The sequence below is a fragment of the Rhinolophus sinicus genome, linkage group LG11, assembly GCF_036562045.2.
Source record: "Rhinolophus sinicus isolate RSC01 linkage group LG11, ASM3656204v1, whole genome shotgun sequence".
Lineage (NCBI taxonomy): Eukaryota > Metazoa > Chordata > Mammalia > Chiroptera > Rhinolophidae > Rhinolophus > Rhinolophus sinicus.
The window spans coordinates 13971714-14029774 of NC_133760.1; the positions used below are offsets into that span (position 1 = coordinate 13971714).

Below are 58061 nucleotides of genomic sequence, written 5' to 3' on the forward strand. Positions count from 1 at the left end.
AGGCTATGACCCCTGTAAACATGTATGCACCTAACATACCTAAATATGTAAAACAAATATTGACAGACATAAAGGTAGCGATCGACAGTAATACCATCATAGTAGGGGACTTTAACACCCCATTTACACAATGGACAGATCTTCTAGACACAAAATCAACAAGGAAACAGCAGCTTTAAATGACACACTAGACCAGAGGAACCTGATAGTTTTAGAGCATCAAAGCAGTAGAATATATATTCTTTTCAAGTGTACATGGGAGCAGCATTATTTACAATAGCCTAGAGATAGAGGCAATCTAAGTGCCCACTGATGCACGATTACATAAAGATGTGGTACATATACACAATGGAATATTACTTGGCCATATAAAAAAATGAAATCTTACCATTTGCAACAGCATGGATGGACATAGAGGGTATTATGCTAAGTGAAGTAAGTTAGACAAAGACAAAATACCATACAATTTCACATATAGGAATCTAAAGAACAAAATAAATGAAAATACAAAACAGAAACAAACTCATAGATACAGATAACAAACTGATGGTTGCCAGATGGGAGAGGATGATGGCCGGCTGGGTGAAAAAGGTGAAGGGATTAAGAAGTACAAATGGGTAGTTGCAAAATAGTCACAGGGATGTAAAGTACAGCATAGGGAAAATAGTCAGTAATATGGTAATAACTATATATGGTGCCAGGTGTGTACTAAACTCAGTGGGAGGATCACATCATAAATTATGTCTAACCACTATGCTGTATACCTGAAACTAATATAAAATAATACTGAATGTCAACTGTAATTGAAAAATAAATACAAGGAAAAAAGTAAAAGAAGTTGAGAAAGTAATCTGAAAGACTGGGATGATGACACTTTAAAACTAACACAGTAGAGATGCCAATTTCCACCTCTAGGAGTCTTAAACCAATCCTTCAGGAAGTTAGTTAACTACCCTAATGAGTCACGTTCTCTAATGAAACACAGTGAAGAAAGTAAGAATGCAGAAGATTTGGAACTGGAATAGAGAAAAGAGCTCTTATAATCAGGGAGACCCAATAGATTAGTTAAATAAATACATACATGTATAGGCCCTATATCACACCCTTGAACAAATTCCTCTGAGAGGGGTGAGTCATCTATATATACTCCACTCAGCACAAGTCAATGCCACACTCTGGAGTCTACAATACCAGTAAAATGACAGGAACTCATGTCCCCGTAAGGTCCTGGAAGGGAGTGTAAAGTTGGTGAAGACCCTGGAGCTGGACAGCAAGGAGAAAGAGTTGCTCAGGAAAGTTATTGGTTAAATAAGTTACAAAATATCCATGTAATAGAATACTAAGACACATGCCAAGTTGTAGAAAATAATGAAGGATGTGGAATATTTTCAAGATATAGTATCAGTAGGGAAGTCACTTTACAAAACAGGTTGACCAATACAATTACTCATATATCAATATAAGGCGATAGAAAAAAGTCTAGAGAGTTAAATACCTATTTCAGTCACTGCAAAAGTTTATGGCTTAAAAAAAAAAAGAATTCTGGGAGTTGGCAACTTGGGCTGAGTGGCCTTTCTGTTGATCTCACTCATGTGACACCGTTTCCCCAAAAATAAGACCTAGCTGGACAATCAGCTCCAATGCATCTTTTTGAACAAAATTAATATATAATATAATATTATATTATATAGTAATATATTATATTATTATATATTATATTACATTATATTATAATATATTATATAATATTATATTATATTAGACCTGGTCTTATTCTTATAATAAAATAAGACCGGGTCTTATATTAATTTTTTGCTCCAAAAGACACATTAGAGAAAAAAAAAAAAGACGTATTAGAGCTGATTGTCCTGCTAGGTCTTATTTTCGGGGAAACACGGTAGCGGCCACCTGGTGGCTTGGTGGGGGCTAGATGGTCCAAGATGGTTTCACTAAAATATCTGGCAGTTGTTAGTGACTGTCACATAACAGTCACAGCTTGGAGATTGCCTGTGTCTCCTCCAAGCAGTCTTTGGTCTTCAAGCAAGCTTGTCAGGCTTCAGCACATGGTGGTCTCAGGGCAGGAGGAAGGAAAGAGCGAAACCTGCAAGATCTCCTAAGGCTTTGCCTCGGAAGTCTCACAAAGGCACTTCCACCACATTCTTTAGTCAAAATACTGTCATGAGGTCCTGCCTAATAGTGACCTATTTCAGAAGGAAAGCAAATGCTCCTTTTCTGAAAAACAAAAGAACAACCACAATGACAAAGTCCCTGACCTTGAGCTTGGTTTTCAGATGTGCTCAGTAAAGATTTCCTTTCATCAGGGCCCTTCTCTCAGAGAACTGCAGTGCAGGGGAAGTGGGAGGGAGAGGAATAAGGATTCATGAGACACCATCAGACCTTTCTTGGAGCACAGACTGACTAAATTGGAAGAAATTCTTCAATACCACACATGCTCCCATCATCTACCACACACATACTCACCTGGAAGTAAGAGGGAGTTGGAAGCACTGCCAACCCGTCTTAGTATCAAAGGGAAAGGCCAGGGTCACTGATGTCCAGAGCTGAAACTCTCTAAGTTCACAGCAAGTTTCCAAGGGAGACAACTTTGGGAATGATGTGGTTCTGAAACCTGGAACTTGACCTCAGCTCCCAAGGTAAATCCTGAGGAAGGAATTCTCCTCCCAGCCTCTCCCCATGTCTTCCTAGGCCTCTTCCTACCGACACTTCCAGCTCTAAAATCTTCATTCCAAAAAGAGGTTTGTGCTTTTTTGCTTGCGTGTAACCTTTATCCTACCACTCAAATATCTAACCCGTTTTGGTGACCATTTCTCCGCAGCTGCGGTCCTTGGCTATAAAGCGGGAGAAAAGAGGAAGCAGGAGGGATACAGATCCTAAACAAAGGAGAGAACCTAAAATTGGCCCCTGGGAGGCCGACGCTCACTCCACTGATAGCTCCTCAGCGTTAAGAACGAGGCACTCACTGGAGGTGGAGTGCCATAAGGAAGGCAGCTCAGGCCAGGCCTCAGTGCAGGGCAACTGGTTAACTAACCCACCCTCAGGGCGATTTTCAGCAGACCCCTCAGTCCCAGCGTTAAACCCAGAACTGCAGAAATGAAGCTCTACCCTGGTGATACAGCCAAACTCCTGGCCAATCACAGAATTAAAAGCCTCTTATATCACACTAGGTAACAATTGCACTCTTATGACGAGCGCTCTCAAACCCCACCGTGCTGCATACCCACATCACTGCCAACCACGGTCATTCAAACAGTCCGACATCCGAGCAGGGACACACAAACACGGTCACGCACCCGTCAAGACCTCCTCACCGTGCACACACCCCGCCTCTCACGACCACAAACGCTTACAAACACTTGTACCCGCATACACACGCCAGAGCTCCGGGGTCCCCACACCCTGTCTGTCCCATGGGTACGCCGGGCTTCCTCACCGTGAGAACCCGGCGCGCCCAGGCTCAAGTTACCACTCGGAGCGCGACGAATTTGAGGACTTCGGAGGGGAACCAAACATGAACTGAAATCAAAGTTCTTTTCCAAAGCAGCACGGGGGCGGTGGGAAATGTAGTTCAAAGCCGGAAAGCCCGGATGCGCAGAAGGCCAGCGGAGGCTGCGGCAGCGAAGACGGAGCCGCGGAGACACTTGGGAGGTACCGCGGGAGCGGGAGTACGCAGGCGCACACGGCTGGCTAGTGGTCGGAGGTGAGGCTGGCGGGTTCTGCGGGCCAAGAGGAGGCGGGTGATGGCGGGACCCGGGGGGAATGCCAAGGAGGGAGGCGGGAACCCAGGCTGGGGAAAGCGAGGAAGGAACAGGGAAACTAGAACAAGAAGGCCGGGGAGGAAAGCGCGAGTCCGGGCCCTAGAGAAAGCGAGAAGGGACGCGAGAACCTAGGCAGAGGAAGGAACTGGGAGCCAGGGCTGGGAACGCTGAGGAGGGAACAGGCAGCCCGGCCGGCGAGCCGGGGAAGAGGGAAGCAGGGGTCCAAGCTGGAGAGCGCCGAGGAGGGAACTGAAAGCCCGAGGCGGGTGTGAGCTCGGCTTGAGCAGGAATTTTGTCTGCCCCCCGCCCCCGTGAGGAAACCCCAGCTCTCGGAACGCGCGGCCTGGCAAGCACCGGCGTTCAGTTTATGTAGCTTTTTGTGCCTGCCCTTGTGTGTGTTTGGGCACGTGTTACTCCGTGTGACGTTGTGGCACCGATTGGTTGTGGAAACGATAGGGTCTGTGCGTGTGTCTAATTTTTGAAATAGGTGAGAGTCTATTTGTGTTTGAGACAGTATGCGACTTTGGGAGAGGCGACAGTAAGAGGTTTGTGAGTGAAATTTTGTTACCTTGTGTAGAAGTATGTTATGGGCTCTGTGAGACTATGCATAACGTGCCTGTAGGATAGTGATTATGTAGTGGGTGATATATGTAGTGGGTGTACATATGTCTAATTTTTTAAGTATTTTGTGTGCACAATCTGCAGCGACTATGAATGTGGCTCATTGTGTTACTGAGATGGAGCGCTTGAGAAACTGGATGCATGGCTAGTTAAGTATGCATTGTTTAGATTATCAATACTGGTTATTTCAGATGCCTGTAGAAATTGACTCTGACAATTAGACAAATAAAGTAGATATTTTAGAAATGGAGAAGATGAGGTAAAATTAAAATAATTTTCAGATGGTAGGATGTATATGGGGAAACCCCATATCAACTAATGACCAATTTGTTGAAATGAGTAGAACCTATAGCTGCTACTCTCCAAATTTTCGTTTGGGTGATTATTTTTTTTTTTTCTGCTGCTGCTGCTGCTGCTGCTGGATGAATTCCTGGGCGGATTTAATAATTTCTTCAGTCATTTTGAAGATAATAAAAAAAAATCTGTTGGACATTTAAACACAAGATCAGTCTCATAATAGTCACTTAGCTAAATAAAATGTAGAAATCAGTACTTCAAACTTGTTTCTAAAAGCAGAAAACTCCCTCCTGCTGGAAGCCTGCAGTGGGAAAGATCACATGATCAATTTCTTCTGTAATTCCTCAACCTCTATTTTGTCTCCTCTTTACTCCCTCCAGGTGGGTAGTCTCCAGTTAGAATGGATTGGGAGCTGGAAAAGGGAAGAGAAGTCAGGAACAAGAAAAGGCTGATGTAACTGATAACATAATTTAGTGTAAGTCATCTCTTACCTTCTAAGAGAACCTACTGCTGGGAACTTCCAGATACACTTTTCTTCTTGGGCACAGCCATTTCTCCGGCTGCCTCCCCAGTGCTTCCTCTGGGCATACAGTGGCCCATCTGCTCTGGTAGGTCTTGTCTCCCCGGTCAGTCCTCTTGGACAGGAAATTCCAAGCCAACCCAGGCAGGCTCCATCCATGGGTTTCCATCTAGAGCTCAGGTGAGAATTAGCCACCTTACTCTCTTTGCCCTCCCAAATCCTGGAAACATGTACAGTTTTCCCACAAAATCTCTCATCACTTGGTTCCCAGTGGCACGCATGTGTGCGCGTGTGCGTACACACATGTGCACACACACTTGTGCACACACATGCGAGTGAGTGCGTGCACAAATGTGCGTGCACAGATATGTATATATGTATCAGAAAACTGGAAAGTGGCCAGTGGCCATCAAAAATATAAGATACAGAGGACTGCATTATGTGTTAAAAAAATTTTTTTAATGTTCCTAAGGGACTCAAAAATTAAGACTTGAATAAAAGGATGGAAAGACACAATATGATAAAGTCTTAAAACTCCCTAACATTTCATGCAGTTCCATTAAAATTTCAGTAAAATTTTTGAATTTTTCTAAAGTTCTTAGGAGAATATGAACAAGCCAGAAATTCTGAAAGAGAAAAAAAATAATGAAGGGGGAAGTAGCTCTACCTGATAGTAAAATGTGTTTTAAAACTATAATAACTGCAGGGTGATCTTTCCAATTAAATGAACACATCAGTGGAATTAAATATAAAGTCCAGATCTAGTCAAATACATAAAGGAAATAAAGTATATGATAAAGATGGCAGTTTTAGTGAGTGGAGGAAATACAAGTTATGGAATACCTGTTGGTACTAAACCAGATGGCCTATAATTTTTTTTAACCCTTTCTTCCACCTCCCTCACCTCCCACCCCCCACCTGTTCAAGCTGTTGTTTCTCAGTCTAGTTATGTAGGACATAGCTCCCTGGCCCATGCTAGTATTATAAGCCTTGCGCTCCTTCCGGCTGAGGCAGTCAGTCCCCAGTCATTGGTCGGCCGCTCAGGGCAGCTCAGCTCATGGTAGTTCTCGCTACTGGCCACTCACGTTGGCCACCAGCTGCACACGGCAGCCCAGCTCCAGGGAGAGCTGTTGTTCACAATCTTAGCTGTAGAGGGCGCAGTTCACTGGCCCATGTGGGAATCAAGTGGGCGACCTTGGCATTAGGAGAACAGAGCTCCAACCAACCTGAGCCAGGGACCAGCCCCCCCATAATCTTTTTAAAAGTTATTTCTGCATGGGAAAAAGTCAGATGAGAAAGTATTAAAAAAATTAAGTAAATACAGGATTAGTTTCCTTCCTTTAAAAACTAATATCAATTTAGAAAGTAAAAGTAACCTGATAGAAAAGCGAAAGAATTATAAGAGACCATTCACAGGCAAACTAAAGATTTTTTTTACTTATGAAAAGAAGTTTCTATTCTTTCATAATAAGAAAAATAAAAACGAACCACAATTTATACTTATTAGATAGGCAAGCATCAAGAACTTTATATCAGCAGTATCTATCAGGGGTGACAGGTATTCTCATATATTGCTGCTAACAGTATAAGTGGTCAAGCCTTAATGGGGAGCAGCTTGGAAGTCATTAATATCAGTAGGCTACTTTGGCAAGACAAGATGGTGCTAGAGAGGAGGGGAGTTTTCCCAACATTTTACCTGTTGCCCCAAAAATCTGTATCTCAGGCTTTGGGGATAAAATAATATTTGTCTAGCTGTTTATCCCCCCTGTATTATTTATGTGGGATGTGCAGAGTAGAAAAGGGCCAAAGCAAGGGAAATGGAGCTAATTTTATTTGAGTCATAAGAGAGCTGTAAGGCACACGTGCGATGTTATGGCATCTTTTCATCTTGGCTTTGCCTTCTTAGGAACCACCCCTTTTCCAAAGAGGATCCCAAAGGAAGATTGGTCATCTTTTGCAAATCTCAAAACCATGGCTCAGGTGAGGTGATGATTTATTTCTCTCTCCTTTCTTAGTTTTGTTTTTGTTTTTTGTTTTTTTAAAGGATATTTGAGCATTTGCCTTTCATGTATTAGACCCTTTTGCCTATCTTTTCCTTCGGGGAAGTCATCCCCATTCTTCCCATTATTGGCCAGACGAGGCCTTTACCTCCCACAAATGTTCCTTCTAATTTTAACCAGTGCTCACACATTAAGTGGGTATGTCGTTTAACATCTTTCTCAGTCTTCTCCCAGGAGCAATCCTGGGACAAAAACGCATTGCCTCAAGTTAAATGAGAATATATTACTGAATGAACTTGTCTTATATACAAAAACAGTCAATGGAGATGGAATTAATAGATTGCTATTAGTAAGTGACAAGAAGTCCTCTCTTGAGGCTTTAAGAACAGAGCTGTGCTTGACAGATTATTAAAAGAATGGAGACTCCTATATTTCTCCTGTCTGAGCCTTCAATTTTGCTCATGACTGCTAACAAGTCCTAAAAATCTGTGGCCTGCCAGTAACACTCACTCCCCCAGTAGGCTAATGGTGTTACAGATTTATTCCTATTTTAAAATTTCTTCTACTTTTATATTCAGATGCAGAAGTAAATGTATCTGTATACTGAACTAGGAATGTAACTCTTGAAATAGTCTGCTCTTGGTTTCAAAGATATTTCTCTTGGTGTTTTCGTTCAGAACATTCATCTTTATATGTGGACCTCATAAATACTGGTGTTCTCCAGATTCTATACTGGTTCTCCTCTTTTCAGTCTCCCGTTCCTGTTCACAATCCACCACTACTATTCTAACGATGCCCAAATAATTTTAATCCTAAATCGCCATTCTGAGTGTCAAAACCATATCCAACCTCCAACTAAGTATCACCACCACTTGCCTGTTCCACAGATACTTCAGGCACATGCCTAAGATTTACCTCATTATTTCCTGCCCATCCTCTTCTTTTGGGGGTTTTTTTCTTCCCCAATTTGCTTAGGGCCCCAGCCCATCTGCTAATACAGCTAACTTGAGTTAGATGTCTCTCTTCCACAGCACAACCATTTAGTGGTGAATCTTACTCTTTATACCACAGATCCCTTCATCCCTACGAATGTCATTTTTATTTGGGTACCTCTTTCATAACAGTCACTCATCTTCCCATTTAACACCTTTGCTCCTTTTCCAGTCCTTTAAGCACTCACCCCAGTGCTCACTTACGGATCTTTGTGTTTCTTACGCTTTTCTGTTTAACTTTTTAAAAATTGTGGTAAAATATGCATAACATAAACATTTACCATTTTAACCATTTTTAAGTGTATAATTAAGTACATTCACATTGTTGTGTAACTAGCACCACTATCTATTTCCAGAACTTTTCATCATCCCAAACAGGAACTCTGAACCAATAACATTAAACAGTAACTCTTATCTTATGGTTTATATAGCATGAGACCCAAAGCACAGTAGAGGAATGTATAAAGACAATCCATTAGGGGAGAGGAAAATATTACAATGCTCATTGACAGTTTAAATTCAAGAATAGTAATTAATAATAATAATATAGTGTTCCAATTCATGAATATGATGCACATTTCCTTTTATTTAAATCTTTAATTATCTCAGTAATGTTTTGTTTCCAGTGTACCAGTCTTGCAAATGTTTTGTCATACTAATCCCTAGGTTTTTTATTTATGCTATTGTGAATGCTATTCATTTTGATTTCAGGTTTCCATTGTTTAGTGCCAGTACCTGAAAATGCAATTGATTTTTGTATATTGACCTGCAAACTTTCTAAACTAACTTATTCTAGTAACTTTTTTGTAGATTCTTTAGGATTTCCTACATAGATAATCATGTTATAAGTGAGTAATGACTGTTTTATTTCTGTGTTCCTTTTACTTCCATTTTGCTTTATTACATTGTCTAGAACCTTCAGTACAATGATGAATAGACGTGAGGACAGACATTTTTGGCTTGTTCCTGACTTAGGGGAAAAACATTCAGTCTTTTCCTATTAAGTATGTTAACTAAGGTTTTTACATAGATACTCTATCAGATTTATCAGGTTAAAGAAGTTCTAGTTTGCTGATAGTTTTTATCACTAGTGGGTGTTGAATTTTGTTGTTTTTCTGCCATTATATGGCTTTTCTCGCTCCTTTTTTATTTTTTTTTATTAGCATGGTGAATTAGACTGATTGACTTTGAAGTATTAAAGCAATTTAGTAGCCCTAGGATAAACCCCACTTGATCAGTATTACACACACACACACACACACACACACACATACACACACATATATCTTGATTAATTATATTTTATATATATTGCATATATATATTGCTTGATGAATTTGCTATACATTGATTCTTTTGTCTGTGGTTCATAAAGAATTTGGTCTATAGTTTTCTTTGTAATATCTTTGTCTAGATTTGGTATCAGGGTAATGCTGTCTTGTAACATGAGTTGAGAAGTATTTTTTCCTCTTATTTTCTAAAAGAATTTGTGTAGAATTGATATTTGTTCCTTAACTGTTTGTTAGAATTCAATCTGAGCCTGAAGACTTCTTTGTGGGAGGGGCTCTTCAGATTATCTTTTTTTTTTTTCCTTCAGTGAGCTTTTGTAGTTTGTGTCTTTCAAGGAATTGGTCCATTTCATCTTAGTTGTAAAATTTGTTGGCATAAAGTCATTAAAAATATATGTATTCTTTTTATCCTTTTGATGTTTGTATAATCTGTAGCAATGCCCCTCCTGTTTGTTATTGGTAATTTGTGTCTCTTTTTTCCTTGGTCAGTTGGCTCCAGGTTTATCAATTTAATTGATCTTTTCAAAGTACCAGCTTTTGGTTTCATTGATTTTCTCCATTGTTTTTCTGTTTCCTGTTTCTTCACTTGTGCTCTTATCTTTTTAAATTCCTTTCGCTTTCGTTAATTTGGGTTTAATTAATTCTTTCTAGTTTTGTAAACAGACGCATGTATCATTGATATGAGACCTTTCTTTTTTTCTAATAGAAGCATTTAATGCTATAAATTTCCCTCTAAGTAGCCTTTGACAAATTTTGACATGTTGCATTTTCAATTTCATTCAGTTGAAAATATTTTCTAATTTCCCTTGTGATTTCTTTTTTGACTCATTGGTTATTTAGAAGTAGTGTGTTTAATTTCCAAATATTTGGGGGTTTTCCAGATAGCTTTGTTATTGATTCTTATATTTAATTCTATGTCAGGGAACATACGCTATATGATTTCAGTCTTCTTAAAATTATGGAGACTAGTAGTACAGATTATAGTTTAACTTGATGAATGTTCCATGTGCACTTGTAAAGATGTGTGTCCTGGTGTTCCATGTGCACTTGTAAAGATGTGTATCCTGGAGTAGTGTATTCTCTAAATAATCAGGTCAATTTGGTTGATTGTGATAGTAAAATCTTCTACATCTTTATTGATTTTCAATCTGTTATAACAATGAGTGAGGAAAGGTGAAATCTTCAATTATAATTGTGGCTTTCTCTGTTTTTCCTCTTCCATTCAATCAGTTTTTCCTTAATTTATTTTGAAGTTCTGTTTTTTTGCATTTACATTTAGGATAGTTAATGCTCTCTCATGACTTGAACGCCTCTATCATTATGAAATGCCTCATTAAAATCCCTGATAATATCCTTTGTTCTGAAATCTAATCTGTTTGATATTATTATAGCCATTCAGGCTTTCTTATGAGTAGTATTTACATAGTATGTACATAGTATTTATATAGTATACCTGTTTTCCATTCTTTTCACTTTAACATAAGTATGTTTTGATATTTATAATGAGTCTCTTATAGACAGTATATAGGTTGGCCTTACTTTATTTTCCAGTCTGATACCCTCTACCCTTTCATTAGAGTTTTCAGTCCATTTTTATTTAATATTATTATCAATAATTTGGGTTTAAATATACCATCTTGCTATTTTCCCCATTTTTCCCAATTTTTTTTTATTGTTATTGTTTCTTTTTTCTCTTCTTTTGTTTCTTTTGGATTTAGAAATTGTTTTATGATTTAATTTTTTTCTCTATTATTCACTTATTAAAAGTACCTCTTTCTTTTATTTTTTTAGTGGTTGCCCTAAGCCAAGGGTTGGCAAACTATTGCCTGACGGCTAAATCAGGTATGCTGCCTGGTTTTATAAATAAAGTTTTATTGGAACTCAGTCAATTGCCAGTTTCAACCCATACTTGAAATAGTCGTGTCTTTTAAAGAAGATAGGAAATGAGTGTTTGTGTTTTTTATATGTAACTTTTCTCATCCTTTTCATTCCTATCTACAGATCTTAGTTATCATCGGGTCACAATTTTACCTTCAACCTGAAGAACTTCCTTTATCATTTTTGATGGTTCAGTATTGCTGGTGATGATTCTCTCAGATTTTATCTGAAAATAGTTTTATGTTCCCTATATTTTTAATAGATAATTTAGCTGAATATATATTTCTTGATTAACATTATCTTTGACTCTTAGCAGGTTGATTAGGATTTTCTGAGGTGTGGTTTTCTTTGGTTTTTATCCTTTTGGGGTTCATTAAGTTTTTTTGGTATGTAAGTTAAAATTTTTGCTAACTTTGAATGTGCTGGGTCATTATTGCCTTAAAATTTTTTCTTTTTTTCTTTCTTTCTGGGACACCAATGATAATATCTGTATTGGATTACTTTGAAATTGACTCACATAGCTCCGTGATTCTGTTCATTTTTCCTTATTCTTTTTATTCTTTCTTTTCAGATTCCTTAATTTCTGTTGGTCTATTTACAAGGTTACTGATTCTTCTTTTTTTCTATTTCTATATAGTGAATTTTTCATATCAGTTGTTGTACTTTTCGGCTCTAGAATGTTCATTTGGTGTTTTTTTAGAGTTTACATTCTGATGTTCCCCGCCAGGTTTTCCATTACTTTTTTGAACACGTTTAGAACAGATGCTTTGAAGCCTTTTGTGGCAAAACCCAATATCAGGGCTCACTAAGAATTAGTTAGTTTCTATGACTGTGTTTTTCTAAATATGGGTCATATGCTCCTTCCTGTTTTGTTTTGTTTGCCCACTAATTTTTGTTAGAAACCTGGACATCATGAATAATATGTTATAGTAATCTGAATTCTGTTTTGTGTGTTTCTGAGGATTATTGGTTTTTGTTCTAGCAGGCAGTTGGTTGGAATCAAGCTTCATACTCTGCCCTACTACCCACCCTTCCCCCTCAAGTGTGAAGCAGCTGATATATCAGCTTAGTTCTTTACATTTCCAGCGACTGCTTTTTATCCTGGCCCCCTGAGGGGAGGTAGCTTCTCCTTGTGTTCAAGTACTTTCACTCTCAGGCAAGGAATTGATGAAATGTTTATACATAGATTTGGGGACTTACTTTTTACAGTTCCCTTTCTTCCAAGGTTTTACCCCTTATACTTCCTGCTGCTTTGTCAGCCCCAGGTGTCTGACACCCGAATCTGTAAGGCATCAGTTTTCTTCTGCTTGAGCTATCAGCAGGTTGTGGAATGCTATTAATAAAAAATGCAGAAATCTCAGAGTCTCATTAGGTGCACTTCTATTTTTCAAAACTCTTTTCTGGTATCTTTCTGTCTGCTTTTTGCTAAATCCTCTGTGATCTCGCCAACAATTGCTTAGCTTAACTATCACCCTGGAGTTCTGACAAAGTTTATACTCAGATTTTAGGTCTCATCCATTCTAAAGTTCTCTCACTTCCAGAATTTATCCCTAAATCTCCAGCTCATCTGCCATCCCTAAATTCTGTTCTCTATCACCTTTAAGGAAGTACACTAAGGTTTTCTGCCTTAAGAGCTGTGGGGTTTTGGGTACCTTCATGCAAAAAATGCCACAAACTTAACAATTCTTATCTATTGCAGTTGCTCTCCTTTAAGGATATTTCTGCTTGCTTTGGTTGCTTTTCAGTGCCATCTATTATTTATTTATTATATATTGTATTCAGATTTTATAATTACTATCTGAGCAATTCACTCTTTTATTACTGGATGCCGAAAGTCACTCCAATGCATTTTAAAACCATATTCCTCTTTCATGATACATTAATCTTGAAAGGGATAAAAACTAACCTCCTCAGTGAAGCTGGAGAAAATTGTTCTGCCCTTGTGATAACTTCATCTTGTATATACTTCTATTGTAGTACCTGTAATACCTTCTTGTAAGTTTATGTTTTACAAATACTTTCTTGAAGGTATGCTTTACTTACAAGTTTTGAGGCTGTATCTTCTTGTGAGCAGGGACAGTGTTTTGTATGTCTTGGGACCCCAATAAACGAATGTAGTTTTGGGGTACAGAATGACTTCACAGTAAATGTTTTTAGAATGAGTTATTAAATAAATTTGGTGGCAAATTTTGATTTTTATTTTCACAAAACAAGAAAAATGTAAATCACAAAACAAGAAAAATGATAGGCTTTCTTTACAAGTTTTCATATGAATGCCACAAAGGAACAGGATCAAAACTAGTCCCCAATATCTAGTCAACTTGTTCTGATCACAGTTCCTATCCATTGCAGGGATCCGTGTCATTCAAAGATGTGACTGTGGACTTCACTCGGGAGGAGTGGCAGCACCTGGATCCTGCTCAGAAAACTCTATACATGGATGTGATGCTGGAAAACTATTGCCACCTCATTTCTGTGGGTAAGAAAACGTCTCTGAAACTTTCAGTAGCATGTATTTCTTTTCAAAGTGCCTAAAGTACTGGGTTTCCCTGAAAATAAGACCTACCCCAAAAATAAGCCCCAGTTAAGATCATCAGCCAGAAGGACTCATTTAGTACGTTATGATGATGTTCCAGAAGAAGATGACATGACTGTATTTGAATAAATGTAGGTTGTTGTACATGAAAAAATAAGACATCCCCTGAAAAAACATCCTAATGCATCTTTTGGCGCAAAAATTAATACAAGACCAGGTCTAATTTGGGGGGAAATACGGTATAAGACCGGTCTTATTTTTCGGGGCAACACAGTATGTGTGATCTTAAATTTCAGGGATAAGAAGTGTTAAATCCTTTTTGGTTAGTAGAAATGATGATTGTGTCTTCACTTGCCTGGTGCAAGGTGTTAAGTTTACCCGAAAATAAACCTAGCTGGACAATCAGCTCTAATGCATCTTTTGGAGCAAAAATTAATATAAGACCCAGTCTTATTTTACTATAATATAAGACCGAGTCAATATAATATATTATGATATGATATGATATGATATGATATATATAATATATAAAATATAATATATAAAATATAAAATAATATATAAGATAAGATAAATACTGGGTCTTATATTAATTTTTGCTTCAAAAGATGCATTAGAGCTGATTGTCTGGTAGGGTCTTATTTTCAGGGAAACATGGTAGTATTACATAAAGGTATATCTTAATTTGCAGTACTGAAAATGCACCTTACCAATTTTTCAAGTGTGTTGAAGCCTAGGCAACTTAATTCAAATCTTCCTTTATTAGGGTGTCACATGACCAAGCCTGATGTGATCCTCAAATTGGAACGAGGAGAAGATCCTTGGACATCATTTACAGGTCATACCTGCTTAGGTGAGTTTCTGACTCTCAGGCAGATGAAACTAGTGGGGAAAAAATTTTAATGTGGTCATGTGGTTAGTGGCACCTTCGAAATATTCGGGGAGTGTCTCTTTACAGGCTCCTAACCTTTGAAATGACAGTCATGCCTGCAAACTTAAAGCAAACTTGCAAGTATCACTCTCCCTATATAATATTCTTTCCTAATTTGCTTGCTATTTTTAAAATCTTTTCTTGTGTGTGTGTTTATTTTTGGCATTCTCAGTCCCTTATCTACTTGCCCCACCCCCATCCCCGCTTTTTTTTAGGCTTTCTTAAATCTCTCTTTAGAAAAGAAAAAAATTCTTGGTTAATTTTTCTCTTTTTAGTTGCTTTCCACTTCCTTTTCCTTTCTTTTTATTACCTCAGGTTTCGTTTTTTGTGCTAAGTCTAAGTTCCCATTCTCACCATAAATCCAGCTATAATTTTAAAACTCCCTTGCCTTGGCCCAGACTGATAATACCACAGTTAGCATTTTTTTCCATTAAACTTTGTGGCTCATTTTATATGGCTGATCATCATTCTTTACATAAACCCTGGTTTGGGTAAAACACCAATTCATTCTTATCCTGATTTTCTGAGTGGTTATTTCCAACTTGGTCTCTTTTTTCCACCACTGTGGACATATTGCCTAGAATGATGGCTGGCATGTAATAGTCACACAGATTTTTCTTTTTTAATGTATATTGTTTCACTGGACTCTCAGTCTTATTTGTCTGATTTGTCCTCAAGGGATAAGCCTTTGAATTATAATAATCTCATCCATTCTCAGTACTTAAGCTTAGTGCTTCTAAACCAACATACTCAGCATATTTCTCTCACCTTCACTCTATTCCTTTAAGAGTTCTACACTTTGATGTCTCACATATTTTGTGACAATATATTGGAAATGAAAATCACTAACTTTCCTAGGTCTTAAATTATTTTCCTTTATCTATTTCTATATTATTTCCCCCCCTGATATCAGCTTCATTCTTCTGTATCTGTCATTATTTTTTAAGAATCTCTACACAATTTATGTTAAGTTTATCAGCCTGTGAAATGTATTTGTCACTGATACACAAAATAACAATTCTCTTATTTCATGTCTTGACTATTCCAATTACAACTTGGCTGTTATATAATTTTTGTCCTGCTTCTTTAAATTTATATTGTTAGTTTTCTGACAAAATATATCACTTGTTACCTATTATTTATTATACAAAATTGAAATTCTTCATTCAAGAGCTAACATAATAAGCCCTAATCTAGTCTTTTCAACTTTATTTCTCTCTCTTGTAGAAAACTATTGCTCATGTCCACTTGATCCAGTTTCCTAACTTTTCTCCATACACGTAGGATTTGTCATGATGTCTGTACTTTACTTTGTGTTGTAGTCTCCCTTCCACATACTATACATCTTATAGTTCAGTCTTGAGATTTCTTCTCCATGATGTATTCCTTGACTATTCCACATCATATCCACCTTTTTTTTCTGAATTCCCATGGTACTTACACACTATAACAAATACAATGCGTGGATATGATTGTATAATTTAATACCTAATTGTAGATACTTTGTGTTTAAGGATTCTTTCCCTCAATTATGAGATCCTCTGCTTTGATCTTTTTTGCTATAGTATATAAAATGTTAGGTATTCAGCAGTTGCTTCACGAACTATTTGTGGAGCTTTACAGGGGAGATATCTTTTTCTTCCATTCAAAAAACATGTACTTGTAAGATGATTTCAGATATACACCTGTTCAGGCCATGGCTCTATAGATTATGATTGAAATGTTTTGATTCTACCAAGCACTACATATCTATGACACACAGTATTAATGTAAACTTTCTTTGGGTGAGATTTGTCAGATAGGGGACAAACCTAAAATCTTGTTTGAGTATAAAGAGTGAATCTATGTGATGCAAAGTTTTGTTTACAGGAGAAATTCTTTGTATGTTAGTACTGGGGGTAATGGACTCAAAGAAGAGAAAGATTTTTGAACCTAGATTTAACATTGTTCCACAGATGTGGAAGATCACAAAGTAACAGAAGTCAACTATAGCTCTACATTTATAATGGAAATGAAGATTAAGGTTAATGAATGATCCAAAACCAAAATGAATCTGATCTTTCTGGTCCACCCTATGGAAAACTGGAGATAAGGAATGTTACTGTATTGGGGAACATTTGAACTGGTCTTTCTTTAACCTGACAATGTAAGTCAGCAATTGAAGAGGAACAGTTATAATTGATAGTCATGAGAGTTTTTATGTTGAACAATTCTGAAAGAATGTATAATAACAGCAATCTGAATACACCAGTGAATACACCCTAGTCTGTTTTAAATTTCCCGTTATATGTGTTTTCCTAGTTCTTTCCTCTCAAGGGAAAATGATTCCCAGCTATATGGAGGATTAGACCTGGATGATAGGATAGTTTTTCTTAACACTAGGAAATTAACTGATGCTTGGAAAAATTAATTAGCCATTGATGGCTACATGGACAGGGTTGGTGGAAAACTGAAAACTGGAAGCATTCTATCTTGCAATCTAGAGGTGATGTATAAAAGTATAGGCTCTGACTTGTGTCCTCCAGAAGCAATCCTTCCTCTAATATTTTCCCTGAATAAGCTTTTCTGCTAATCTTGTCCATCGTACTTAAAGCTTAATGCCCTTGATAGGTTCACTTCCTTGTCTGAATTCACCTATCCAAGCATCAATACCTCTTCCATCATTCATGCTGCTTGTGTGCGTTCAACTTTCTTTATGAAGTTCTGGTTCAAAAGTTATTAGCATTCAATCCTTATTTTTCATTCTTTTCCATACTAAAGCAGAGTTTTTATTTAGCTTCTGTGTCTTTTTCCAGGCATGCAGTAATTTGTCTTGGGTTTTTTTGGCCTCATATGATTGACCCTAGTACAATTCCTTTTTATAGCAAATGTGTGAAGATTCATAAATTGTTATCAATTCTTTTATAGACAAAAACTGGAAAGCCAAAGACTTTTTAGTGAATTTCAAGGAACACCAAGATAAGTATTCTAGATCAGTTCTATTCATTAACCACAAAAAACTGATTAAGGAGAACAGTAATGCACATGAAAAGACATTTACTTTAAACAGAAGCCCTATAAATTCAAAAAATTTACTTCCTGAATATGACAGTCATGGAAAAAATTTTAAAAATGATTCAGAATTAATCATCAGTAATCTAAGTCCTGCAAGAAAGAGACTTAGTGAGTATAATGGATACGAGAAATCATTCCTCAATAGTAAACCAGAGACAGTTCACCATGGAGTCAAATCTCATAATCAACATGGCAGGGCTGTCAGTCATAATGAACTGCTTTTGCAGTATCATAAGATGGAAACTCCAGCACAGTTGCCTGGACATAATGACTGTGAGAAATTATTCCTTAAAAAAGGAGGCTTAATTACACATCATAGAGCTTATAGGAAGGAAAATCCACCTGAACATAATAAAAGGAGAAGAACAACCAATGTTGAAAAAAAACATACATGCACTGAATGTGGGAAGTCATTCTGCAGGAAGTCAGTATTGATTCTGCATCAGGGAATTCACACAGAGGAAAAACCCTATCAGTGTCATCAATGTGGAAATTCATTTAGAAGGAAGTCATATCTCATTGATCATGAGAGAACTCACACAGGAGAGAAACCCTTTGTTTGCAATGAATGTGGTAAGTCCTTCCGCCTAAAGACAGCCCTCACTGATCATCAGAGAACACATACAGGGGAGAAATCATATGAATGTCCACAATGTAGGAATGCCTTCAGATTGAAGTCACACCTCATTCGTCACCAGAGAACTCATACAGGAGAGAAACCATATGAGTGTAGTGACTGTGGGAAGTCTTTCCGCCAGAAGACAACACTCTCTCTACATCAGAGAATTCATACAGGAGAGAAACCCTATATTTGTATGGAATGTGGGAAATCTTTTCACCAGAAGGCAAACCTAACTGTACATCAAAGAACTCATACAGGGGAAAAGCCTTATATTTGTAATGAATGTGGGAAATCCTTCTCCCAGAAGACAACCCTCGCTCTTCATGAGAAGACTCATAATGAGGAGAAACCCTATATTTGTAATGAATGTGGAAAATCCTTCCGCCAGAAGACAACCCTCGTAGCACATCAGAGAACACATACAGGGGAAAAATCTTATGAATGTCCTCACTGTGGAAAGGCCTTTAGAATGAAGTCATACCTCATTGATCATCACAGAACACACACAGGAGAGAAACCATATGAATGTAATGAATGTGGAAAATCCTTCAGTCAGAAGACAAACCTCAATCTACACCAGAGAATTCATACAGGGGAAAAACCCTATATTTGTAATGAATGTGGGAAGTCCTTTCGCCAGAAAGCAACCCTTACTGTACATCAGAAAATACATACAGGTCAGAAATCCTATGAATGTCCTCAGTGTGGGAAAGCCTTTAGCAGGAAGTCGTATCTCATTCATCATCAAAGAACTCATACAGGAGAGAAACCATACAAATGTAATGAATGTGGGAAGTGCTTCCGCCAGAAGACAAATCTCATTGTACATCAGAGAACTCACACAGGGGAGAAACCCTATATTTGTAATGAGTGTGGTAAGTCCTTCAGTTATAAGAGAAACCTCATTGTCCATCAGAGAACTCACAAAGGAGAAATAATGGAAATACAATAAATGCAATAAATGGTGTGATTGCTTTGTGAAGCCTTTTCAAGGTATTGTAAAACTTCAGGTTTTTTACCAAAAAAGCATGCTAATAATGTCTTTTTAATCACAAACGTAATAATAGTTATTGATTTAAAATACTGTACATCATAACTGTTTACTGTTTACTACTATAAAAGGATATGATCATTGTTACTGAACTCTATCAGCAATTAATCTAATTTTTTAACTTTTCAAGTTCTGCTGATTCAGTTTTTTTAAAAAACTTATATAATACATGCAGAGGCAAGATAAAAAATGGTTATAAGCATCAGTCTTCATAAGAAAAAAATATGAACTATATTTCTTATTGCACTGAGTAGAATAAAAAGTAGCTGTTACTTCTCCAGAGGTTACCACTTCCCTAGCTTATAACATTAAGTAGTTTTTGCATGTCTTTAAACTTTATATGTTTTTATCATTATCATGAATTCTTTTGTGTCTTGTTTCACTTAACATTCTTAAGAGTCACACATTATTGCATGTGGCAGTAGTGTTTTCATATTCATTCTGTATACTAAACCATTTTAAGAATATACCAGTATTTATCCTCTTGATGGATATTTGTATTTTTTATAATTTTGTGTTGTAATAAAGATACTGCTACAAGTAGTCTTGTATATTCCTTTGTGTGTGTGTGTGTGTGTGTATTTCTGTTGATTTTATACTAAAACAAGTTACTCTGTCCAACTGTGTATAGAAGCTTTTCCAGCTATGATTGATACTGCCAAACATCTCTTAGACATTTCTCAACATGAGATGATTCACTTTGGAGAGTAACAGCTCTAATTGTAATCAATGTGGAGAAAGGTCTTTAGCAGTCATTCAACTGGAGAATTCCTAGTTGAAGGAAATCCTTATGATGTTATAATTGTGAGACTGTTGTTAGTCTCAATTATATGAATGTGTGAATGTCATAAATGTAGAAAGACTGTTAGCTGTGGCTTTAACCTTACACAAAACCAGAAAATTCATATTAGAGGGAATCTTGTTGTCATGATTATAGGGGTACTTTTAGCCATAGCTTATAGCCTATTCAAAATCAAAGAGTTCATACTTGAGAAAGGGAGGTTAAGGAGAGTCATAGGTGAATAAAATTTGGAAGTTTAGTAGTCACAGTAGATGCAATTATAAGAAATATATATAAGTAAGCCTTTATATTACATAATAAATCTATATAAAATAGCCTTTTATAGCTTGTTTTGTCTCACAGAAAATGTGGGTCTTTGGAAATGCCAAATGAAAAATCACTGGAGAGGTTTTGGTGTTTGAGAATTGGAAATCTCCAAAGACAATAACATCTGCAGTATCTTTTCTGTGACTAGTAAGTTCAGCAGCAACTTGAACAGTGTTACAAAATACCCTTCTTGAGTTTATTAATTTTTAACCCATATTTACTATACGGTTATTGTGTGTAATAAAATTTAGTAGAAATTAAAATAAACTGATTTTTTCACCAAGTGAATAGAACTATATAAACCAGGTCTAACTAAGCAGGAAAATGGTTAGTAGTTCAAGTATCTGACATTTAAAAATGTTTAACAAGGGAGGTCTAATTAGGTAACTGCATCCCAGGATGACACCAAAATTACAAATAAATTATAGAACAATCAACCTCAAGAATCATTTGAACACTAGCTGAACAGAATCCCTATAACTAAGGATATAAAGAGGCCACATGGAGATTTGTAGGAGGGGCAGATAATGCAATACAGGCTGACCCCAAACCCACAGATAAAGTGCTGGGAGGGACACCTCGGTGGCAGAGGTCCCCCCTGAAGTGGGAGGGGGGCCCCCAGGCGCATGCTGGGCTCCCCAGCGCAGGGGTCCTGTGCCAGGAAGAGGAGTCCCCATGGCACCTGGCAGTGAAAATCAGCAAGGACTCTGTCTGTTCTTCCTAGTGGGGCAGAAGGCAGCTGGAAACCCAGACACCCTCTTGTAGAGCCAGCAAATGAACTCGCTTGCAGGCACTTACCTGGTCTCTGGTGGAGGGGTGGCAGCTCAGGAGGCCCAGGGACGTGTGGGGAAGGACTGAATTGCATTGCTTCGGCACAGGAGCTGGAAAGACAGGAGCAATTGTTGTCCCTATGTAGAGCCTGACATACATGTGGCTTACAGGAAGGCACCACCTTTTCAGGGTTAGGACCTCCCCCAAAGGGCCAAATCTGGGACTGCATTGGTCTGGTGGAATCTGCATGTATGCACTGCCTTTGTGACGCCCTGGGTCCCGCCCTCCACACAGCTGGTGCTACATCACTCTGGAAATTCTTGACTGTTGGACTGCTGGCCCCACCCCACAGGCTACAGAAGCCAGTTTAAAGCAGGTGGAGGGCTTGTGGAGGCCTGGGAAACATTTACTGGTAGGCAGTAAGACAAGGCCCGTGCTGTAGCATAGATGGGCAATGGCAGGCCTCAGACTGGCGGTGGCTGGCCATAGGGTTCTTGGAGCGTTTTTTTGTAGGGTGGTCAAGGGCCAAGCACTGGTATGGGAGCCAAGACTACATTGACTGTATAAACCATCGACCACACCCCTTTGCTCCCTGGAACCCCACCCCACCCACCTAGAGCTGCATTGCCTGGTTGGCCAGCCCCGCCCCACAAGGTGCAGAAGTCTTTTACTGCAGCAGACAATCCACAATGGCCCAGGAGAGTTTACAGGTGGACCATGACCAAAAATTTGTGCTGCAGCCACTCGGGGGCAGCTCTCAGGAATTTGCGAGCCTGAGGCGGTGGCTGGCTGCAGTGTTCTTAGGGCAATGTGCAAAGTGGTCACAGGCCGGGGACTGGCATGAGAACTGAATCTGCATTAACTTTGTAAAAACCACCGTCACTTCTCATGACTCCCTTGAACACCACCCTGCCCAGCTAGCGCTGCATTGCTGAGGGGTCTCTCAACACTGTGTCAACAAGCCCAGCACACGAACCTAAGAAGGCTCTTTCAATGGCTGAGCCTTATAGGAAACCAGCAGGTGGTAACAGACCTGGGGGCCTGGGCCTTTTGCTAAGCTGCCTCAGGCCCACTACTGGTGGCAGCTGGCCTTGATTCACAGCAATCCACCCCCACATGCCTCCACGTCCAGCACCAAAGCTCTTGGCACCTTGGCTCTTGGCAGCAGCCAATAACATAGAGCTTTGTGGCTCTTACCAGGTAAACTACAGGCCAGTAACAGGCAAGGCTGAAATTGGCCTGCACAGTAGCCCCTTCCAAGAGACACCAGAAACAACACATCCAGAGGCCAGCTTCAGACCACACCAGAGCACTACCTGGTTAGTCCCACAAGTGGCACACCCAAAGGGGGCTCTCAACAGGCACAAGAGGCACAGGGGCAAAGCCCCCTCTGAGGAGTCAGCCCCCACATAGCAGCCCACACACTGTGGGCATAGCCAATCCTCACAATCAGCCTGGGAGTCAATCCCACCTACTGATGCACCGCCAAAAGTGGTCAAGACTCAACTACAACAGGAGAACACACATAACACACAAGGGACACTCCTGTAACACGAGTACAGGAGATTAGGGAGACTGTGCCATCAGACTACACAGGACAAATACTACATAAGACCACCCAGCAAAGAGTGAGACACATAGGAGATCTATCTAATATATAGAAACAAACACAGAGTGGCAGCCAGAATGAGGAAACAAAAAAACATGTCCCAAGTAAAAGAAGAGGAGAAACCTCCAAACAGAACTAAATGAAATGAAGGCAACCAACCTACCAGAGACAGAGTTTAAAACACTGGTTATTAGAATGCTTAAGGAGCTTAGTGAGAATTTCAACAAAGAGATAGATAGCAAGCATAAAGAATGACATAAAAACCATAAAAAAAGAATCAGTCAGAAATAATACAATAACTGAAATGAAGAATACACTAGAAGGAATTAACAGTAGATTAGACGAAGCAAAGGATTGAATGAGCGATTTAGAAGAGAAGGTAGCAGAATATACCCAATCGGAACAACAAAAAGAAAAAGAATAAAAAACAATGAAATAAGTTTAAGGGACCTGTGGGACAACATCAAGTGTAACATTTGCATCACAGGAGTACCAGAAGGAGAAGTGAGGGAGTAAGAGATTGAGAACCTATTTGAAGAAATAATGACTAAAAACTTCCCTAACCTGGTGAAAGAAATAGACATACCAGCCCAAGAAGTGTAGAAAGTCCCAAAAAAGATTAACTCAAACAGGCCCACATCAAAACACATCATAGTTTAAATGCCAAAGGTTAAAGACAAAGAGAATCCTAAAAGCAGCAAGAGAAAGACAAATCACAAGGGAGCTCCCATAAGGCTGTCAGGTGATTTCTCAACAGAAACATTGCAGGCCAGAAGGGAGTGGCAGGAAATACCCAAGGTAATGAAAAACAAGGGCCTAAAACCAAGAGTACTTTACCCAGCAAGGCTATCATTTAAAATTGTAGGAGAGGTAAATAGCTTCCCGGATAAGAAAAAGCTAAAGAAATTCATTACCACCAAGCCACTCTTACAAGAAATGTTAAAAGGACTTCTTTAAGCAGAAGAAAGGAGAAAACAAAGTAATGAAAATCAAAAATATGAATAATAGACAAATTATTATTTCTCCCTTTTATTCTAAGGGCCATTCATCTTTTCAAAATATCATTTACTCTCCCCTATGTGGCATACATCCCTTGCCTTCCCCTATTTAGGTGGTATGAGCTCTCAAATCTCACTGCATTTTTTTGGCTATTCACTTTTTCCCCGTGATGCTCCTGTACATGCAATATTAAAAATTAATAAATTTGTATACCTTTTCTCCTGTTTAAAAAATATATACATAATAAATGGAAATAACTATGTACCTATCAATAATCACTTTAAATGTAAATGGATTAAATGGTCCAATCAAAAGATGTTGGGTAGCTGAATGGATAAGAACACAAGACCCATGTATATGCTGTCTAGAAGACACCCACCTCAGATCAAACTACACAAACAGATTGAAAGTAAAGGGATGGAAAAATATTTGATGCCTGGGTGGTGAACACACAATGTGATATATAGATGACGTATTACAGAATTGTACACCTGAAACCTATGTAACTTTACTAACCATTATCACCCCTATAACTTTAATTTTAAAAAAAGATAATATTTTATGCAAATGGAACAAGAAAAAAAGCCGGTGTAGCAATACTTATATTGGACAAAATAGACTTCAAAACAAAGACTATAATAAGAGACAAAGAAGGACATTACATAATAATAAAGGGATCAATCCATCAAGAGGACATATCCCCAGTAAACATTTACGCACCCAACATAGAAGCACCTAAATATATAAAACAAATATTGACAGACATAAAGGCAGAGCTCAACAGTAATACAGTCAAAGTAGGGGACTTTAACACCCCACCAATACCAATGGACAGATCCTCCAGACAGAAAATCAACACAGAATCAGCAGCCTTAAATGACACACTAGACCAGATGGATTGAATTAATATTTTTAGACCATTTCACACCAAAGTAGCAGAATACATATTCCTTTCAAGTGCACATAGAACATTTTCCAAAATACACCACATGTTAGGCAACAAAACAAGTCTCAATAAATTTAAGAAGACTGAAATCATATCAAGCATCTTCTCTGACCACAGGGCTATGAAACTAGAAATCAATTATAAGAAACAAAACTGAAAAACCCACAAACATATGGAGACTGACTAACATACTACTAAATAATGAATGGGTCAACAACGAGATCAAGGAAGAAAATCAGAAGATAACTTGAGACAAATGAAAATGAAAACACAATGACCCAAAATCTATGGGATACAGCAAAAGCAGTCCTAAGAGGGAAATTTGTAGCAATTCAGGCCTACATAAAGAAACAAGAAAAATCTCAAATCAACGGTCTATCTTTACACCTAAGTGAACAGGAAAAAGAAGAGTAAACAAAGCCCAAAATGAGTACTAGGAAGGACATAATAAAGATCAAAGTGGAAATAAATGAAATAGAAACAAACAAACAAAAGAAAATACAAAAAGATCAATGAAATCCAGAGCTGGATTTTCGAAAAATTGACAAATCTTTAACCAGACCAAAAAAAAAAAAAGAAAAGAAAAGAAAAAAGAGAGAGAGAGACAGGACCCAAATAGATAAAAATCAGAAATGAAAAAGGAGATGTAACAACTGACAACACAGAAATACAAAAAATTTTAAGAAAATACTACAAGCATCTATATGCCAACAAATTAGACAATCTAGAAGGAATGGATAAATTCCTAGAAGCATACAATCTTCCAAGGCTGAATCAAAACTCAACAGAAAATCTGAACAGAATGATTACTGCCAACGAAATCGAATCAGTAATCAAGAAGCTCCCAATGAACAAAAATCCTGGACTAAAAGGTTTCACAGGTGAATTTTACCAAACAGTCAAAAAAGAATTAACACCTATTCTCCTCAAAATATTCCAAACAATCCAAGAGGAGAGAAGGCTCCCAAGCTCATTTTATGAGGCTACCATTACCCTGATCCTAAAACCAGACAAAGACATTACAAAAAAAGAAAACTACAGGCCGACATCCCTAATGAACATAGATGGAAAAATCCTCAAACAAAATATTAGCAAACCAAATTCAACAATACATTAAAAAGATCAGGAGCAGCTGGTTCGCTCAGTTGGTTAGAGCACAGTGCTTATAACACCAAGGTCGCTGGTTCAATTACCACATGGGCCAGTGAGCTGTGCCCTCCACAATTAGATTGAAAGTGATGACTTGACTTGGAGCTGATGGGTCCTGGAAAAACACACTGTTCCCCAATATTCCCCAATAAAAATTAAAAAAAAAAATCATACACCATGATCAAGTGGGATTCATTCCTATCATGCAAGGTTAGTTCAATATCCACAAATCAATTAACATGATACACCACATAAACAAAATGAAAAATAAAAATGATATGGTCATATCAATAGATGCAGAGAAAGCATTTGACAAAATCCAGCACCAATTTATGATAAAAACTCTCAGCAAAGGGAATAGCAAAGTGGGAATAGAGGGAACATATCTCAACATAATAAAGGCTATATATGACAAATCCACAGCTAACAACATATTCAATGGAGAAAAGGTAAAGCATTCCCCTTAAGATCAGGAACAAGACAAGGATGCCCACTTTCACCACTTTTATTCAACATAGTACTGGAAGTTCTAGCCACAGCCATCAAACAAGAAAAACAAATAAAAGGCATCCAAATTGGAAAAGAGGAAGTAAAATTGTCATTATTTGCAGATGACATGATACTATACATAGAGAACCCCAAAGATTCCACCAAAAACCTATTAGGACAGATAAACCTGAATTTAGTAAAGTAACAGGATATAAAATTAATATTCAGAAATTGACTTCATTTTTAAACACCAATAATGAATAATCAGAAAGAAAAATTAAGGAAACAATCTCATTTACAGTTGCATCAAAAAATAAAATAAAATACATAGGAATAAATTTAACCAAGGAAGTAAAAGACATGCACTCAAAAAATTATAAGACAGGGCTGGCCCGGTGGCTCAGGCGGTTGGAGCTCCGTGCTCCTAACTCCAAAGGCTGCTGGTTTGATTCTCACATGGGCCAGTGGGCTCTCAACCACAAGGTTGCCAGTTCAACAACTCGAGTCATGCAAGGGATGGTGGACAGTGCCCCCTGCAACTAAGATTGAACACAGCACCTTGAGCTGAGCTGCCTCCCGGATGGCTCAGTTGGTTGGAGCGCATCCTCTCAACCACAAAGTTGCCAGTTTGAATCGAACAAGGGATGGTGGGCTGTACCCCCTGCAACTAGCAACAGCAACTGGACCTGGAGCTGGGCTGTGCGCTCCACAACTAAGACGGAAAGGACAACAAGTTGAAGCTGAATGGCACCCTCCACAACTAAGATTGAAAGGACAAGAACTTGACTTGGAAAAAAGTCCTGGAAGCACACACTGTTCCCCAATAAAATCCTATTCCCCTTCCCCAATAAAATCTTTTTAAAAAATTAGAAGACATTGAAGAGAGAAATTAAAGAAGATACAAATAAGTGGAAACATATACTGTGCTCATGGATAGGAAGAATGAATATAGTTAAAATGTCCATATTACCCAAAGCAATGCATACACACACACACACACAATGCAATCTCTATCAAAACACCAATAGCATTTTTTACAGAACTAGAACAAATAATCCTAAAATTTATATGGAACCCAAATAGCCACAGCAATCTTGAGAAAGAAGAACAAAGCTGGAGTTATCACACTACCTGATATCAAATTATACTACAAAGCTATAGTAATCAAAACAGCATGGTATTGGCATAAAAACAGGCACATAGATCAAAGGAACAAAATAGAAAGCCCAGAAATAAACCCATGCCTATATGGTCATTTAATCTATGACAAAGGAAGCAACAATTTACATTGAGTAAAGACAGTCTACTTGAAACCTGGTGGTGGGAAAACACGACAGATACATGTAAAAAAAAAAAAAAAAAAAATGAAAGTAGACCACCTTACGCCATAACAAGAATAAACTCAAAACAGATTAAAGGCTTAAATGTAAGACCCGAAACCATAAAACTCCTAGAAGAAAATATAGGAAATAAACTCTTGGACATTACTCTTAGTAACAAAAGAAAAAATAAACAAATGGGACTACATCAAAGTAAAAGGATTTTTCACAGCAAAGGAAACCATCAACAAAACAAAGACATCCTACTGAATGGGAGAAGATATTTGCCAATGATACATCTGATAAGGGGTTAATATCCAAATTTTATATATAAAAAAATAACAAACTCATATAACTCAACACCAGAAAAACAAACAATCCAATAAAAAATGGGCAAAGAACATGATTAGACATTTCTACAAAGAGGACATACAGATGGCCAATAGACATATGAAAAGATGCTCAACATCACTAATCAGAGAAATGTAAATAAAAGCCACAATGAGATACCACCTCACTCCTGTCAGAATGGCTATCATCAATAAACAACAAATGCTGGTGAGGATGTGGAGAAAAGGGAACCCCCGTGCACTATTGGTGGGATTGCATATTGGTGCAGCAACTATGGAAAACAGTATGGAGGTTCCTCAAAAAATTAAAAATAGAACTACGTTATGATCCATCAGTTCCACTCCTAGGTATTTATCCAAAGAAATCCAAAACACTGATTCTAAATATATATATATGCATCCCTACATTTACTGCAGTGCTATTGACAAAAGCCAAGATAGGGAAACAACCCAAAATGCCCATCAATAGTTGACTGGATAAAGAAATCTTGGTACATTTATACAACGGAGTATTACTCTGCCATAAGAAAGAATGAAATCTTATAATTTGCAACAACATGGATGGATCTAGAGTATAATATGCTAGGTGAAATAAGTCAGACTGAGACAAATACCATATGATCTCACTTATATGTGGTATCTAAAGAACATAATAAATGAACAAACAAAACAAATAGATTTATAGATACAGAGAAAAAACTGATGATTGTTAGATGGAGTGGGGTTAGGGGACGGGGAAGAAAGGTGAAGGGATTAGGAAGTACAAATTGATAGTCACAAAATAGCCATGGGGATGTGAAATACAGTATGGGGAATATAGTAAATAATGTTGTAAAGACTGTAGGGTGACAGATGGGTACAGGACTTATCGGGATCACTTCATACGGTAGATTATATAAATGCCTAACCACTGTGCTGTACACCTGAAGCTAATATAAAATAATACTGAATGCTAACAATTTTACACACATATAAAATTATATATATGTATGTATATACATAATTTTCATACATATATTTACGGATGTAAAGTATAGCATAGGGAATATAGTCAATGGTGTTGTAATAGCTATGTGCGATATCAGATGGGTAGTAAACTTGTTAAGGTCAGCATTTGGTGAGGGGTGTAAATGTCCAATCATGTTGCTTTGTACACCTGAAACTAATTTTTTTTTAAAGGATTCTCTCTTTGTCTTTAACCTTTTGCATTTTAATTATGATGTGTCTTGGTGTGGGCCTCTTTGGGTTCATCTTGTTTGGGACTCTGTGTTTTTTGGCCTTGTGTATCTATTTTCTTCACTAGGGAAGTTTTCCATCATTATTTCTTCAAACAGGTTATCTTCCTGTCTCTCTTCTTCTGGTACTCACATAATGTGAATATTGGTACTCTTGTTGTTATCCCAAAGGCCCCTTAAACTCTCATTGTTTGGGATTTTTTCTTTTTGCTGTTCTGATTGGGTATGTTCTGCTACCTTATCTTCTAAATCACTGATTTGATCCTCTGCTTCATCTAATCTACTGTTGATTCCCTCTAATGTATTCTTCATTTCAGTTATTGTATTCTTTCTCACTGGTTCTTCTTATGTTTTCTACCTCCATTTTCATTTTTCCTATCTCTTTGTTGAAGTTCTCCCTGAGATCACTGAGCACCCTAATAACCAGTGGTTGGAACTCTGTGTCTGGTAGATTGCTTGTCTCCATTTTGTTTAGTTCTTATTCTGGAGCCTTATTGTGTTCTTTTATTTGGAACATTTCTTTGTCTCCCCCTTTTGGCTGCTTCCCAGGGTTTGTTTCTATGTATTAGGTAGGGCTGCTATGCCTCCCAGTCATAATAGAGAGGCTTTATGTAGTAAGCATCCCGTGGGACCCAGTGGTACAGTCTCCCTGGTCACCAGAGCCGGGTCCTCCAGGTGTGTCCCTTGTATGGGTTGTGTGTGCCCCTTGTTGTAGTTGAGGCTCGGTTACTATTTGCACATCAATGGAAGGGATTGACCCTTAGGCTGATTGGTCGTGAGTACTGGCTGTGACTACAGTGGAGGAGCTGTGGTGCCAGGGCTGACCCTACAGAGCAGGGTTCACTTTAGCAGGGCTCTAGTGCCTGCCCAGTCTGCCCTTTGGGTGTGTCACCCTTGGAGATGGCCAGGTGATGTTCCAGCTTGGTCTAAGCTGGCCACCAGGTGTGCCAGCCCTATGGCCTACTGGAAGGGGACCTGCCACAGGCCAAGTATAGCCATAGACTGTGCTCTGCCCAAGGCCACATGATATGAGCCACAAAGCATCTGCAGGTGGCTGCCCCCCCACACTGGGCTTAGATGTGCCTCAAGAGGCCAATCTGTGAACCGAGGCTGGCTGCCACTAATGCCAGGCTTAGGGCTGCTCAGACAAAGGTACGGGACATGCCAAAGCCAGATGCTGCTTGTTTGAGAGATTTTATGAAAGTCCACAGCATGAGCTAAGACAGGTTGTTTGTTCAGAAAAGCCACTGAAAGCAGTTTGTGTGTGCACAAAATTGGGTGGGGTGGGGTCTCTGGGAATCACTAGGGTGAGGCAGATGAAAGATAGGCAGTTTGATGGAGACTCAGATACAGCATCAGCCTGCATCTACATGCATTTAGGGGGGACAGCTGAACAAAGAAACAATAGCTTCTGCCAGCTCCTCCATCTGGGAGTAAGCTGCCCCTCCAGCCCTTGCTCTGAATTCAGTTCCTCCCCATTTGTCCTGACACCTTTCAAGTCACTGTCCCAGAGCTGCAGCTCAGTGTGTGAGTCCATCAGCGAGTAAGTCCATGTGTAGTCCCTTTAAGAGGAGCACCTGAGACTCCAGCCCCCCTCCACCTCACTCAGCCAAAATCTCCACTGGTTTTCACAACCAGAAGTTACAGGTACTTCTTTCCCTGGCACTGAGACCCTGGGCTGGGGCACCTGGTATGGGGCTGGGACCCCTCACTCCTCCGGGGGGTATCTCCACAGCCAAGATATCCCTCCCAATTTTTAACGGTCATATGCATGTGTGGGACCAACCTGTTCCATGTCTCTGCCCCCCCTACCAGGGGGCTTCTTCTGTTATGTCCATAGTTGTAGGGCTTTGGTTCAGCTAGACCTCAGGTGATTCTCAATGATGGTTGTTCTGTAGTTTACTTGTAACTGACGTGGTCCTGAGAGGAGGTGAGCACAGCCTTTACCTACTCTGCCATCTTGACCAGAAATCTATATACAATGTATTGTGAAATGATTCCCTCAATCAGGTTAATCAACAAATCTATCACCTCACAGTTACCTTTTTGTGTGATGAGAACGCTTAAGATTTACTCTCTTAGCATATTTACTCATAACTGAAAGCTTGTACCTTTTGGTCATTTCAATTATGGTAGGTCCCATTTTAATGAGTGGATCCATGGCATTAGGTTGTAGTAATCCACCGTAGATACCATTCCTTCTTTCCAGGTTTAAGACAGGCCAAGTTGGGCTGCAAAATGGAGAAACATTGGGAATAATTACTTCTTCTCTTAATAGAGCTTGTATACTGGATATCAATCAGTAAAGGCCTTGTTTCAATTTATATTGGGCCATATCAACAATTGTAATAGGTTGGTGCATATGCACAAGGTCCCATTTGGTGAAACTAACAAAAAGTTTTAATTTTATTCTAATCAGCCACACGACTGGTTAGACCATCTATCCCAATAATGGAAAATCCAAATGTAAGTGTGAAATATGACCACTGGAAAATTTGGCAGTTATTGTGCCAATTGTCAAGGTAAGGTGGACTTGTCTTTAGTCTTATATCCAGTGATGCCCCAAAGAGCAGAGTGAGTTTCTCCTTGAGATTTAGTGGGGGCTTCCGGCGATCACTATGATTTGGAAACTGGTATCAATAAAGGCCATAAGAGGTTACACATTGTGTGGTGACAGTTGAACCATCATGGTTGTATAGGGTCGATTGTCTATGGGGTGGTGGCTGGGGTCCCAGGGGTCTGTTATATCCATATGAGGCTAGGGAAGTTCCCATTGACTCACGTTAGGGAATGAGGCAGTGGGTCCTATACCTTAGGGACTTGGGTTTGAGCGAGGAGGACTGCTCTGTAGTTTGTCACAGAAAGACTTGGAACTCCTTGGGCGTATTATTGGGATGAAATACCTGAAGAAGCCCAGATTGCAGTATTACCAACATCAGGTCTTCTGGTGAGGGTTCTGCAGTGGTAGAGGGCAGTCCTGGAAACTCTGAAATGGGTACTTCCTTCAGTAGTAGGCTCTGTTAATAAGTGTCTGTGCCACAGGAGACCACAGGTGTTTTTTGTTTTTTTCAAATAACCCTGAGGATCAGGATCTTTGTTGTGATAGAGGCACTGGCAGCAGAAGAAGAAATATTTAAAGGTCTCAGTCAGCCATCTGCTCTTAAAAGTACAGAGCTCAGCAAACTACATCACTGCTTTTTCACAAGCCACCAGCTGATGGGTGCATATATTGTACAGGACATCAGTCTTCGCCCTGAGCATTTCTACAGAGCCAATACCTGGTTGAGACACACAACCAGCAGTAACAGGCTAAGAGTTATTCCCGAGCTTAGCATTAGTTGTAACTTAGCATTAGTTGGAACTGAGATATATAATTCTAAGACACACATGGCCTAGGGCCATTTTAAGGAGGGCCCCAATCACATAAGCCCATCCCTAAACACCAATTGTCAAACCTTCTGACTTAGGTTGATGAAATCTGTAACAGAGGCTCTGCAGGACTCAGCAAATGCAGTACAGAGCAGCACAACTCAAATGGCAACCCTGCCAGCAAGCAGCAGAGCCATCTCCTATTTAAAATGGTTCTACTCCATTAGTAAGCTATGAGCAAGCAAAGAAAGATCTTAGAATAGTGGTGGTCATAGCCTAGAGCTTGTCCTGCTAGCTACACAAATTAATTTGTGGTCACTCAATGGAGTTGGGATTGACCTCATTCCCAATTTTACATTGAATGTTAATGCTAATGACACTCAACACATCAAGAGACTTTGAAAATTTCTTACTTACAAAAGGGACTCCTAGGCAGAGCAGGGTCTGCACAAACAGATCTGGAGTAGCTTGAGCAGGTAGCAAGAATAGGTTGGCTTTTATAGTAGACGGAATGGAACTGGATGTGGGCTGGAATTTGCCAAGTTTAAATTTCACACTGACTTCAAAGGAGGAGGTGTACACAGGCTTTTTATCAGCCTTTCCAGAAGTGGGGACATAGGGAAGGTGATGCTTAAAAAGTCAGTAGTCAAACATCAAAACTGGAGTCAGACTCTTTATTACAAATAAATACTATCAACAGTTTACCAATTAACAAATTTAAGCACAGAGAAGTTAAATAATTTCCTCATGTCACATGATAGTAAATAGTAGCCTTTTCTCATTCACCACATTTTCTAGTATGAATTTGTAGAATTTCAACAAGGTTTGAATCATGATAGAAACTATTCTACGTTATCAATCTTTTTCAGCATTAAATTTTCTGATTCTGAAGAAACTGAGTATTAGTTCAAAGGCATTGCCACATTTATTGTATTTTATTCTAGCATAAAATCTGATGATCTTGATCTGTAACAAATAAATGGCAAGTAAAGGGTTTCCTACATTAATTATGTTAGATTATGAATTCTCTGATGTTGATTAAGGTGTGCAGACTGTCTAAAGGCCTTCTTACATTCTTTACATTCATAGGGTTTCTCACCAGTATGAATGCTATGATGCCGGGTAAGTTCTGAGACACGGATAAAGGCCTTCCCACATTCCTTGCATTTATAGGGTTTCTTGGCAGTGTGAATTCACTGATGCTGAGTAAGTTGTGAGGCACAAATGAAGGCCCTCCCACATTGTGCACAGTCATAGGATTTCTCACCAGTATGAGTTTGGTGATGTTGAAAAAGTTGGGAACCACAAATAAAGGCCTTCCCGCATTCTTTACATTCATAATGTTTCATACCAGGATGAATTCTCTGGTGTTCAGTAAGTTGTGAACTACGAATAAAGGCCATTCCACATTCCCTACATTGATAAGATTTCTCGCCAGAATGAAGTCGCTGATGTTGACCAAGTTGTGAGCGCAGTCTAAAGGCCTTCCCACATTCATTACAACCATAGGGTTTTTCACCAGTGTGAATTCTCTGATGTCGCATAAGTTCTGAGCCACAAAAAAAAGATTTACTACATTCCTGACATTTATAAGGTTTGTAACCAGTATGAATTCTCTGATGTTGGGTAAGGTGTGCTGATTGTCTAAAGGCCTTTCCACATTCCTGACATTCATAGGGTTTCTCATCTGTATGAATTCTCTGATGTTGAGTAAGATGTGAGCCACGAATAAAAGCTTTTCCACATTCCTTACATTCATAGTGCTTCTCACCAGTATGAATTCCTTGTTGTCGTATAAGTTCCAAACCATAAATAATGGTTTTCCCACATTCTTTGAATTTACAGAATTTCTCTCCAGGATAAATTTGCTGATGTAGAATAAGAGATGTCTGCAAGCTACAAGTTGGCATTTTTTCATAAGTCATTAATGCTTGCCCCAAAAATCCCTCTTCATTTATCTCTTGCCTCTCAAACTGGCCTTTGCATTCCCAGTCATCTCTGACACTGGAGCCCACAATTCTATGACTTTTTTCCATTATCGCCCATTGGGATGTTGTTACTTCATAGATTTCTTTTCGAAGACACAATTCCTTGGTCTTACATCTGAATTCCAAGTCTGAAAGATAACCAGAAAGTAAACACATGGTGTTTCCTCTTTGGGGAGAAATAAAACTTCTATGGTAAAAATGGAGGAAAAACTGAAAGTAATGGCCATAAGAAGTGAAGATGGTGTACATGGCCTTCAACTTGAAAAAAGAGGTCAAGAGCATAAATACTTAAGAAAGATGAAGGAGGTTGTTAGGAAAACAGGAAAAGTCAGTAGTTTCTAAATTCAGGTATAGATCGAAATCACCTGACTAGTCTATTTAAAAAAATGGATGTTGGGGCAGCAAGTTAGCTCAGTTGGTTAGAGCATGGTGCTCTTAACAACAAGGTTGCCGGTTCGATCCCCATTATGGGCCACTGTGAGCTGCGCCCTCCACAACTAGACGGAACCAACTACCTTGACTTGGACCTGATGGGTCCTTGAAAAACACACTTAAAAATAAATAAATAAAAGTTAAAAGAAAATTGGATGTCAATGTACCACCTCACATCAAATAAATATGAATTTACACCAACAGGTCTTAGGTTTCCTATTTTTAATACATTCAACCAGCCAATTCGATGTTGCACAACATTTAAGAATCCCACGTAGAATTTTTCAGTGGTTCCCAACTTCACTAAGAATAACATCCAGACTCCTTACCATAGCTTATGAGATCCTCCATAACTTTTCTTTGACACATCTCAATCAAAATCCTATCCAACATCTTCTTGACCCACTTTTCACCACTGTTCATTATGTACCAAATAGTCATCACCTCTGAGCATCTGATATAAGCCAAGCTCTTTACCTTTTCAAAATTTACCCCAGACTGTTCAGTTTGATAGAAATTCTGTGAACTTGGCTCTTTGCACAACCAGATGCATATCACACTATAGTCCCAGGTAAAAAGTTAGTTCCTTAGAAAGTTTGAGCTAGACAACCCTATTTAAATTCACTTCTTCATTCTCTCTCATTGCAATTTTCTGGATTTTAGAATTATAAAATCATTTATTTATTCATATGTAATCTTTTATTTTCTTACTGTTAAAACCCATAATAGGCAGGAACAATGGCAGTTTCACTCAACACAGAATAACTACCATCTTACTAATACAAGGTGTTTCATAGATTGTTTAATGAATGAATCACTGGATTAATGAAAGGGGATTATTACAGGGATAAAGGAAAATATTATACAAATATGGAACTAGGAAATGTACTTAAGAATTATAATAATCATTTGTGCTCATAATTATAGCATAGTTCTAAATATCTGTCCCTGATTTTAATCTCTCCTACTCACTGGAAAGATAATATATGCTTTTTACTTCATCACTTCCCTCAGAGACTAAAACAAAATCACAACCAAAGCTAGATTATTAAATTATTCAAATGGGAAAATCTATATATATCGAACAACCCATCTATCCAATTGTTTCTCCATTTACAAATATACCTCTACCAATGCTCATTGCCATTTATGTATAGTCCTATGTTTTCTGTTTCCCTATTTCAACCACTGTACTGAGGTGCCTCTTCTTTTAACCTTCACTTGAATTTGTAGTATTACTCAACCTTCCTTCCAATACATGATCTATTTTGTTCCTCCAGGCCCTTCTTCAAGTCCTCCCTTCCACTCCTGTCTGTTCAAGACCACTTTATTTGTACTTCCCAGAAAACTGTATTTTTCCCCAGGCATTATGGCAGGTTTCAAGCATAATAAAAGAGTTATGTAATGTTAAGCAAAGGTACTTGAGAATTTTGGGAGACTACGATCACCAACTATTTGGTAGAATGAATCTGGGTACACTGGAACACTAGGAACTCTACAGCAAAGAGTATACTGGTAAGTTGAAGGGAATCATAGAGAATGGAAATCTAGATAATGGAACAGACTGAGAATACTGAGTGAGTATAAAATGACTACAACACAAATACTCCTGTAACTACAATATGGTATGTTTTGTGGTTCCAATTAAACTATCAATTGGTGCAGATGCTATAAAGACTGTTCTTGAAATAATACAGAAGGAAACTCAGGCAAAGTCTCTAAGAATGAATGATTTGACAGTAAAGGCTGAGATATGGTTCAGAATAAAATAAAGTGTAGTATAAGATTTAGTGAGAATACAGGATTCAGAAAGACCAGCATTTCAGACCCCAGTTCTGTTGATGATTACCTTTCTGTTATGGACAAATTACTTTTACCTACCTCAATCATCATTTTTTCATATAATAATAGATGTAGAAATATCTATTCCCAGGGCTTGGGAAGATTAGGAATAATCTTTGTAACGTGGCTGGCATAAAGAGCTCAAGAAGTGGTTGTTACTATCATTCTGATTACTATGGAAGAAGATTCGGGGGGAAAGGGAGGATAGGACTGAGCAAGGAAAATGATATTAAGTTGTCCTGCGCCTGAACTGCTTTTCATAGAATAGTCTATCAGAAAGAAGACAAGTATGAAAAGGATGAGGTATGAAGAGAAAAACAAAACCACAAACAGACCTCTAAAACTCAAGCAGAAAAATAGGAATTATACTAGAATCACCCTCTTGTTCATGCTCCAATCATTTGCAATGTTAATTTCACTGTCAGTTATATTCCTGATGGCCTTACCTAGCTTAAATTCCACAGTCAATCATTATATCTATTACCTTGCATTCATCTCCCCAACCATGATTAAATCCAGTTCTGCCTATTGTTCTTCTCCACCTGAGTAGTTGAACATAGCTGGTAAAAAAGAACCACATTGACTATTCTCACTAAACATTTATAAGCACACAATTCAAAAGACCCTCAGCATTTCCCGTCATAACCTAATTTTTCATTCTTCCACTCTGGGAAAATTTTTCCCACCTTGTCTCTCTCCTAAAATCTCAAAACTATCTCATGGCTGATGTCCATACTGATTATATCACTGAGAGAGAGAGAAAAAGTAAGAATGAGAGAATTTTTTCTCATCTAATCAGTCAATCAACCTGTACATAAATTCCAATAATCTGTTTCCTCTGCTGACAAAATGCTCTTCTCCAAGGCCAATACCTCTACTGGGAACTGAAGAATATCTTTTCTGATACAACCTTTTCTCACATATGCTTCTGCAGTTCCCACCCCCTCTCCTTCACAAAGAAGTTTTCCTACTCTACTGTTTTGGTCCCATCAGCATACAAAGACACTCTAATATAGTCTCCTTTAAAGTGTACACACACACACAACTTCCTTGATCCTAGGACCCGCCTCTGCAGCTACAATCAGTTCTTTGTCCTGTTTTACAAAATTTCACACTACATTAAGTCCTCACTTAATGTCATATATAGGTTCTGCAACTTTAAGGAAACTGACATATAACAAAACCAATTTCACCATAGGCTAATTGATATAAACTCTTAACAGTTAATTGATATTAACTCTTGTTAAGTTCCTACAACAATACAACAAAATGACATTATTCAAGGACCTGCTATAGTTAGTTCCCCTCATCATCCACACATTGTCTCGCTTCCCATTTGTTTGCATGAAAATAGTTTGCCCCAGAAAAAGGTAAACTTATGAGAGTGGAAAAAGAACAATATAATGGAGTCCCATATAGTTTGAGTGGTGGGTTATTAAGATTGTGTAGCCTTTTGGCCTAATCTAGAATCTTTGTATTTTCTTTAATCTGTCCACTGGTATTTACATACAACGTTGGACAATTAAGTTGGCGAACTCATCCTAGAAAAAGTGCTAACATACGTCATTGCTGAATATCACTACGGTCACCTTCGAAGTAATCCCCTTGGGAAGCCTTGCATGGACACCAGCGCCTAGTCCGCCCTTGGAAGCAATTTTGGAACTCTTTTTCTGGAATGGCCATCAGAGCTGTCATCGTATTACCCTTGATGTCCTGAATGTCATCAAAATGTCTTCCTTTCAATATTTCCTTTATCTTCGGATAAAGAAAGAAGTCAATGGGGGCCAGATCAGGTGAGTAGGGAAGGTGTTCCAATACAGTGATTTGTTTACTAGCTAAAAACTCCCTCACAGATAGTGCTGTTTATGCTGGTGAATTGTCGCGATGCAAGAGCCATCAATTGGAGAAAAGTTCAGGTCGTCTAACTTTTTCATGCAGCCTTTTCAGCACTTCCAAATAGTAAACTTGGTTAACTGTTTGTCCAATTGGTACAAATTCATAATGAATAATCCCTCTGATATCAAAAAAGTTTAGCAACATCATTGCAGCAAGTTCACAAACTTCATTGTCAGACCTCATAGTTAAAGTGCAATTTGAATTCAAAATAACCCTTCTAATTCATACTCAGGACTACAGAGTTTTTACTTAATATTATCAATCTTATATCTGTATTTCCTTTATCTCATACTGAAAGTCGGTTTTCAAAGACTTCACCTAAATTGCTCATTTATTTTATTCCACACTACATACACAACATTCTCAGGAAAACAGTATCAACAACGCTACCACTAATATTATTACTAAAAACAATGTTAAGGGGGAGTTTTTCTATAGTTCTTTTGTCTTTAGGATATATAACCACTGGATACTCATTTAGATTAAATTGTTTCACTTCGCTTTTGGTTTCAGGGATTTTTCTGAATTTAATTTTGTTTTATCATTGTGTAAGTTATTTATATAGTTTCCAACTCAAATCTACAAAACAAAGTATAATCAAAGAAGTCCTCTTCATCCTACTCCTTTCCCTCCCTTGTAGATAACAACTAAAAAAAAAACTTCTAAAAAAGTATAACATCCTTCCTGTTTTAGATAAATAGCAGCATATTTTAGTATAATCAATGTTTGGCCTTAGTGCTATCATTTTGATTTATGACACATAAACACTCGAAAATGCACATCCATATATTTTAGTCTTTCACTATGTAGACTATTTTACTTATTCCCTATTTTGAGGTATATCTTTTCATATTTCATCAAATTTACATTTTTTATTCTATGGTCTTTTATATCCTAATAAACTTATGTAATACCTGTCTCTCTCTCTCTCTTACTCATTTTGCTGTTTTTTCACTGGTTTTCTAGTATGAGAAATATTGGAAGTAACTACTAACCTCTTTTCTCTCTCCCCAGCTTCTGATTTGAAATACTTGCTCCCCATTAATACCTATAATGTAATTTGCAAGCTTGTTATACTTTTCATATACTCTACACATTCTCACCCTACTTTTTTGAGAATTATACTATACCTAAGCTATATTCTCTCCTTAATGCCATGAGTTGATATTATATATGTATGTTATTATATATTTAATGCTCACCAACAGTCTCTTATTAAGTTGACGTGTCTCTATTTTGGTTTACTGAAGCTCATTTTCTGGTGGATTCATCAGGAAAAAGGGGAATAATATTCTCTGCTGCTGCATATATTAAACAATTTGGTTAGATGTAAAATTCTTAGCTCAAAATTTATGTCTTTGTATAACTTAAATAGAAAAATATATATTGTCTTCTGGAATAAAGTTCCTATAAAAAGACCAGATGACAATTTGATTTTCCTTTCCTTATAAGTAGCTTTATGCCTGGATGCCAAAGGTATGATTTTCTGGGCACATGGTGAACTGTTGCAAAACATGATTCCAATTCTTTTGTTCTTAATTTTAGTAAAGTTATCTTGAATCATTTCTGGTGATTGTAGCTTCATTGCACTCTTACTGGAACTCTCAATGAAGATGTTAGATCTTCATTGCCTATTTTCTATATTTTAAAGATATAACTAAAGTATATATAAAGTATATACAGGGGGTGCCAAAAAAATGTATACACATTTTAAGAAAGGAAAAATTGTATTAAAATTGTAATACTCAATATATACCGATAACAAAACATGAATACAAGTCATGTTTGACTTCTGCAATTACAAGAGGTGCTCAAGGTGGTTACCACCAGTGTAATTTAATATAGTTTATTCCTTTCTTAAAATGTGTATACATTTCTTTGGCACCTTCTGTATAAAAGTTGATGCCAATAATACTGCAACTTGACTCATGATCAAATAGAAAACCAGAATTCTACCATACCCACTAAAGTTAATAAATTAGTAGATAAAAACTTTGCACTAGGCTTAAAAATAAAAATTAAAAAAAACAAAAAAAAACCAGCAGATACCAGTGGCCACACACTACAGGTAAACAGACTAGAGAATTAGTCCAGACAAGTTACTAAACAAATTTTAAAATAAAACAGCAATAACAACAACTCCTGGAGGGATCAGAGTTGCTATATTATCTGAAATGTCCCATTTTCAACAAAAATCATTAAATATTCAAAGAAACAGTAAATGGGACCCATTGATGTGGGGTGGGGGGAAAGCAATCAATAGAAACTGTCTCTCAGGAAGCCCAGAAAAAGATTTCAAAGCCACAAAACAAGTCTTGCTAAATTTGAGAACACTGAAATTATACTAAGCATCTTTTCTAATCACAATGAAATTAAAAATCAAGAAATCAAGAAATCAAGAGCTAAAACTATAAAACTCTTAGAAGAAAATAGAGAAAAAGCTTTATGACATTGAATTTGGCAGTGATATCTTGGCTATGACATCAAAAGTCATATAACAAAAGAAAATTAGATAAATTGGACTTCATCAAATTTAAAATTTTGTACATCAAAGACACTATGCTATCTATGACCTAAATGTTTGTGTCCCCCAAAAAATTCATTTTGAAATCCCAATGCCCAATCTCATGGTATTAGAAAGTGGGGACTTTGGGAGCTGATTAGACATGATGGTGGAGGCCTCATGACTGAGATTACTGCCTTAGAAAAGAGGCTCCAGAGAGCTCCCTAACCCTCCTACCACATGAGGACAAAATAGGAAAGCACCTGCTATGAAACAAGAAGAGAGCATGCTAGCACCATGATCTTGAACTTCTAGCCTCCAGAATTGTGTGAAATAAATGTTGTTGTTTAGAAGCTATCCAGTCTATGGTATTATTTTGTCGTAGTAGCCCAAACAGACTAAGACACACCATTAATAGAGTAAAAAGGATACTCACAGAATGGAAGAAAATATTTGCAAATCACATATCCAATAAGGGATTATACATCCAGAATATATAAAGAACTCCTACAACTGAACAACAGAAAAAATAAACAATTCAATTTTAAAATGGCGAAGGACTTGAATAGACATTTCTCCAAAGATGTATGAATGGCTAATAAGCACATGAAGAGGCTCGACATCACTAATCATTAGGGAAATAAATGCAACTCCAAACCACAGTGAGACACTACCTCACACCCATTAGGATGGCTATTATTTAAAAAATAAATAAATAACAAATATTGGTAAGAGTGTGGAGAAATCAAAACCGTTGTGTATTGCTGGTAGGAATACAAAATGGTATACTCAATGTGGTATGGCAGTTCCTCAAAACATCCAGCAATTCCATTTCTGGGTATATACCCAAAAACTTAAATGCAAGGACTCAAAGAGATATCTGTACACACATGTTCTTAACAGCATTATTCACAATAGCCAAACGATGGAAGCAACCGAAGTTTCCATTGATGGATAAATGGATAAACAAAATGTGGTAAAGGCATATAATGGAGTATTATTTGGCCTTAAAAAGGAAATTCTGACCCATGCTACAACATGGATGAACCTTGAGGATATACTAAGTGAAATAAGCCATACACAAAAGCACAAACATTGTAGGATTCAACTCATATGACATAACTAGAGTACTGAAATTCAGAGATAGAAAGCAAAATGGTGTTTCTACTGAGGGGAGAAAGGAATTGGGAGCTATTATTTAATGAGCTATTGGGAGCTATTATTTTAATGATATAGTTTCATTTGGGGAAGATGAAAAAGCTCTAGAGATGAGTATGGCGATGGTTGCACAACAATGTGAATATACTTAATGCCACTGAATTTACCCTCAAAAAAATTAAGATAGTAATAAATTTGGTTATTTATATTTTATCACAATTGTAATAAATAAATAACTTCTAAAAATTACTTATTAAGAAAATAAACCTTAACAACCTAGTGGAAAAGATGGCAAAATTCAAAAATAGCACAAATAGCAAATACACTTTTGAAAAAATATTCAGCTTAATTAATAAACATGAGGAAAATATAGAATTTTACATTCACTATTATGTCGTAAAGATTAACTTTCCGTAAAGGAGGTTTGGCCTTTGTCCTGGCTCCTGGGAGGTAACCACTGAAGCCTTCGAATTTCCCAAGTGATAGGAGTGTCACAGTGGGGCCCTTAGACCACACCTGACAGTTTGTTAACTCAGTGACTCCCAGTGGGGGCTGCCCATGCAGAAAGATGAACTATATGCTTAGAGGGTTGTGTCTTGGGTCAGATTAATTCAGCCTCCATAGAAGGGAAGGGAGCTGGATGTTAAGTTCAGCCACATGGGCAATAACTCAATCAATCATGCCTATGTAATGAAGCTGCGATAAAAAAACTTTAGACACATCCTGGGTTGGCAAAGCATATTGTCACACATCAATGACAGGAGGGCAATGCATCCCTGAGGACATGGAAATTTCACATGTGAATCCTCCCAGATTCTGCCCTGTGTCTCTTCCTTTGGCTGGTTCTAACTCTTTTGCTGGTATTCTCATGCTATAATAAAACTAATCATAACATAGTGTTTTCCCGAGTTGCCTGAGTTGTTCTGGTGAATTATCAAATTTGAGGGATTCCATGAAGATCTCCAAATTTGTAGCCAGCTGATCTGAAATGAGGGTGACCTTGTGGACCCTTGTGGAACTTTCAGCTGGTATCAGAAGCCTGGGACAAATTTGGCAACCTGGAGGACTGTGACCTTAACCTTGAGTTTGGCTAACTCTGGGCAACTATACTGGCACAAATTTTAAAGTATAATTATAAATCGTAAGTGCAAATGAGGAAATCCATCAAAGAAAACTCATGCAAATTAAAACTACTTTCAAGAATAATTTAGCATTAGCTTGAAAAGTTGAACATTTATATGCCCTATGAACCAGAAATTCCACTTCTAGGTATTGATCTTAGAGAAATTTATACTTATAAGCAACATAAAGATTTACAAGAATATTCATGGCCAATTTAGTCCAAAAGAAGCCAAATTCCACTGAACCAAGGAACAGATACACAACTTGTGGTACATTCACATAATAGGATAATATACTACAATGAAAATTAATGAACTATAGCTACATGCAAAAACATGGATGAATCCTATAACAATCATATTTAGTGAAAAAAATCAGATCAAAGAATGCTCCATATAATTTGAAACCATTTTTATAATACTGAATAACAAAATAAAACCCTAGAGACTGGAGAAGGTCCAAGATGGTGGATTAGATAAATGCTATGCCTACCGCATCCCAGAATCACACCAAAATTACAAATAAATTATAGAACAATCAACCTCAAGAATCAACTGAACACTAGCTGAATTAAAGAAGAGGCCACATCAGGACTGGTAGAAGGTGGGGGACATGTAAAATGGGCTGACCCCAAACCCACAGATAACGGCTGGACTAGGAGGGGCACCTCGGTAGCAGAGATTCCCCCGAAGAGGGAGAAGGTCACAACCCCACACCAGACTCACCAGCCCAGAAGTCCTGTGCCAGGACAAACCAAACAGAAACAAACTCACAGATACAGAGAACGTTTTGAGGGTTGCCAGATGGGAAGAGGGCTGGGAGATGGGGGAAAAAGGGGAAGGGATGAAGATGTGCAAATTGCCAGTTATGAAAACAGTCACAAGGATGTAAATAAAATACAGCATAGGGAATATAGTTAATAATATTGTAATAACTACCCATGGTGTCAGATGGGTATTAGACTTATCGGGCTGATCACTTTGTAAGTTATATAAATGTCTAATCACTATGTTGTACAGCTGAAAGTAATGTAATATTGTATGCAAACTGTAATTAAAAAATAAAAAATTATCTAAAAAAGAAAAAAAAATTTTAAAGGAAAAGAAGTGGATCCAAGTTATGTGAAATAGGATGTATCCTCAAGTAAAAAGGCTTTGAAAAGGGAGGGAATTATGACAGGTAAGTATCACAGAGTACACATGGGGTAAAAGGGAGGGTCTTTACCTTTTTCCATGTCTCTTAGGCCTTTTCTCCACAACCTTTTGATGGGCCTTCTAGGAAGAGATTTCTCAATCATTACCTTTAAGGTGCTGCCTCCCTCACCAGCTGGGTTCTTAACTGCAATGCCGTTCCCCATGTGTTCAATCCTTACTCACCTGGGCACCATCCTCTTGCCATGTTCCTCGAAACCATCCAGGGCTCTTTCCCTTGCTCCAATAAGGAAATCACATCAGGCTTAGAAATAGAGAGTCCTATTTTTAAGAAAAAAAAATAATAAGACATACTCGTGCTGTTTCCTGAATTTAAACCCAGTCCTTAAGAAACAGGCTATTACACAAAGAATAAGATGAATGTGTAAAGGTCTAAAGCATGGAGAAGATAAAGGTATAACAAAGAGCTCCCCATCTCCTAATCTACAAAGCACAGAATAATTCCCCAGGAAATAGAAATCTACCCAGACAATGGAAAGATACTCGTACATCCAAAATTCACAAGGTATTAGGGGATAGATATACTTACCTAGTAAGACTAGGTTGCTATAGTTCTCCATCATCACATCTCTGTACAAGTTCCTCTGTGCAGGGTCCAGATAGTCCCACTCCTCCTCGGAGAAGTCTACAGCCACATCCCTGAAAGTCATCAACTGCTGAAATGACAAAACCATGTAGTACTGTTAGAATTAAAGGAAATGTTTTTAAAACAAAAGAAGAGATAGAAAATGGCACTGAGGGATGGAGAAAATACACTGAGCAAATGCGCTAGGCCAGAGATGGGGCAGAGAAAAAAATTACCATAACTAGAACAAAGTACCTCCATCTTAAATATTCCTGTTGCTGAAGACCTTCTTCATATAATGAGACACTCCCATTATCCCATGGCTAGGGCCAAGAAAAAATAAAACACATTTATTTAGTTTCCCAAATTAATGAAATAAAGTAGAAAAATACTCAACAACCTGTAGGCCTAGCACATTATTATTTATTTTAATGATCATTCATGACTTACCAATATTTTTATTGGGGAAATTTCCAAACACATAGCAAAGTTGAAAGAATTTTATAGTGAACATCTGATATGCTAATTACTTACAATAAATTCTTAAATGTGAGCTCCTCCATTCACTTTTTTCTTACTTCCTAAAGGAAGGTACAATCTTTTTAAAATATTTATCAAACAAACAAGCAAAACCTCTATTGCACAAAACAGGACTTTGGTATAATTAAAATGTACACTTAATATTAAGGATCTTTATTGTTAGACAAAATCATGAGCATTTTTCCTTATAATGCAAGTTCTTTAATACACTTTTTCTAACTGGTTCTATCTTTCATCTTAAGGAAAGCAAGACGTAACCATTCCATTATTTTAGATATTTAGATTGAACAAGATCTCTGAGTTCCTTTACAGCTTTGAAAGTCTACAATTCTCAACAATTTATGCATCTGGCTAATTTTACTTTTTAAATAGTTCAAAACTAAAAAAAAACTTAATAGTATATTGTTTAGGGAGATACAGTAGAACAATTATGAAAAGCAAGAGCACAATGACTACAAAATTTTCTTTACAGGTTACCTTTCAGAGGGAAGGAAGGGTGCAAAAGCGTGTTCACTAGTCCTTCCTACACTAGGTGTTAGGTACATGAGTGTTTTATTACTCTTTTGTAATATGAAATACTTCATGTCTTTTTTTTTTTTAAGGGGGAACTCAAAACTTAAGGAAAAATAAGCAGGTTTGTGAAGATCAATTATCCCACTTAACAATCATTTCCACTTCATTAAACCACAATTCAGATAAAAGGAAGCTCTAGCATTTCCCTCAGTGGAACGTATTTAGGCTCCATCATAGAACACTGCACACAAATGTGAGCATTGTTAGAGAAGAGTAGGGCACTAAGGGACGAGACTGCTGCTGAGCACCGTCACTCACTCCCTGATTGAATGGGAGGGTATGGGATGAATTGATAATAGAGTTCAATTGGACAAGAAAGTTTCTAGATAAAGAAAATAAACGTTCAGGGGCGGCTGGATGGTTCAGTTGGTTAGAGCACAAGCCAACCAACTGTGCTGGTTGGTTGGTTGCTGGTTCAATTCCCACATGGGATGGTGGGCTGTGCCCGCTGAAACTAAGATTGAAAACAGTGAAGGGACTTGGAGCTGAGCTGCGCCCTCCACAACTAGATTGAAGGACACTACTTGACTTGGAGCTGATGGGCCCCGGAAAAACACACTGCTCCCCAATATTCCCCAATTAATAAATAAATAAATAAATGTTCATGCAAATGACAGAAAACAGACACTACGTTTCAATAAAATAAATAAGTCATGGTGATGTAACGTACAGAGTGGTGACTACAGTTGAAATACTGTACTGCAGACTACCAGCATGGCATCGTGAGGGAGTCTCTCCCTTTGAAGTTACAAGTTGGACAGCTATAATTCAACAAAGGATTCTCTGCTCAACACACAAACATGTCTGAGAGATCCATGCATTGAGACAACCATAGGTGGGTATATCAGAGCGAACAAGGCAGACAGGATGGGAGGGTTGGGGGGAGGACAAAGACTGGAACCCCAGACACAGCCCAGCACTTAACACAACCCCAGCAGAGGCAACAGGAGTAAGGATTGGGGTGCAACCCCCAAGGGGCAAACCAGAGGGGCAGAGCCAGCAATCGAGCCTGGGTGGCTGGTATACACTGAAGCTGAGCCCAGGGTCAGGGGCAGCGCAGCGGTGCAGTCATAGCATTCCACAGCCTGCCAGCACCAGGCAAACTATTTCCCAGACGCAGGTACCTGCCCACCCTATCCCCCTGTTGTAGTCACACAACAGCCTAGCCAACTGTTTCCTTAAGGAAAGAAGAGTCTGTGAGACTGTGCCTTTCTGGGACTTTGTTCCATCCTTATGTTTACACCTTATGTCTCTCTGTCTAGTCCCCAAAAGGTTTGCAGCCAAAGACGGGTAAGATATCTCACGGGAGATACAACCTAAGCCAGGCGGAACCGAGTGGGGACCTCCAATGAGCTGCCTTAGAAAAATATGGGAAGGGGCCTTGCCTCCCCTTCCCCCTGCCTGGGAAAAGCTGTTGCCGGCTCTGCCTTTTCCCTGGCACCTGTTTGTGAGAGAAGTTACAAAAACAATAAAGATCAGTTCTCTCCACTTAGCTCAACAGAACTGTTACAAAATAAGAGACTTGACCCTGAGAAGGTACATACCTTAATTAAGACATTGTGGAACCTTGTGCTTCAGCTGTTGACTGACAAAGGGTGATTGAGATAAATATTTTTCTGTTATGATGTGTGAGTTTCAGAGACCGTGTAAGAAACAATGTTGCTTTCTCTTGTTTTTGTATACCTATTCAATAAAAACCCCCAGTCGGCCTTATTCTGGGCTCCAGTCCTCTGAGACTGAGAGACCTCTGGCCTTCGGAGAGGTTTAAGTGCATTAAGTCTCTGTTTCTTTCTTAAAAACTTAACCCAAACCGCCCCTTCTTGCACCCTCACTGCCCTGTTGCGCTGGACGGGACAGGAAACCATTAGAGGACCCTAAGTGAGGAGTGTATGATCTAGCTGTGTGCGGAGAATGAATGGGGGGGCTGGTTAGGAGGCTGCTGGAGTCTTCTAGGTGAAAGCCCAGAAAAGTCTTCCAGGAGGAGCTCTTCCATCCAAATTTGCCCTCCTCTTTTACGTCCTCCTCCTCCTCAGTTGCTTAAGGCTGTAACTTGGGGGTCATCCTTGACCCCTTCCACCTGGAAGCATTCCCTGACAATGTCCCCTCCAATGCCCCAACTATGTCCAGGCCCCAAGGAGGACACTACCCTGGTTCCTGTATTTTGCAGCTCCTGTCACAATCTCTAGTGACCCTGTTTTAGTACAATGTGGCGGTGAGGCTTTAGTGTGCCTCAGAATCATCTGGGGAGCTGCCTGCACCCCACTTAAGGCGATGCCAGAGAATGTGCATTTTACCTGGCTTGGTCCTCTGTGAGAAAGGGAGTCGATCTGACTCCCCAACTAGACTCTTACCTCCAGCAGGGCAAGAGAAATGGAATGAACCGCCCAGTTTTGCTGGTGGGTGTTGGCTCCAGAATTCGCCTGTTGGTGTAGACAAGTCAAGCCCAAAGTCCTCCCTTTCACTCCTTTTAGCTCTTTGCCCTGCCTTGGTTGGAAGAGACTGACTTCCAACGGTCTGCACGGGTAGCCGGGGGCTTATAAAGACCCCAGAGACATTGTTTCTGCCCGGGAACATCTGCCCCTTGTTAGGGATGCACAAAACGAGGCCCAGCTGCCTAGGGAGTGTCTGGGGCGGCTGCGCGCCCGACCTGTCGCCCTTGACAACGCGGAAGGTCACGGAGGTCCCGCGCCTGGGCACGACTGTCCCACGCGTGCCACGGAAGCCCCTTACACCCGCGGGCGCAGGCAGCGGACCAGCCAGCCTGGCGCGCATGTGACGTCACTGCGCCGCGCCTGAGAGGCCTCGTCCCCGGCGTACGCGGAAGTGCTGGATGCTCGGGAGGAAGAATACGGTGCTCGAGGTGAGGGCGCTGCTGCTGTCTCTCTGATGTGGTGAACCAGGCTGCTGTGGGCCCCCCACCCCCGTAGATGGTCACAGACTCCTATCCAGGCCTCACCTGGCCTGCCAGTGTCGGCGTCTGGGACAGTCCCCACAGGAGTGGCTCTGTGATCTCGGGGTGGGGGACAGAGCAGGGCCTCTGTCATGCCTGTCTTTATTTTCTGCTTTCTCCAGCCTTCTTTTGTCTTGTCCTCCTCTCATTCCCTACTGCTGGGATTTTCACGTCTTTTCTATGAAACTCTTATCAGTGCTGCCCATAGGGTTGCATTCTCTGCCCATTGTCTCAGTCTCCCGATGCAGGTGGTTTTGAAAGCTGGGCAGGGGGCATTTTGTCACTGTGGTTTGAGCCCAGGGCCTTCCTCATGGTGAAGGCCTCTCAGCCCTAGCGTCCTGCTGGGCCACCCTGCAGAGCTCTGGGGACACACTGAGGTCACCCAGTAGCAGCCCTGGGGAGTGGGGGGCCGGTCTATATAAACTCAGGTCTGTGGTACTTCGGACAGTCGCGTGGCGCCTGATAAGAAATGGGCACAGCCTCAGTCATTCCTTCACTGTCAGGCTTCCCAGGCCAGGCGTGGGGCAGGGTAGCTGGGTGCCATTCCTACAAGGCAGAGGAAGGAGGGAAAGAGGGTCCACCAACACAGCCAGGAGCCTTGGGCGACCCCAGAGCCACACACCCTGTGTGTGCGTGAGCCTGTGTGCTCACAGTGTGAGACAGCAGGTGGGGAAGGGCTAGAGGGGCCCTGGAATAGGCTGGGGTCAGGGCGAGGAGGTGGATCCTGTCGTCTCTAGAGCCTTCTGGGCTTTGGGGTAGTTCCCAGAAGAGAAGCTTTCGGGGGGCGGCTGGGATGTCTGCTCACGTTGGGCCTAGTGCTGACGCGGGCCTGTGCCTTTTCTTTGTCCACAGGACTACGACCTTTGCATCAACTACTACAACACAAAGAGCCACACACACAAGATGGTGAAGGGTGACAGCCAGGGTGAGCCGCAGTCCAAGAGCCCGCAGGAGTCGCAGCACCTGAGAATCCAGTGCTGCTTCCAGTCCCTGTGGCAGGCCTGCCAGTGCCGCAATGCCAACTGCTCGCTGCCGTCCTGCCAGAAGATGAAGCGCGTCGTGCTGCACACCAAGGACTGCAAGCGCAAGATCGAGGGAGGCTGCCGGGTGTGCAAGCAGCTCCTCGCCCTCTGCTGCTACCATGCCAAACACTGCCAGGAAAACAAATGCCCCGTGCCGTTCTGCCCCAAGATCAAACACAAGTTCCGCCAGCAGCAGATCCAGCACCGCCTGCAGCAGGCGCAGCTCATGTGCTGATGGATGGCCACCATGAACACCTGCAACGTGCCTCAGCAGAGTCTGCCTTCCCCTACCTCAGCACCACCTGGGACCCCCACGCAGCAGCCCAGCACGCCCCAGACACCACAGCCCCCCGCCCAGCACCAGCCCTCACCTGTGAGCATGTCACCAGCCGCCTTCCCCAGCGTGGCCCGGACTCAGCCCCCCACCACGGCGTTCACCAGGAAGCCCACCAACCAGGTGCCGGCCCCGCCGCCCCCCGCCCAGCCCCCACCCGCAGCAGTGGAGGCAGCCCGGCAGATAGAGCGTGAAGCCCAGCAGCAGCAGCAGCACCTGTACCACGTGAACATCAACAATAGCATGCCCCCGGCGGAACGGGCATGGTGACCCCGGTAAGCCAGATGGCCCCCGTTGGCCTGAACGTGCCCCGGCCCAGCCAGGTCAGTGGGCCCGTCATGCCCAACCTGCCGCCTGGGCAGTGGCAGCAGGCGCCCATGCCCCAGCAGCAGCCGATGCCGGGCAGGCCCAGCCTGCCGTGGCCGGGCCGCAGATGCCCAGTGTGCAGCTGCCGCGGAGCCTCTCGCCCGGCGCCCTGCAGGACCTGCTGCGGACCCTGAAGTCGCCCAGCTCCCCGCAGCAGCAGCAGCAGGTGCTCAACATCCTCAAGTCAAACCCGCAGCTGATGGCAGCTTTTATCACACAGCGCACGGCCAAGTATGTGGCCAGTCAGCCAAGCCTGCAGCCCCAGCTCGGCCTGCAGCCCCAGCCCAGCCTGCTCCAGCAGCCTGGCCTGCAGAACCTGAACACCATACAAGCTGGCGGGCCACAGCCTGGCGTGCCCCTGCAGCAGCAGGCAATGGGAGGCCTGAACCCGCAGGGCCAGGCCCTGAACATCATGAACCCAGGGCCCAACCCCAGCATTGCAAGTATGAACCCGCAGTACAGAGATGCTGCGGAGGCAGCTGCTGCAGCAGCAGCAGCAGCAGCAGCAGCAGCAGCAGCAGGGCAGTGCGGGCATGGCCCCATGGCCATGGCCGGGCACTGCCAGTTCCAGCAGCCTCAAGGACCCGGAGGCTACCCCCAGCCATGCAGCAGCAGCGGATGCAGCAGCACCTCCCCATGCAGGGAAGCTCCATGGGCCAGATGGGGCAGCCCGGGCTGGGCGCAGACAGCACCCCCAACATTCAGCAGGCTCTGCAGCAGTGGATTCTGCAGCAGCAACAGATGAAGCAGCAGATTGGGTCCCCGGGCCAGCTGAACCCCATGAGCCCCCAGCAGCACATGCTCTCAAGACAGCCACAGGCCTCGCACCTCCCCGGCCAGCAGATGGCCACGTCCCTCAGTAGCCAGGTGCGCTCTCCCGCCCCAGTCCCAGCCTCCACATTCCAGCCCATCGCCACAGATACAGCCCCAGCCTTCGCCACACCATGTCTCGCCCCAGACTGGTTCCCCCCACCCAGGACTCGCAGTCATCATGGCCAGCTCCATAGATCAGGGACACTTGGGAAACCCCGAACAGAGTGCAATGCTCCCACAGCTGAACACCCCCAACCAGAGTGCACTGTCCAGTGAGCAGTCCCTGGTCGGCGACACCACAGGAGACACCCTAGAAAAGTTTGTGGAGGGTTTGTAGCACTGTGAGAGCATCACTTTTTTTCCCCCCTTTCATGTTCTTGGACCTTTTGTACTGAAATCCAGGCACCTAGGCTTTTTTTATTCCTAGATGGAACTGCTACTTCAAGCCGTGTAAGGGTAGATTGCTGTTTAAAGAAACAATACAAAGAATATATTTTTTTGTTAAAAACCAGTTGATTTAGGGCCGGCCCGGTGTCTCAGGTGGTTAGAGCTCCATGATCCTAACTCCGAAGGCTGCCGGTTCGATTCCCACCTGGGCCAGTGGGCTCTCAACCACAGGTTGCCAGTTCGATTCCTCAAGTCCCACAAGGGATGGTGGGCTCTGCCCCCTGCAACTAAGATTGAACATGGCACCTTGAGCTGAGTTGCCGCTGAGCTCCCGGATGGCTCAGTTGGTTGGAGCGCGTCTTCTCAACCACAAGGTTGCCGGTTCAACTCCAACAAGGGATGGTGGGCTGCTCCCCCTGCAACTACCAACAGCAACTGGACCTGGAGCTGAGCTGCGCCCTCCACAACTAAGATTGAAAGGACAACAACTTGAAGCTGAATGGCACCCTCCACAACTAAGTTTGAAAGGACAACAACTTGACTTGGAAAAAAGTCCTGGAAGTAGTACACATTGTTCTCCAACAAAGCCCTGTTCCCTTTCCCCAATAAAAAATTTAAAACTAAAAAATTAAAAAAGTAAGTCCTGTTATTTGCAACATGGTGGTTGCCAGAGGTGCAGGAGGTGGAGGGTGGGTGAAACAGGTGAAGGTGGTCAAAAGGTACAAACTTCTGGTTATAAATATTCCTGGAGATATAATATACAACATGGTGACTATAGTTAACATAATCAATAATAATGTATATTTGGAAGTTGCTAAGAGAATAGATCTTAAAAGTTCTCATCACATGAGGAAAAAATTGTAACTATCTGTGATGATGGATCATAACTAGACTGAGGTGAAAATTTCCCAATATATACAAATATTGAATAATTATGTTGTATACCTGAAACTAATATATGTTGAATTTATCTCATTAAAAAAATAATAAGAGCTATGGAGGAAAAAAAAATAGGATAAGGGTGACAGAAAGTATGTTGGTTCAGATGCTATTTTTTATAGGGTCATCAAGGAAGGTTTTTCCAATTTGGAGACAGATGAGGAATGTTTTGAAGCATTGAAGGAGTATGTGATGCAAAAATCAGGAGTAAGAAAATCCCAGGCAGGGGAATCAGCAAGCTCATATGCAGAGAGGGCAGAATGAAGTTAAGAGAAAAATTATAGAAGATAAAGTCAGAGAGGTAACAGAGAGCCAGATCACATATGGCTATGTGAAACCACTATAGAAACTTTGGTTTTTATTCTGAGTAAGAAAACAAAGTTTTAAGTCAAGGAGTAGCATAATCTGACTTACATTTTGGAAAAATTACCTTGGCTGCTATGTTAAAAGGCATTTTAGACAGGCAATGAAGGGAGATCAGTTAATAGGCTACTGCAACAGATCAAATGAGATGAATGTAGCCTAGACGTGGACCAGCTGAACTTTCACATGCAAGGCTTCCAATTTCTGAGTTCCCCCTAACTCACCTGGGCACGGGCTTATCCCTTCTCCCCACTATCTGCAACTGCCCTCTCGCTCCCAATAAGTTAAATCCAGCTAGAATTCCAAACTGTAGATGTTTTATATTTTATAATCTAATTAATTGCTGTATTAAGTTTAGAATGTCAAACATTGCCTGTACATGCTGTCCACCAACAGTGTTTTGAATACCTTATCTCCCCTCTGTTTACTCCTGCCTCATTGCCACCGCCACCAGGTAATATGGGAGCACAGGCCTCTGGAGAAGAAAATCTTTGCCACTTCAGAGGCAGTAAGTATTCATGGATGTGGTCATCATCTTCTGGGTGGAGGACAAAAGGCAAAATCCTATTCAGAGGGATTTCTCTAAGGATATGATACAAGAGAAGTAATGGAGCCTAGTTCTACTGATTGAGAATAGTTTTCCCCTATTATTCACAATCTGCCTTTTTTAGCATCTCTTTTCCTTTGTGTAAATCTCCAGGGAGCTTCTGAAGAGCTTGACTCTAAGAATTGGTTTGACATTTACTGAGCTGCAAGTAGACAGTTGGGAAGCTTCATCATTCTGAGGACCTCACATTCCTTTGGCCCTTTTACAAAACATTTCTCTTCCTAAAAAAAAAAATCGGGGAGAGAGTTAAATATAACAATTTCTTGAGTATTTCTACTTATTTTACTGTTACTTAATGTTAGTCATAACAAAAATGTATATGCTCTATCTCAAACATAGTTTTAATTGGCTGCATAAAATGCCATCTTATAGTGGGATTTACTTAAAATTTCCCTATTTATGAAAACTAATTTTGGATATTATCTCAAGGGCTGTCCCAAAGTGTTATACTCTCTACTTTTAGATCTACCCATGGTTCTACCTTTTTTATAACCCTAATGAATATCATTACAGTCTTCCTTCCCTTTAGAAATCCAGTGATGGAGTCCAAGGATTCCAGGTTGAGAACCCTAATGAGGACGATTTGAGCATTCAATTCAAAATAGACCTGGAAACTGGTCTAAGTGTTTACTAACAGATTACCTGGCAAGTTGGTATAGATTACTTGGTCCTATTGGTATAGAACTTTGATTAAGCCCCCAATTTCATTCCTACTCTGAAAATACTGGCAAAGAAAACAATTCTATCACCTAGTTGAACTGAGACTAACAAATACCATCCTATAAATTGCATAGCTTTTCATACTAGGACTGTGATGGGTGATGTTACATATGCACTAATCTTATTTTCAACAAGTCAGTTATAATAAAGGCTTTTATATTTGCCTCACTAGACCAGCAGAGATCTTAGAGGAGATATGGCACACAGGAGAAACTGTCAAAATAATAGTAAGTTGGAGGGGATACAGAGGAAACTGGGTTTTTGGGTCTAACCCCAAGGCTCCCATTATGTATCCAAATGAGCAGTTCTAAGGACAAGATCTCTTGAATGGGCTTTTGGTCTTTGGGAATTGTCAGAACAGGAAAAAAATTATGTTCTGAAAAACAAGAAAGATTTCAGGGAAAAAAGAAAAAAACCGAAAGCACCTTGATCTTGGCCTTTGTATATTCAATAACCATTCTTTCCTCTTCTTCTTAGTGACAAAACTGTAGAAAGAAGAACAATTTGATGAGATACTTGGCTTTTCTTGGAATCCTCCAGCCCCTCTCCACCCAAACCTACATACAGAGGAAGGTCAGGAAAAACTGAAGAGTACAGCCCAGTGTAGTTACAGGGTGGGGCTGGAATCTATCATGAGCTCACAGAGTCTCCTAGGTAGAGTGGTGAAGTCACACTTGCACAATCACAACTCCCTTTCCCCCATTTGAACACATAGTGCTGTACCAAGTCCTGGTTATTTAAAATCCCACATAAACACCTAGAGGGCACACAAAGTCCCATTTGCACTACCACAGGTTTTCCTCACACCCACCTACCCATTGCCCCACAGCCAACCACAATCACACACACACACACATCATGGGGGTCCCACTAGTTGCACCTGCACAGCGACAGGTGCCAAACACCACATAGTCACAGACCTCCCAACTCCCACAGACACACACGTGCTGCACAGCCACACACCCACCACAGGGATACACAGTCCCAACTGCACAATCATCGTCCTTCTGCATCCCCATGCACAATGGCACAGCCATGCTGGTAATTTTTGGCTACCAGAAATCACACTGCAAAGAACATCATGGTACATATCTCCCTGTGTTTATGTATCAGAGTTTCTCTAAGGCATAATACTAAAAAAAAGAAATTTGGGGGTGTACTTTAGGAAAATCTATCCAAGTTTATCGGGAACACACACAAGCTCTCCTCTCCGTCACCCAGACGGAGTCACAAACACCACACTCAGTCACAAACACAACAACCACGAAAACAAACAGTAACAATCACAGTCTCTCACACACGTGTCTCCTTTCTTCAACTCGCTCAGGACACGAAAAGACCGGCTCGTCGACCCGCTCCAGACACGAAAGCCTCCTCACTTAGACTCCTCATCGTAGTCCTTCCCTAGTTCCGTTCTGGTCCAGACTGGCCAAACTGCACCGGACTCCAAAGACCACGCAGCAGCTAAACCTATAGAACCAACAATCCCGCCAATCTGAAAAGAGAAGGCTGAAATCCCGCGGGACGTAGCACCGGCCTGCAAAGTACTCTGGGAAATGCAGTCCAGAGGCGGAGACAGGCCTCCGGATTCTTCTGACTTGGGCTGGAGTTCATCTACTGCTTCCCCGCACCAAACAGAACAGCAAGAACCCCACACGGAGCGGCTCCCAGGTGGAGCGCGTCAGCCAGCCAAAGCTGCTAGTGCTGCTCATCCCTGGCAGCTTGGTTGTCACCGGTATGCTCAGGAGGAGAAGTCCAGTTCGCGGCAGAAGTAGCTTCGACCTGCAGAGCCTATGGGAAATGCAGTCCCGATCAGAAAAGCAGCCCATCAAATATATGGTGATGGAAGGAGAACTGACTCTGGGTGGTGAACACACAATGTGATTTATAGATGATGTAATACAAAATTGTACACCTGAAATCTATGTAACTTTACTAATAACTGTCACCCCAATAAACTTTAAGAAAGAAAAAAAAGCAGCCCATCTGGCCATCATGCGAGCTAACTGATGCAGCTCCAAGTCTAGTACTTGCCATTGCAACTCATCCAGCCACCCAGGAGATTTCTATAGGTGATAGGTCGTGCTCCATAGGCAGAGGGGATGAAACACTGACCTGACATTTTCATCTTTGTCAGTCGGTGAGTCCAGGCCTGTGTCTGTGCAGCGCTGAAGGTGAGTGAAGGTGAGACCTGATGTCTCGTTCTGGACCGTGTTGAGGAGGTGACAGGGAAAGAATCACACCCTGGATGGTGTGTGTGTGTGTGTGTGTGTGTGTGTGTGTGTGTGTACGCGCGTGTGTCCTCAGGTGAGGAAAAGGGCCCTGCAGAGGAGAGTCCGAAGATGCTGAGTTGTGACCGTAGGTGTGACTGGGTGTTGTGTATATGTGGATGTGTGTCGTCTATTTGGGAGACCAGGGTTGTGTCTGGTATCAGAAATTAACCTCTGAGCCTCATGTTAGGCATTTGTAAAATGATAATAAGAGGGCATCTTTCTGGAGCATTAATTTTATATGAAAGTTGACAGAAGAAAAAACCTATTATATGATAAACAACATAAACTGATTTTTATGTTAAAATAGGTACATTTATTTAATGGATTAGCATGCATATTCAACATGCTTTTTTTTTTTTTTTTTTTTTTTTCAACATGCTTTTAAAGCAAGAAGGAAGATGGCAAAATAATTTGTTATGAGATCTTGGTTTTATCTGTCCCAGACCCCCAAGTATATAGACACATACTCTCCTCTATACATTTAATGAAACTACTAATATATTTAGGTTTAAATCTAACATCTTACTATTTGTTTTCTGTTTATCC

The 58061-nt window shown here is 40.1% G+C and overlaps 1 protein-coding gene, 2 long non-coding RNA genes and 2 pseudogenes across 10 annotated transcripts; 2 read left to right on the forward strand and 3 right to left on the reverse strand.

The window, feature by feature from the left end:
- The first annotated feature begins 3611 nt into the window (after positions 1–3611).
- Positions 3612–20110, forward strand: ZNF567 (zinc finger protein 567). 8 transcript variants are annotated; one of them, XM_074315750.1, is made up of 6 exons: positions 3612–3718; positions 5075–5169; positions 7121–7194; positions 13726–13852; positions 14676–14762; positions 17748–20110. In XM_074315750.1, the coding sequence occupies exons 3-6, from the start codon at positions 7186–7188 to the stop codon at positions 19466–19468; spliced, it is 1944 nt and encodes a 647-aa protein (XP_074171851.1). In that variant the 5' UTR covers positions 3612–3718; positions 5075–5169; positions 7121–7185; the 3' UTR covers positions 19469–20110. The 8 variants fall into 8 exon arrangements, with proteins under 8 accessions (XP_074171851.1, XP_074171854.1, XP_019605469.2 ...); XM_074315753.1 differs by lacking the exon at positions 5075–5169 and adding an exon at positions 11287–11337 and having other exon boundaries at positions 3629–3718; XM_074315751.1 differs by lacking the exon at positions 3612–3718 and adding an exon at positions 3744–4550.
- Positions 4780–5320, reverse strand: LOC141567646 (uncharacterized). Its single transcript, XR_012490494.1, has 2 exons — positions 5186–5320; positions 4780–5106 (listed from the first exon to the last, which is right to left on the reverse strand). It is a non-coding gene; the product is annotated as an uncharacterized LOC141567646 (long non-coding RNA).
- A 13461-nt stretch (positions 20111–33571) lies between the features above and the next one.
- LOC109457213 (uncharacterized) lies at positions 33572–49230 on the reverse strand (annotated as a pseudogene).
- Positions 49231–49475: 245 nt separating this feature from the next.
- LOC109457197 (CREB-binding protein) lies at positions 49476–53249 on the forward strand (annotated as a pseudogene).
- Positions 53250–53878: 629 nt separating this feature from the next.
- On the reverse strand, positions 53879–57531 carry LOC141567639 (uncharacterized). The gene is made up of 4 exons (XR_012490481.1): positions 57358–57531; positions 56544–57033; positions 55668–55727; positions 53879–54743 (listed from the first exon to the last, which is right to left on the reverse strand). It is a non-coding gene; the product is annotated as an uncharacterized LOC141567639 (long non-coding RNA).
- Between the last annotated feature and the right edge of the window lie 530 nt (positions 57532–58061).

Bases quoted from the DNA above. Each gene is read 5' to 3' on its own strand.
- ZNF567 (XM_074315750.1), top strand. The intron at 13,853-14,675 runs GTAAGAAAACGT...TTCCTTTATTAG, and splicing joins TTGCCACCTCATTTCTGTGG to GGTGTCACATGACCAAGCCT. The intron at 14,763-17,747 runs GTGAGTTTCTGA...ATTCTTTTATAG, and splicing joins TACAGGTCATACCTGCTTAG to ACAAAAACTGGAAAGCCAAA.